Here is a 55,766-nt window from a genome sequence, read left to right on the forward strand (position 1 = left end):
ATTGGTACCGAAAGGGCGGTACAAGGGTGTTAATCCTTCCTTAACCGTAACCGACTCCCGAACCCGACACGTTTCTAGTACAACGCAGATCAGGAAAGATGGTGTCCGACCCACCTAAGTTCGTTTTAAAATGGTCGGTGGCGACTCCAATCCACATTTTTTCAAGTCGATGCCCAATTTCGGGACCCAACCCGAAAGACGGTTGCGACAGCTTGGCGACTCCGCTGGGGACCAGGTAAGTGAGTCAGGCCGAAATTAATTTTTGGTTGTTTTTTTTTTATGTGAAAATGTTAAATTTTAATTTTAATTTATTTATTCGATTCCAATTATTTATCTTTGATTATTTTGTTTCAAATAAATAGTTGTACTGATGTTTTTTAATGATTTCAGATTTTTTTCAAAATTATCATCTCTAAGCTCTAAACCCGAGCTCCAAACCCGTTTTAAGTGGGGGTGAAAGCGACGCATTCGTGTGAATTTATTCACCGCATATGCCTAGCAAGTAGCCTTCGGGATTCATATACCTTATGTCTTCGTGTGAATTTATTCACCGTGTGGGCATAAGGGAATGTTTCCTCTCGAGTTTAACTTAGTCTACACAAGCCTGTGATGGGTTTAGGACTAAGGGTCTGGTAAGCCCAAGGGGGCACCAGCAAGGAGAACTCGGGTACCGTGTTTTAGAACCTAAACTGGGAGACTTTGAAGGAGTTAGAGCCCACCCCAAAACCTCATTTCAAACCCTAGGATGCTGGAATTATTTCCTGCTTTACTTTCTGTTCAAAGCATGTGAACTAGAAATTTATGCGGTTAGGACTTGTTCAAAATCAACATGCGGGATAGAGATCATGTCCGGGTAGGAATAATAAGCATGTGGGGTAGATATCATGTGGGGTAGGACTTTTCATTTTCATTTTCATTTTTTTATTATCCTTATCTCACTAACTTTTTTTTCTCCTTTCATTTTCTGTTTTTTTGCATTTTTTTTGATCATTCGCATCATTAAAACGAGGTGTTGATCCACCAAAAATGTGTTTGTTAAACGTAAATAGTCTACATTAATGGACAAAGGGGTTATAATACAACGAGATAAAAAGCTCAGAAGTCCAACCGGGATTAAAGAATACTTAGAGGCAAAGGTTGCAGGGGCAAGACGAGGAAATGGTTATTGACCCGGAGAATCCTTTCGAAAATTACGAGAATAAGATGGTGAAACCCTAGCCAAGCTAGAGACCATTATTGATGAATTCCAAAAACAAGTCGACAAACTTCGGATGGAAGGCTCCAAAGACACTTTCGTTTGGAACGAGCTCGGCATAGAGTGAAGGCCGGAGATGCAGTCATTCAAGACCTTTTTTGGGGCAAGCAACTCGTCACCCGCACAAGTTTAGCCAAAGGAGCTGGAACGGTTCGACAGGATATTCAACCGGTGAAGAAGCGGAAGACGAATCAACTTGCCAGAGGCTGTGCGGGATCTATACCATCAAAAAGTTTTTTGTCTCTTCAGACGTAACATTTTTGTCCCTAATAAGGATTATTCAGAATAATAGGCACATTTTTCGGATCAATGCCTCGGACATTTCATGCTTCATGCATTTAAACATTTTGCATTTTGTTCATTTCTTTACATTCACATTAACTATCTTCACATGATTCATCAAAAAATGAGAACACTTCGACCCTATGACATATAAGGAGCTTTACCAACAGTTGTTCGACGCACATGTGGTGTCACCATATCCAGAGAAATCCATGAAGCCCCATACCCCAGGTAGTATGATGAGAACGCTCATTGCAGCGGAGTCCCAGGGCACACTATCGAGAATTACTCCACAATCAAGAGAATCATACAGAAAATATGTAACAAGAATCGGATCGACTTCAACAACTTGGGGGCATCCAAGTGAGGAAGACCATTTCATCATTTGAGACATTTTGTTTGAATTTGTTTTTTCATTTTTTTCTCAAGTTTTTATAAGGACTTTTAAATAAATTTATGTTACTTTAAAGATGTTAAGCAATGGATCACATTTGCAAACTTGCAATTCTTTGAATATCATTTGAATTAAGAAACTCTGTGAATGGTTCAAAGTTACGGATCTTTGACAAAGTAACATGTTTTAAAACAAGGACCTTGACCTTACCCAAAATATACCCTCAAACACCGTACCCTGCTCTTACAATTAACTAATACAACATTTTCCTTTCATAAGGTACGGACAACATGGGACATCATTTGCATATGACAATTACTATGTTTTTTATTTAAGATGTTCAATGACGATGATGATCTTTACAAATGAAAGAGTCGAGTATGTGAATCTAGTTTAGGTCAGTTGCTTGAAAATTGAACTCTAAAGAGGAAATTTTTGACTTTCAACAAACACCTAAGCTATAACAGGTTCTTCTTGACAATCTTAAGAAATTAAATCCTTAAAGCTGAGCTATTCCACTAAGGCAATTGGTTATAGAGGAAACTTGAAAGCCCTGGTCTTATGAGTAGATTACGTTCAAACCATGACATTGCTCGGACACTTGGCAATTCGGTGTTTGCTCCACTGCTCTTGTCAGGCTGAAGACTCTGTGATGAAATGAACCCTTCAGTGAACTTGATGAAATTGATTATAATGTTAAGTGGTCCCTCTAAAGCAATTGGTTAAACGCCCCGGCTTTATGGATCCAGCTTGCCGGATAACGAAAAATTAAATCAAATTTATCTGAGCAAGAAATTTTCGGTAATGTTGGACTAAGGGAGTTAAGGAACATCTGTTATAGTCGACTACACACGAGCACTCAAGAATTTCATTTTTAGACCGATATTTATTGCACTGCCTTTGTTGGAGGAGCCTACAAAGCTTGAACAAATGGAAGATTTCAGAGAACCGAAATAAAATCTCTAGTAATTGGTCATTCTAGTTGCGTCATTTTGTCCGCACCCAAATGAAATGCCAAAGCATATTTCGATATTTTAAAAAAAATGACATTTTGGGTTACCAAAACCTTAGAAAGGAGGCCAACCTAAAGCCAACTCATCCATTTGAACATTTGTCAAAGATTTATAACTCTGAAAGCATTAAAAGAGCTCTTGATTCCTTTGATATTTTTTGAACTCACATTTACAATTTGATTCAATTGTGAACAATATTTTACAACAATTTCATCATGTCTCTCTCCTAAAACAAGAAAAAGAGAAAAACATTTTCAAGCAGAACAGTCTCAGATATGAAAGGTCTGTAAAGCCAAAGCTCGGGAAGCAAATGGGGCACGATCCATTCCAAGGACCTGATTGACAGATAAAGCACGAGACTCCACCCAGAAGATAACACATAATTCATATTGCATGCATCTTAAACATACTTAGGTGCATCACATTTATCATTTTAGCATACACGTTTTTACAGCTTTTAGAGTCAAGTTTTGACTTCAGAATGAAAGATACTCGATTCTCAAGCGCCTTCAAAGAAGGATAGTGGTTGCTTAACTCGGCAGTAAGGAGCTACACCTCAACCGACTTGATATCTCAGAACCAATTTCAGATAGGTTCGAGAACCAATTCAGATCAAATTCAGTTCAGTTCAACTCAACAATGAGCAACATGTTTCCAGTTAACGTCTCCAAGCCAGATTTCAATTCTACAACGGAAAATATCTGGCTGTCAGAATTTATCAGAGAGCTTTTTCCGTCAAAGGGAGTCATTCAAATATCGTTTCATTTTGATCAGACTCGTTCAAATGAACCACCTGAAGAATCATGACCGGCTTCGACCCGTTAAGGGAAGCCATTTTTTTAAAACAAACTATTTGCAGCTTAGCTCAAGGCCAGAAGGGCTATCTGCCACAAAGACCTTCGATTACACTCAGCTTCGAGGGCACATCATTTGCAGCATAACTTAAGTCGAGAAGGGTTATCTGCCAACCAAAGACCTTTGAGTTCGACTACGCTCAGCTCCAAGGCACATCATTTGCAGCATAGCTTAAGTCGAGAAGGGCTATCTGCCAAAGACCTTCGGGTTCGATTATACTCATCTCCGAGGGCACATCATTTACAGCATAACTCAAGGCTAGAAGAGTTATCTGTCAACAAAAACCTTTGAGATTGTTTCCCTTGAGACAATTTTCGTCTCCCTTGAGACAATTTTCGTCTCCCTTGAGACAGTTTCCCTTGAAAGAAATTTCGTCTCTCTTGAGACAGTTTCCCTTGAAACATATTTTGTCTCTCTTGAGACAGTTTCCCTTGAAACAAAATTCGTCTCCCTTGAGACAGTTTCCCTTGAAACAAATTGGTGTCTCTCTTGAGACAGTTTCTCTTGAAACACCAAACCCTTGATTTCGATTACACTCAGCTTCGAGGGCACATCATTTACAGCATAACTCAAGGCTAGAAGAGTTATCTGTCAACAAAAACCTTTGAGATTGTTTCCCTTGAGACAAATTTCGTCTCCCTTGAGACAGTTTCCCTTGAAAGAAATTTCGTCTCTATTGAGACAGTTTCCCTTGAAACATATTTTGTCTCTCTTGAGACAGTTTCCCTTGAAACAAAATTCGTCTCCCTTGAGACAGTTTCCCTTGAAACAAATTGGTGTCTCTCTTGAGACAGTTTCTCTTGAAACACCAAACCCTTGATTTCGATTACACTCAGCTTCGAGGGCACATCATTTACAGCATAACTCAAGGCAAGAAGGGCTATCTGTCAATAAGATTGTCGAGTTCGATTCTATTCAGCTCGATGACACATCATTCACTACTGTCCGGTTGCAATCGAGATTTTTCAAGACGAGAAGAAGACCCAGGTTAACCGTGCCTCAGTAACAAAAAAAACGTTTCCCGACAACATTGCTTAAGTCAAGAAAAGCTATCTGTCAACGAAGACCTTTCGAGTTCGATTTCATTCATCTCAAGGGCCTGTCAACCACAGCTTGGAGTTAAAGAATTACTTTCAAGTTGAATTTTTGGAACAAAGATCTATAAACCGAGAAGAAAACTGAAGCGGGCTACAACAATGAGCCACATTTCGATTCAAATTCCGAACTAACGGCCTCAAGATGGACTCCAGACAACGTAAGTTCAACTTCACAACGAAGGGACCGCTGGTTGTCAACAAACAACTTCCCAATTTCAGAGCCAATTTCAACTTCACAGCAAAGGATATTGGACTCGAGACAACGCAAGTTCAACTTCACGACGAAGGGACTGCTGGTTGTCAACAAACAATTTCCCAATTTCAGAGCCAATTTCAACTTCACAGCGAAGGATATTGGACTCCACACAACGTAAGTTCAACTTCACAACGAAGGGACCGCTGGTTGTCAACAAACAACTTCTCAATTTCAGAGCCAATTTCAACTTCACAACGAAGGATATTGGACTCGAGACAACGCAAGTTCAACTTCATGACGAAGGGACCGTTGATTGTCAACAAACAACTTCTCAATTTCAGAGCCAATTTCAACTTCACAAAGAAGGATATTGGACTCGAGACAACGCAAGTTCAACTTCACGACGAAGGGACCGCTGGTTATCAACAAACAATTTCCCAATTTCGGAGACAATTTCAACTTCACAACGAAGGATATTGGACTCGAGACAACGCAAGTTCAACTTCATGACGAAGGGATCGCTGGTTGTCAACAAACAACTTCTCAATTTCAGAGCCAATTTCAACTTCACAACGAAGGATATTGGACTCGAGACAACGCAAGTTCAACTTCATGACGAAGGGACCGCTGATTGTCAACAAACAACTTCTCAATTTCAGAGCCAATTTCAACTTCACAACGAAGGATATTGGACTCGAGACAATGCAAGTTCAACTTCACGACGAAGGGACCGCTGGTTGTCAACAAACAATTTCCCAATTTCGGAGCCAATTTCAACTTCACAGCGAAGGATATTGGACTCCAGACAACGTAAGTTCAACTTCACAACGAAGGGACCGCTGGTTGTCAACAAACAACTTCTCAATTTCAGAGCCAATTTCAACTTCACAACGAAGGATATTGGACTCGAGACAACGCAAGTTCAACTTCATGACGAAGGGACCGCTGGTTGTCAACAAACAACTTCTCAATTTCAGAGCCAATTTCAACTTCACAACGAAGGATATTGGACTCCAGACAACGTAAGTTCAACTTCACGATGAAGGGACCGCTGGTTGTCAATAAACAACTTCTCAATTTCAGAGCCAATTTCAACTTCACAACGAAGAATATTGGACTCCAGACAACGTAAGTTCAACTTCACGACGAAGGGACCGCTGGTTGTCAATAAACAACTTCTCAATTTCAGAGCCAATTTTAACTTCACAACGAAGGATATTGGACTCCAGACAACGCAAGTTCAACTTCACGACGAAGGGACCGCTGGTTGTCAATAAACAACTTCTCAATTTCAGTTCCAATTTCAATTTCACGTCGAAAGATATTGACCTCATAATAGCGCAACTTACATTAGATTTCAACTTCACGACGAAGGATATCCATTTCTCAGGCTCAACTTCACGACGAAGGAGTCATCTGTGTCACAACAAACACTATTAAGTCTCAAATCAAAGAGAACCGGACAAAAACTTGTTGTCTTTTTCTTCTTTGCCCTATTCTTATAAACATAAAAATGTGCAAAGATGGGCAGCTGTAGACACCCGTTTTTGACCGGACTTATATATATATACATTATTTATTGTTATTATTAATTATTATTATTATTATTAATATTTTTAATTTTATTTTTTTGCAAGCCCCACTATCTACCATTACCTCACCCACTCAAACACCCAACAACCTCCACTACTCTCACTTTGATCACCCACTTCGCACGTTTTCTTACTTTTTTTTCCTCTCAAAAGGAAAGTGGAGAGCTTCATCAGATAAGGGGCCTTGCTATTTATTTAAAGAAAACTTGAGATTGACGGGGGAGGGGGGATATAGCTCAAAGATGCGGAAATCCCGACGCCTCCAAAGATTCTAAATAATCGTACTAAAAAGTGGCGGCCGTTTTGCGTTTGACATTCTCTTGCAGTATAGTTGCAAGTACATTTCCAGCTTGCTTCTCAGGCGGTTCAACGTTCAAGGTGTCGACCCACCCCTTTAGCATCCAACTCCACAATTATTCTTGTACCCGCCTCGTTTAGATTCTCCGCATCTCGTTTGTGATGAACATTTATCATTGGAGAAGTTGAGATGAAAGCGGTGAAGCCATCGGCTATTACTTCAACAAAGACTAAATGGGTTTGAACGTTATCGAAAGTTCTTCGCCTTCATGTTGCTACTGCCGAGATTGTCCCTGACGATTGAGTTCAGAAAGTTAAGCCAAAAGAAACCAGGGAACTACCAGTAGGTTTATCGACATCCGAATGGACTGTGCGTTGTTGGTTTGGCTTCGACTCACTCGACATTTAAGGATAAAGCCAAGGAAAAGAGAAAGAAGTTGGAGCTGAGGACATTGTCGCTTCGACAAGAGATAGATAGCAACATGGTCGCTCTAGAGACTCTTTCAAGGGAAGGTTGTGGCAGTAACAACAAATGAAACTCTTTGAGGCGTAAAATCAAACATGTAGAGAGCACCGTTGTTAGCTCAGATAATGCAACATTTCCATGAACATTCCAAAAGGATGTGGACAAAGGTGTCATTTGTCAACTGGAACTTGATGAAGCAATGATCAAACAATTCAAGGATGCAATTGAGAACATCTATTGGTTTGAATGCTTCGTAGGTATGTTTTGCTTCTTATTATTTTATATGCATGGTAGGTCTAAAATGATATTAATACTTGATAGAACAATTGAGTACTTAAAATTGCTGGATCTTAAAGCATCTGACGCGTGGATCTCTCGGTAGAAGAATAGGTGTTTTCTCTGTTTGGCAATTTGGACATGTGGTGACCAACAAGAAATCCACTGGATAAAATGTTATACACATTTTTGGGATTACAAGGAAATTCATGGACTTAATAGATGTTTAGTGGATGAGTTACTGCTGCATTACATTCTCCTTCTTTGATTTATTTGTTTTATTTATTTAATTAATTTTCATTTAATATTTCTTTTATTATACCATCTAACATATTTTTAACCTTTTTTAGTAGTACTTTCAACCCATCAACAGTAAGTAATTTGAATCGAATATTTTAAATTATAATTTTAATTTTAATTTTCACTATTAAAACAATCGGAGAATTAATTGGTACCGAAAGGGCGGTACAAGGGTGCTAATCCTTCCTTAACCGTAACCGACTCTCGAACCCGACACGTTTCTGGTACAACGCAGATCAGGAAAGATGGTGTCCGACCCACCTAAGTTCGTTTTAAAATGGTCGGTGGCGACTCCAATCCATATTTTTCAAGTCGAAACCCAATTTCGGGGCCCAACCCGAAAGACAGTTACGACACATATATGTTAGGGTTGTGAGCATTCAATATTAAAAGTTTGAGAATTTATCTTGGAACAGATGCTACATTATAGTTACTCAAAATAATAAAATAATAATAATTAAATTCAAATCAAATTAATAAATATAAAAAAACGTATCCATACACATTCCGTTACAAAATTCTAGAACTCTAGATTCAGTCGCTGACATTATCATTGTTTATGTCTATGGGATTAGCAGCCCGTAAAGCCAAGCAACCTGCATGCATGCTCTGCACTTCATCCAAAGTGCACTCAGTAAAGTATAATTGATTAAATATCTTATACATAAACTTAACTAATTTATAAGATAAACTACACATTTAATACATAAACTATTAGTTTTAGCTTGTTTTAGTATTAAAATTTTAATTTTTTCAAACCCATACTTAAAATTTAGTTTTTTTTTTTATTTTGATATCTCACCGTTAAAAACTTAATGCGTTTAGTATCTAAATTATCAGTTTTGGCCCGTTTTAGTACCTAAATTTTCAATCTTTTTTAAAAAATTTAAAGTTAAATTTTGAACATGTGAATTAAAATGAAATAAAAACTAAACTTTAAATATTATAATTTTTATAATATGTTTATCGTATTTATTTACTGTTGTTTTTTAACCATAAATTAGGCTGTCCTGTAAGAGACCTACAAGTAGAAAGACGCGGAGAAATGGTGGAATAAGAAAAGCTTGACCTGGATCGCGTGATTGATGTATCTTTTACGTATGATTGGGTGTTATAAAGTTTTTTCTTAATAAAAAAAAGTTACAAAGTTGTAATAAACATGCATATTACGTGTCTGATTAATGGCCTTACGATGGATAGCAAATGTCAAAAGTGTCGGCCTTTGTATTTTCAATTTGCAGTGGTGGTTTACAAATTGTCATCTTATACGCGTGTCTCTCTTTTTTTATTTTTAAATATTAGGTTATAAAAATAATAATATTTTTAGGGTAAATTACATCGGATACTATTGAACTTTAGACGTTATATCATTTATACTGTTTCACTTTTAATTTTAACAATTATAATACTACATTTTTATTTTCATTTCAATTATATCACTGAACTATTAAATGATTAATGGCACAATGACCTAGAAACGTCATTGAAACGATGAAGTTATGATATGATTATTAACAATTTAATAGCTCACTTATATAATTGAAATAAAAATCAAAGTTCAATATTTCAATTAATAGAATTAAATGTTTAGTGATATGAACGATATAAAAAATTTAAAGTTAGGTGGTATCTAGTGTAGTTTACCCTACTTTTTTATTTTAATTAATCTTTAAATGAATGCAATGGGATGAACATGGGCCTATGATACATGGTGGAATTTAGAGTTTAAACTATTAAGAGTGTAGGCACTAGTGGCTTAATTTTACAGTTTTTTTAGCTTGGAAATAAATATGTTCCCGAAAGCTAAATGAATATTAAATAAATTTGTTTCGGACCCTAAACGAATGATTAATGAATATGTTCCCGAACACTAAACGAATGAATATAAACTCTTTCAAAAATAAAAAATACAAACACAATACTAAAAATTTAAGCAAACAAGAATTAGACGTGAACACTTTTGAAAATAAACAAATGAACGTAAATATTATCTTATTTATTCGAACCCTGTTTATTTAGACCTTAACTATGCATCTAATCTTTTTCGACAGTTGTCTAAAAATAATAATATTATTCGACAGTTGCTTTCTCGACCTTGGTTATCGTCTTTCGCCGGTGTAGTGTTCGATTTATTAACTGTGAGACTGGTTTTTAAGATTTAAGAGGGGAAGAGGCAAAAGAACTTGAGGATCTTCTTCAAGCTCTTGACTTTCCTATTTAAAATAAACTGTTTATTTCTAGTCGTTTTTTTAACTCGAGGAACATTGTGCCGATTGTAATTAAGACTAAACGGATCATGAGTTACTCAAATTTAATTCAATTAAAGCTCGAACAATATTCAAATTTTAGGAACTCCAGTCGAAGTAGTTTACAACCCTCAGTGCTGCTAAGAGTAAGTTTTGAAGACATGTGATCTGGAAATTGCCCTTGATTTCTTTGATTACTTTGAGGCAACGCTTCTTCAAAAGGAAAAGTATGTTGTATGAATCAAATCAGTCTCTCTCTCTCTCTCTCTCTTTATTTTGGAAAAAAACATATCAATTGTGTATGTGATTTTGAAAAGAAAATCAATATGGTTATTATATTATTTTTTCACTTAACATGACCATTCAACCCATAAAATAACTCTAATATAGTTTTTTAGTAAATATTTTTATTCGGTTCATTGTTACGATGCTGACGTGATTGTCCAGATGTTGGTGTGGCAATTCATGGTGGTTGATAACATAGCAGATGGGTTAGATTGTTAACTCAAACATGGTAGATGGACTACTACACCAGTACTGTGAATTGTCACATTAGCATCGTAACAATCAAACGACAAAAACCGTTGGTCAAATGATCACATTAGGTTTATTTTCATAGTTGAAGAGTCACATTGAGAAAAAAATACGACTCTCACATTAATTTTTCTCAAAAGTATAGGGATCTCTGGTGACTTTTTTACCTTTTATTTTTTTATTTTTTTATTTGAGGGTTTGGTATCTTTTTCCTTGTGCATATCGCCTTCTGGATACTAACCCCTGGTAGGTCAATTACGGCTATTTCCCCATGGAATAACAATGGGAAAAGCAGTTCTCAGATTTATTCCCTGGTCTTGGCTGGATGCTTACTAGATTGGCCGAAAGCACCGTAAATCTTCTGTCATTATACCACCTTCACTGACTAATGAAAATGACTGTCTAAAGATTTAGTGATGAGGTTTGCATTTAGGTTTAGGACATACATAAAATTTTATGTTAAAAATACGAATTTTAAAATTTATATTATAAATTTAGGAATATAGTACTATAAAATTTCAAGAATTATGAAGTTAAATTATTAACAGAAAATACTAAAAAAATAATTTAAATATATACAAATTTAAAATCTTTAGGAGTAGAGTTGCACTCTATGCCTCTCTGTCCATCTCTGCACGTTAATAGACGGCTGCATTAGCTGCATTTTATGTTTGTTTATTTCCATACACACCTTGCAACAAGTCAATCTTCCTCTTCATTTGGACAGGCTGCCATGTTGTTGACTTTTTATTGTTTATATTAAGCAAATTGTGCCCATGTATGTGACACTTGTAATGAATTATATTGGATTAGGTTTAATTTGCTCGAGTCGAATAAAAAAAATTGGGTTATTCAAATTTCTATATTAATTTTATTATACATATTTATAGCATTACGATAAGGATTTGTTCCAATTTTTTGACTCTCTTTAATCATAATATATATATATGTATATATATTATTCTTTTTACATTATAATCTAAAATTATAAAAATATATTCATAATATTATATTTTAAATTAAGTTTTTTTAGGGTAAAATATTGATGGAAGTGTAAAGGAGTCAAAAAATTGATGGGAATAAAGAATTTGTAAATAATTGTAGTCAAAAAACTAAATTGAGTAAAATGCAAGATTAAGAGACTAAATAAAAAGAGAGAGTATATTTTTAGTAAAAAGTAAGAATTGAAGTTACATGGATATTATATTGTAGTACATGAGCACGTGGTTCAAATTTGATAAAAAAACAGACTTAAAATAAATGATGAATTGAAAAAATAAGAAAATTATGAAAAACTGAGAGACTAAATTAAAAATTAGAAAATTTATTATCAAAAATAGGAATTGAAAGTACATTTATATTCAATGATGGTTTAGGAGCATATGTTTCAAATTTGGTAAAAAAATAGACTTAAAATGAAGGAGATTGAAGGAATAATGAAATCAAAGACTAACTCGAAATTTCCAAATTTCAATTCGACTCGAACTCAAAAATCAAATTGATAATTTGAGTTGACTCGAATAACTCAAAATTGAAAAAAAATGATTTTTCAAGTAAGTCGAGTTTTTGCTCACGCCCAAGTGTATGTATATTCTTAATTATTTGAATATGAAAATTTGTTTTTATTCATAGATCATTTGAATGTTATTATTAAAACATGAATCGAATTAAATAAGTTAAAGTATCCATAGATTTATATGTCACTTAATAATGCTTAAAGGATATTTCGAACACTTAACTTTTAAAAATTACAAAATTATCATTAAATAATTAGATAATATCTATTCAAAATTGTCATTTCTAATCCAATTACATAAGTTTGGAAGTTGGAGTTTGCAAATAAAAACTCTTTTTTTATTATATAAAGTTTAATGTTTGACACAGTTAAGGGGGAGTGAGTGCATGTCTTATGTGATTTATGAGGAAGAGGAAGAGGGAAGAGACAACCAAAAACTCACCTTTGACTTCCTGTTCTTCTTCCTTATCTCTCTCTCTGGGTTCTTTTCTCTTTTGTTCATAAGCTATTTTTATTCCTTTCGATCAATGTCCTTATGCATTTGACACTCATATGAAACATTTCCCAAGGTGTTCTCTTCTTTCTGCTTCTTCCTTCATTGGGGTGACGTTTCTCTCCGTTTTGTTCAATCTTCCCTTTTGAGTTCCATTTCCTGAGATTTCTGGGGAAATGAAACCGAACTCAGCTCTTTGATCCCCTTTCATATCGAGAGATCGGGAATGATCATTTCTTCTTGCATCTGTTCTGTTTTTTCTTTTCTGAATTTGTTAGTTCGTGGATCAGTTCATTCATAACATTGTTAAATCCTTGCAGTTTGCTAGATCTTCATTCTGTTGTGCTGCAGCAATATGTTAACCATTGTTATCATGAGCTTTTGTTTGTATATCGATTGACATAGCCATTTCTGATGTAATCTCTTGTTTTTTCTGATGTAATGGACCATTTCCATGTTTGATTCATCCCCAAGAAGTTAGTGAATCATATCGACAGAGTCGAGCAATCATCGAGAGGTTTTCGCTTAGAATTTCACTAATTGATGTCAACGTTTAGATCTTGCTGGTTGATTCGATGGTGTGTTTTTATACTGCATTTATAAGATTTGGGTTTCTTTTTTTTCCTTCCAGGCATTGGTAATATCTTGAAGGTCTGGAACAGTGTTGAAGAAACTTAGGAAGAGCCAATTATGAATTTAATGAAGTTCCCAAAGCGATACTTGATTGTCATTTTAACCTTCGTTAGCACATGTGTTTTTTACATAGAACGTGTCGGATTCTCTATAGCTTACACGGTTGCGGCCGATGCTGCCGGTATTAACCAGTCGAACAAGGGCACGATACTTTCCACGTTCTATTATGGCTATGCTCTCTCTCAAGTTCCCGGAGGATGGGCGGCTCAAAGGATTGGGGGAAGGAAGGTTTTGCTTCTCTAGTTTGTGTTATGGTCATCGATTTGTTTTTTGGTACCACTGGATCCCAATAGAGTCACCATCTTGGTTGTTGCTCGGTTTCTCGTTGGTGTAGCACAAGGGTTCATCTTCCCTTCCATCCACACTGTCCTAGCACAATGGGTTCCGCCACATGAGAGATCGAGATCCGTTTCACTTACGACTTCCGGGATGTACCTAGGTGCAGCCATGGGGATGCTTGTCCTTCCCAGCCTAGTGAAGTTCAAGGGTCCCCAATCTGTATTTCTAGCAGAAGCAGCATTAGGAGTCATGTGGTCTTTGCTTTGGTTTGAATATGCAACCGACCCCCCTCGATCAGAGCATCTGAAAGCCGCTGCCGCTGGTTTTGGAGAATCTTTGTTACCTACCGACGCAAGTCCGAAGACAAAACTCGTGAAAGGAGGGAAAACCACCAAAATTCCATGGAAGAAAATTTTAGTCAGCAAGCCAGTTTGGGCAATTGTGGTAAACAATTTCACATTCCATTATGCTCTATATGCATTGATGAATTGGCTACCTACATACTTCGAGCAGGGCCTTCAGCTTATCCTTCAGGAAATGGGTTCTTCTAAGATGATGCCCTATTTAAACATGTTCGTATTCTCGAACATCGGCGGGGTTGTTGCTGACCACTTGATCACCAGAAGAATAATGTCCGTGACTAAAACGAGGAAGTTCTTGAACACCGTAGGATTTATAGTCGCTTCGCTTGCACTGACAGCACTCCCAATCTTCAGAACATCCGGTGGAGCTATTCTATGTTCCTCAGTGGCACTAGGCTTCTTGGCACTTGGGAGATCTGGCTTTGCAGTGAACCACATGGATATTGCACCCAGATATGCAGGAATCGTAATGGGGGTCTCGAATACAGCCGGTACTCTAGCTGGGATTATCGGAGTTGAAATGACCGGACGGCTTCTCGAAGCGGCTAAAATTGAATATTCAGATCTTTTGAGTCCAGAAAGCTGGAGAGCCGTCTTTTTCATTCCGGTATTGTTGTTCATACTTAGTTCTTTCGTGTTCTTTCTATTCTCGACGGGGGAGAGGATTTTTGACTGAAACAAAGCCATGTAAAACATGTAATTTTAATTCAGAAAGCCATAGAAAGGTTCTCAAGGAATCAACAGAGAGCAGTGTGCCATTGGAAATCATTCTTTTATTGCTGTTTGTGTCATTTGGTTTCTACAGGTTTTAAGGATGATTCTACTTCAATCATGCATATTGAGACTGTTTTGATTTGCAACGTGGCATGATTGTTTTGAAACCCTAAATACTTGTTGGTAGTAGTTATTCGAGTTTACGAATGACGGAGGACTCTTGTGGAGGAATTCACGATTCATCTTGGTCAGTTGAATAAAAAATTGATGGTTCGGCCAGTTGAACTGATAAGACTCTTCCGGCCTTTTCTCTCAAGATTGAAAAAGGCTTACCTCTAGGCAGTGGTCTCGGTTCCAGTGCAACCTCCGCTGCTGCGGTGGAGGACAACGGACTCCACCACATGTGGAATTGCAGCCAAGACGGTGCATTGGTAGCTTTGGTGTTGGAGGGTTATGTGGTAGGTTGGGGAAAGTGCTGTCGTCGAACAAGATCATAGAGTTGAAATGTTGACGGTTGATTCCGGGGATAGAGACTGTGAAGAAGGTGGCGATCAAGACCGGAGCTTTTGGGAGTATGACAAGCGGAGCCGGGCCACCGCGGTGGCTGTGATTGACAATAAAGAGAAGGGGAAGGAGATTGGGCAAAAAATGGTGGTAATCAAAAGCATAATCTCAAGTTTTGGTATGAATATTTGCTTTCAATTTCACAAACTGTGGCCATATTGTTGCCTATACCATGAATAAAAGCTTCATTTGCATGGCTATCTTCATTTCAAATAAAAACCAAATCTTTAGGGTCTTTACATTATGTCTGACCAAAGACATGTACAATGCTTGGAAAAAATATATACGAAGATCAAAACTTTAATTCTATAACTCAGTTTGTTCTTAACCTGCTTTGAGCCAACAGCAAAGAATTCTGTGATGACTTCAAGAGGCATCCCTTTGGTTTCTGGAACTTTTAAGAAGACAAACACCCAGCACACGACACAAACAGTTGCGAACACGCCAAAGACACCGGTAAGACCTATGGATTTGAGCAACACCGGTAGTGAATACGCGACGATTATGGAAGAAATCCAGTATACAAGGGAGCATATGGCGATGCAGATGCCTCGAACCCGTGTTGGGAAGATCTCGGCGCAGAGAATGTTAGGAATAGGACTTAACCCCATGGCATAGAAACAGCAGGTGAGCACAACGCTAGCGGTTGAGATCACTGCATGCAGGACACTCCCCATTCCCACAATATTTCCGAAGACCAACATGAGAAAAGATAATGCCAAGACTGGGATTGTGAGTAGTAGTAAATACCTGCAGAAAGTGGAAGCAAGCAACGGTAATGAAAATATGAGAATAGATCTTACAACACACAGGGAAACATGATATGTTTGTATGTATATTTTCATGTATGTATGTATGCATGTAACCAGAATAGTTTTACAGAATTAACAAGCAAGAACTTGGATATTTTTACAGTGTTAAAAGCTCATATATCAATCAGAAAACAGTTGCAAATATAATTAGTTAAAAGCATAGACTTAACATTCCAGATTATTATCTCAACCGTTGCAGTAAAATCCGATAAGCTTTTGATATTTCTCGGTTCTTTTTCACTTTGTTATGGACTAACTTTCGGCATACTAGAGATCAACTGCAATTATGCCAAAAGAAAAGTGTACAGATATCTTGTGTTTTGAATTTCTTGTTGCACAAGATATCCATTGTTTTAAGGTAAGACTCGTTATCATTCCAACGGAACTAGAAAAGAAAAATGAATGCATTTACCTTCTACCAGCAACGTCAACATATCGCATGACAACGGTTATACTAGGAAGCATCAACAAGGTCGTAATACAGCTGACAAGCAGCGATGCAGAAGATGAACCTCATTCCAAATTTCGAACCAAGAACTCCAACTCCTGCCAGTTCAAGAATTGAAGGAATGTAGTACAGAATGCTGCTCATACCGGAGAACTGCATTTTAAGAAAAGAGAAGTGATCTTCAATAAGGAAATGATTTTAAGATGAGAAACAAAAAGACAATAGAGAATACTCGATATTTCTGCATACACAAGTTAGAAGAGTTATTTGGGTTGATATTTGAAAGAGAAGAAGCAGGCCATTAGAACAATATGGCAAGGTTCTCCACATTACCTGCTGAAGAATTTCAATTCCAATGCCTACTACTAAAGCATGCTTTACTCCTGGTTCAAAAAGATCATTCCAAATTGATCCCTTTGCAGTTTCAGCTGGATGAACCATGGCAGGTCCGACCGGATGGTGCTTCATAAGATCCTTTGAAGAAATAGCTGACTGACTCACCAAAGCCGCAGCATGGAAATTGTCGGAGCCTCCAAGGACATCAGCACCAGTCGAAGACATTACAGATCTCTGCCTAAATCCAGTCATGCTCTCTCCGTGCAAGTAAATTCTTTGAACTGACGTCTCCTTTCTTCCATCTCGGCCTTCTCTCTCAGAATATTTCCATGCTAACTGCCAACCACCACCAATCCCCATGCTACTCATTGATTCCATAGCATTTGTAGGCAATTGACTAGGATTTCTCATGCTTGCAATGCTTTCCTGGGCAGTTGGAAGGATGTCCTTATCCACACTGGTCTGCCGTGAGATCAAAGGAGTCCGCACATTGTCATCAGAGTCATCAGATTTATCGTCGTCACTCTGTCTCATAACACTCTCCTCATCCGACTCTTCGGCTCTTTCGGGTCTAACTTGTTGACTTTGATTTACCAAACCAGACATGCTGCTGCTAACAAATGGAAAAAGTGAACTTCGGTGCACACTTCCTGCTTCGGAATACTTCTCATGGACACTTCCAAAGAGGGAGACAAGAGGATCCACATATGCAAGAGTACTCTGAGCTATGCTTCCTTGCTGAGACAGAATACCGGGTCTGAAACTTTTCTGTACACTTGCTTGCTGAGGCACAGCACCAAATCCGAAACTTTTCTGTCCTGTGACAGGTCTGGCTGTCCAGGAAAGACCTTCTTCAGTCCCATATAACTTGATTCTATCTTTTTCAGCAGATACATCAGGGAGTCTAGAATCCCGATTGAGGGGGGTAATGATGTACTCCTCTATCGACGTTTCACCTCCTACACCAAGCCCCTCAACTAGCAAAGCCATCTCACCTGTTCATCAAAATAACATCAGTACCATCCACAAGACGTGTCGTTATTCATCATATGCAGCCCATGGTAGGCAAAGACTAATAGACTTTGAGATGCACACATGAACTCATCAACAAAAATACAAACTTAAAAAGATCAACTGGAGTTGAACTAACCCGAAACATCTTCCCTGCCGCGTATCATTTGCAAAACCTTCTTTGCCTCGTTCATTTGACCTTTGGCTACAAGCCATCTTGGTGATTCAGGCATGAAGAATACAGTTAACGCAAAATATATGAGGGAGGGGACAGAAAGAACCCCAAGCATCAATCTCCAATTCGGTAATGCTGTAAACGACATTCCAAAAACCATGCAATATGAAAGAAACATTCCAATGTAACCATTAAAAAGGGGAAGAGTATTCAAGAGTCCCCTTATTTCTGATGGTGCAGTCTCGGATATATAGATCGGGACCACGGTTACGGCCAAACCGACTCCTATTCCATCCAAAAGTCTCGCCAAAAGCAGGACGTTGATGTTGGGAGACCATAACATTACAATACCACTAAGAAAATAAAGCATAGATGATATGATTAACAAGGGACGACGGCCTAGCCAGTCTGCCAGGTTTCCCGAGCCAATAGTAACACAGGTGGCTCCAATGAGAGACATCGCTACAAGCAGGCCTTCTATAGTCGGTTGACTCTCCAAATCAAACTCTTTCTTTATGTACATAACAGCACCTACAGCATGAAGCACGAAAAGGATAACTGATTGAATGGATCTGAAGAGATAGCCAATCCACAACATGCTTTACCATAGATCTTTGACATATATGAATGAAATTGAGCATTTGTTTTGGCAAATTACAAATTTGGGGAAAGGGGTGGAATTTGAACCCTCGAAAATGATCATTTTAACCCAAAAAGATTGAAATTTACATATGTTCGACTTATACATACATGTCTATATATTTATATATAAAGTAAATTACCAGCCATTGTAGCACTGTCCCATCCTTGCAACAAGTTGCCAATAGTTGCGGTAAGAGCTACAAGCACGGCTCCAATCATTTTCACAGAACAAAATTCCCAATCCTCTCAATAGATCAACCCTGAGAATTAAACAAAACAATCAACATCATGAATCAAAATATATACCATGGAAATCAACATGAAAACAAACAAAATGAACAAAAATCAAAGGGCAATAAAAACCCAAATGTCCAGATCCAATGTGAAACAAAACGTGAGGATGATTTCACCACAGACAGATGTAGAATCACAAAGATAAAGGAGTGGTCAAATGACCAACCATTTTATTTACTTTACACAATCACGATAAACAATGATTTGCCAATTGAGGTGATCCCATTAACCTTTTTGCAACCTTCACGTACCCGAATGCAGATTTTAACCACACTGTAAAGGAAAATGGTGTAGCATTCCACTCTTTGGTCTCGTCAAAATGGCGATCAAACAGAAATACCCATCAACCAAAAATGCAAAATTAGCTCTCCAGTCCTTTCAAGTATCTTGCTTTGTACGAAGAGGATTGCGGGTTTGCATGGCTCCAAAAAGAACGCTGTAGATGATCATCGTAGTTCCGAATCATCTGGGTATTTTCTGTTTTCAATTCTTGTGTAACTTGACCACGAATCAGGGCCGGCCCTGGCCCAAGGCAGTAGGGCCGCCCACTCAAGGGCCAAAAATAAAAAAAAATAGTATAATATATAAACCCAAAGGTAAATTTCATGGCTTTTACATTTATGTTCCTGTTCAACTTTGTGTTGCTTGCTCTTATTTGGTACCTATGGAAATTTTCAACTTAAATGCTGCAATTTGAACTGTTGGTTTGGACTCTTTATGGTTTTAAACAATTTTGTAGCCAGTGGGTATTGTTGACTAGCTTGTAATAATAAGTTTTTTATCTTCCAGGATTGGGATGATCGTTGGTGGAAGGATGATCACCGGAGGATGACCGCCAGTGGGAAGGTGAACTTGTTAAGGGTGATGGTGGGTGGTGTTGTAATTTGAGTTTAGAGTTTGAGATACAATTTGAAAACTTAGGTATAATTTAAGGGTATAATTGTAATTTTAAGTTTATTTTTATTTTAAACATATTTGATATTAAAATTATTAAAAAATGACACGTTATATGAGAAAAATAATAAAATAATCCATTCCAGCTTAGAGTGAGCAAAAAAATTCAATGTCTAAAGTTTAGTGAGTAAATTGAAAAAAATTAAAAATACGGTGATTGAAATAGAGAAGATAGCAAAATTCAGTGAATAAACGTGTAATTTACCCTTTTTTTTAAATAATCAAGTTTCCAAAGTTATAAAATAAACCTTAAATTTATTAAAATATTACAAAATAATTATGTAGCTTTGACTTGGTCTAAGTTTTTATCTCTGTCTTTGTTATAAATTTGGTGTTTATGAATACTCCAATGTTATAGTCCATCAAAACAGGGAGGCGTTGAATGATTTGTTTACAATTTTTTTTCCTTACAATCTGCTACTTTTCTACTTAGGAATTCAGCAATTTTCCCGATATATCACAGGTGAACAATATATTTTTGATCTAACACCGATCAGATTATATTTTTTTGATCTAACACCCTTAGCAGTAAAGCGCGCCCTCTGTACCGCGTTATACGATGATTTGGCGCCACAAGGGGTATAACGGGCCCCCTGCCCCTCGCTATACGGTGATCTGGCATACACGTGGGTATAGCGCGGCCCTTGCAGCGCGCTATACCTGAATATCTGACACATGGGGTATAGCGCGGTGCAGGGGGCGCGCTATACCCCTAATTACCCGCCCTTCATGTCCCCATCCTCCCTATAAATACCTCCATCCTCAATCACTTTTATTACACCAAATTCTCTAAATTTCTCTCAAATACTCTCTTTTTAAGGTATATTTTATAATATTTTTACTATTATATTTTTACTTTATTTAATATTTTACTAATATAATTCTTTTACAGATATATAATGGAAGGCAGTCTACTTCGCTCGAATGGAAATCATATATCTCTACACTTTGCTGATACGGTAACATTTTAACGTTTTAATTTAATTTAAATTATTAGTAATATTTAGTTATTTATTTAATGCATGATTATTAGATTAAGAATTAAATATATCGACACTTTGCTGATACGGTAACATTTTAACGTTTTAATTTAATTTAAATTATTAGTAATAATTAGTTGATTCATTTAATGCATGATTATTAGATTAAGAATTAATTTTTGTAATTATTTATTTTTAGGAGAATGACAGTGTATTAGATCCTTTTATTAGGAATCTTAAGTTAGTGATACCCAACAGTGTCTTGCAGTATTTAGTAGAGGCTGGATTCGGTTACATAGGTGATTATCAAATGACATTAACTTGAAATAAATGCAAATTAAAGTACAAGAATTATTGTTTGATAATAAAATACACCATTTCCTTATCAATTGTTACTTGATGACAACAGAAGTGGACATGTTTTTCTAGTGTGTCCTGGGTTTCTACAATGCCCACATCTTCTGTCTTGTCTAGATCTTTCTCTAATATCCATATCGCAATGAATTTGATTGGATTTTGGACGACCACGCTCCCTTAATAAACTCGGATTTGGTACAATCGGAAGCCAATCTTGAACCTCATCAAGGTCTTTGTCATTACCTATGGGGGAAACTCAAATTCGTATACCTTAAAAACTTCAGATAGTAGCTATACGGGATCCACAAAATGGTTATAGTCTTGACGTGTATGCGAGCAAGCTGCTATCACATGAGAGCATGGATACTTCAGAGCTTGAAAAAACCCGCAGTCGCACGTTTTGTCACTTAGATTTACTCTTAACGACACATCTTCAATCCCTTGAAGAGGTCGCGGCAACTCTGTGACACGAAACATTTCATACCTTCTAGAGAAGCTTGTTACAAACATTCCATTTTATGCAATAATTTTTTTCTGTAGATCTGCAACTAATCTAGGGTGATAGACATGACCGCCTTGTATCCAGGTTTGAGCTTGTCCCCCGAACTTTGCAAAAAGCGCCCCCAAACGAAAATATATAGTCTTTACCAAAGCCTCTACTGGTAAGTGAAGTGCACCCTTTAAGGTTGAATTGATTGCCTCTGCCAAGTTGGTCGTCATGTGTCCATATCGATATCCACCATCATATGCGTTCGTCCACATTTCTTTATCGATGAGGCTGATGTAATCATATCCTTCCTCGTTCTTCGCTCGCAACTCTTGAAACATTGATTCAAACGTTCGAGAAAGTAGTTCGTAACCTGATCAAAAAATGTATAACTTACTAACTTGCTGTCTTTGCAAAATTAAAACGATCGAAAGAAAACAAACTTGCTAAGTTTCACTTACCCATGCGCACAATTAATTGACACTCATCATTCTTCTTGTACCTTCCATGGTAGTTCGCGGCAATGTGTCGAAGATAATACCTATGTTGGACAAAGGGTAGTTGCCACATTGGACCCAAAGACTCTATTGCTGCTTTGATCCCAGCTCCGCGATCTGAAATGACACAGATGTTTTCCCTCGTGATAACATGTGCCCGTAAATTTCGGAGGAAAAAAACCCAAGAAGCTGTATCTTCTCCTTCGACAAGAGAAAAAGCAACTGGAAGAATGTTGCGATTGCCATCTTGGACAACTGCCAATAATAAAACTTGCTTGTATTTTCCATACAAGAAAGTCTCGTCGATCTGGACCACAGGCTTGCAGTATTTGACAGCATTAACGCACTGTGGGTAACTCTAAAAAACCCGGTAGAATTGGCATCGATCGCGAAGAACTCGATCATTATAGTATGCATAGGAGGTTTCGAAGTCCACAATTGTCCTAGGATTCAACGTCCGCACCAGCCTAAACCAACCTGGAAGTTCGTTGTAAGATGCATCCCATTCGCCATGAAATTTGACAATGGCATTTTGTTTTGCCAACCAAGATTTTTTATAGGAGACAATGTACCCATACTGCGATTATATAGCTGAAATCAACATTGCAACAGCTATATGAGAGCTTGCTTTGACCATGGGCATGATGGCTTGGCATATCACTTCAGAGTCCAAGTTGGGATGATCTTGGTTGACCCCTCCAGCACAATATGTGTGAGGATCGTTGTATACTGTTAGTTCCCATATGTTGTTTTTACTCTTCCTCTTCGATACGCGAACCATCCAATTGCATCCGTTGTCACACTGGGCACAGTAGCATACATATTTTTCAGTCGTGGAGCGGTCTACTCTGAACTGAACATAATTACGGATATTGTAATTTTTGATAGCCATCATCGCTTCTTCTTTGCTTGAAAACTCCATGCCTAAAGATAACTCACCATTATTTATTGATGAGCAATACCCATAGTCACCGAGATAAGGCATATCTGCAAATTCTGGCCCGTACATTGCACCATAATCAGCTTCATACATGTGTGCAGGAGGGTCAGTTTGTGCCACATTTCCTGGAACTTCATCATCATCGGAGTTGAATTGCGATAATTCTGGGTGAATGAATAGTCCAGTCTCAGCACCATCCGCACCAGGCTCACGAAGCGGTTCTTCTGGTGGAGATGATGGTTCCTCCATGCTCTCCATATTTAGGTCGTATAACCTACTACTTGCACGCCTTCCCCTTGAACTGGAAGGCATATCGACATTGAGATCGAAAAAAGCTCGCAGTTGAATGCCTCCCCCTAAAGCTTGAAGCCATCGCGTCAAATGGAATCTGCACAGATGGTTGCGTCGATGGCATCTCCATATTAAAGTCAAAGGGATTTGCAGATGAATGCATTCCCCTTGAATTGGACGCGGTGTTGTCATACGGATTGTTCGTCGACCTACCTCGGTACATATCGTAAGGAGTTGCGGATGAATGTCTCCCCATTATGACATTAAAATCATTACAAATTACTGTCGTCGGGCTGTCAACTTGATCAACTTGTCAGCCAGCCCATAGTGGGAGCTTAATGATTGACCCCGAACAGCACGCACTTGAACAAAATGTGCATACATCTCAATAGCGGCGTCTGAATAATTACTTTGAGCTTCAACCATCATTTCAACATCATCATTGTTCGAAAGTTTGAACGTTGTATAAGTTAATGGCAACAATGATGCTGGAAATCTATATTGCAACGACGACACTCTTCTACTACTTCCAACATGAATCTTCCTCGAAATCTTCGTTATCAGCTCCTCAAGAGTTATGTTTCTCTTGAATGATATTTTAACACGCTCATTTGATACGAAAACAACGTCGGTTTCATCTTCTCGAATTTCACCATCATAATAAACAATAACTGAAAGTCGCGCCATTATTTGAGTTTAAAAGTGTGGCACTATTATATCTGCAAAAAAAAAATAAATAAAACAAACGTGATTTAATAAATTATATATGAACTAACATATAACACAATAAATTTTTTACACATCAATGTAAATAAATTAAATAATATAATTTAATATTATTATTACCTGCACCGTAAAACTATTTCGACGTATGCTCTCGCTTTCCAATTTTACAAACACAAAATTAGTATAATATTTGTTCAAATAATCATAATAAGCAATAAATTTAATAAAAAATTATAACAAAATTATTTTATAACGAAAAATCGCACGAACTTCTAAATAAAATATGAGAAGATTGCCAGAATTATTGACTCGTTGACGGAATTGTTGTATTAATTTATAAGTTGAGATGAGAGATGTGAGAAACTTAACCGACGAATAATAGTATTTATAGAGATGAAAGTTATACAAAACGCGGTAACTGCCCCGCGCTATATAAAATTATGTCAGGAGTAAAGGTATGTCGCGGTACCTGCCCCGCGCTATATAAAGTTATGTCAGGAGTAAAGGTATGTCGTGGTACCTGCCCCGCGCTATACCCCCTACGTGGCGTATAGCGCGCTGCAGGGGTCACGCTATACCCACGCGTATGCCAGATCACCATATAGCGCGGTGCAGGGGGCGCGTTATACCCCACGTGGCGCCAAAACATCGTATAGCGCGGTGCAGGGGGCGCGCTTTACTGCTAAGGGTGTTAGATCGGGAAATATAATCTGACCGGTGTTAGATTGAAAAATATACTGTTCACCGGTGATATATCGAGAAAATCGCCTAGGAATTATGGGTTTCAACACGAGACTTTTATCATTATATGTCTGACCATAATTTATGTTTGACCAAGTCTACGAATGATTGAAGGTATCATTATCAATAAAAGGGTTAATTGCATGATTGATAACTTATATTTGTGTTTTGTCCATTTCTCCTTACTTATTTCAAAAACATAATATATAATCACTTTTATTTTTATTTAGTTAAGATATAATCACTTTTGTTTTTATTTAATTAAGATGTGATCATCACAGGTTAACTGTCATTAACAGTTAACAGATTAGGTGACGTGATATTTGGTATAATAACACATTTGTCCTTGTTATTTATATATTCTCTCAATTTAGAACTACTTTTAATAAATTAAAATAAATTTAATTCTCCAATTGAATGATACCACGTGTCATTGGTGTCCTCCCACCGAACAGTGACATGTGTCATGACACGTAACACTAATGACACGTGACCAGAAGCGAAACTAAGAATTTATTATAGTAGGGGCTATAATATTTTTTATTTTTTTATAAATGCAATTTCTTTTAATTGAGGGGTCTAATAAATTTTTCTTTATTTATTTTTTTAAAATATATATTTTATATTAATTAATAATTAAAAATATAATTGGAGGGGGCTAAGGCTCCCCTTACCCCGCCTTAGTTATGCCCCTGACACGTGGCATCATTTGATTTGAGAATTAAATTTATTTTAATTTATTAAAAGTATGACTAAATTGAGATAATCTATAAATAAAAAAGATCAAATATGTGATTATACCAAATTATTTAACTGCAGTTAACTCGTAATGACAATGTCTTAATTAAATAAAAATGAAAGTGACATATATCATGTTTTTTGAAATCAATAAGGAAAAGAATATAAAATACTAATATAAGTGATCAAGAAGCTTACCCTAAATAAAACATGCTATGAAAAAATACAAAGTAGTTGGGGGAAATACCCAAAATTAAAATTCATAAGTTCAAAATGGAATTGGGGCATAATTAAACCTTGATATAGAGTATATAAATGTTAAACTCGCCTTTATTCCCATTTTTTGGCCTTTTTATATTCAATTTATAATCCATATTTGATATTTTTTGTGTTGTTGTTGTTTCTATTACTGTTGTTTTTATTATTAGAATCTTAATTAGTTTTTTAAAATAATAAAATATAATTATCACTTCGATTTTTATGATGTTTATTATAAAGTGGCTGTAATGATTGAGGTTACAGTGATGCATCTTTGTTGGTTTAATTAAGGTGTAATATAAAAATAAGTGACTAAAATATATCTAAAAAAATTAGTTTTTAAAACTTTTTTTTGTTAAAAATAAGTTTTAAAAAGTTTTTTTGTTATATTTTTAAGTGTCTACCGTTAAAAAAAACGTTAAGTGACATGTGTCACGCCTAGATTTTTTAAAGTAAAATATTATTTAAAATATATTTTAAAAAAATCTGGACATGACACATGTCATTTAACGATTTTTTTAAAAGTATGTATCTAAAAATGCAATGAAGAAAATTTTAGTCACCTATTTTTAGCGAAAAAATTTTTAGGCACCAAAAGTTAATTTTAAGTATAGTTTAAGCAATTATTTTTATATTAAGCCTTTAATTAATTAAGAAATTTAGAGAATATAAAAATCCTTAATTATTGTTAATTAAATTATTAATTAATAATTAAAAAGATGCAATCATTTCGTGTTCATGTGCATCTCTCATTTTAATTAATTCCATTCCACTATTAGATTCTATCTAAATCCAAGTTCTCATATCCCATCTATCTAATAAGATTTAGGTGGCGTTTGGATCGCTGTAATGTTTATGAAGAAATTGAAATCTGTGAAGGAATTAGAATCTGTAGGTATTCGAATCCAATTTCATATTATGTTTGGTTGGCAGAAAAGAGAATTGGAATCCAATTCCATATTTTGTTTGGTTCGCAGACATGTCAGATGAATTTGATTTCAGTAATGTAAAATGACATAATTGTGCTTTTTATTTTTTATTTTACTTTATTTTAGTTTATTTTACAACTTACATGTAGTAATATACTATAAAAATATTAATATTTTATTTTATTGATTGATTATTCATTTTAATAAATTATAAAAATCATGCTAATAAAAATTATAAGTTAAAATCATCGCAATCAAAATATGTTAATAAGTTACCAAAAGAAAGAGCAATATTTCGATGCATTCGAATCGAAGTATGTTAATTAGTTACAAAAAAAATATACCAAAAACTATTTTTATTCAATATATGAATTAGAAAATCGACCTGACCCGACCCGACTCAAAAAAATAAAAAAATTATTTTTATTCAATAAAAACATTGACTTAATTGAAAAAAATTATATATAGAGGGGTATTATTGTAATTATTCCTAAATATATAAGGTAAAATTATATATTTTTTTCGGGTCGGTCCGATTTTTTTCACCCTAAACCCGAACCCGACCCGACCCGAATATCACACTTAAAAAAACCCGACCTGACTCGACTCGAATATCACACTTAAAAAACCCAACCCGAACAAAATAAAGTTTCATCCGACCCGAATATATGAATTAGAAATATGACCCGACCCGACCCGAAATAATAAAAAAGTATTTTTATTTAATAAAAACAATGACTTAATCCGACCCGACCTGAATTATATATATTTTCGGGTCGGTCCGGTTTTTTTCACTCTAAACCTGAATCGACCCAAATATCACACTTAAAAAACCCGACCCGAACAAAATAAAGTTTCATCCGACCCTAATATATGAATTAGAAATCCAACCCGACCCGACCCGAAATAATAAAAAATTATTTTTATTTAATAAAAACAATGACTTAATCCAACCCAACCTGAATTATATATATTTTTGGGTCGGTTCGGTTTTTTTCACCCTAAACCCGAACCCGACCCGACCCAAATATCACACTTAAAAAAATCCGATCCGACTCGACCAAAATAAAGTTTCACCCGACCCGAATATATGAATTAGAAACCCGACCCGAAATAATAAAAAATATTTTTATTCAATTTATAAATAAGTTACCAAATGATTGATGAGGGTAGTATGGTCAAATTTCAATTCCCTCAAACAAGGGAATTGAATTCCATCCATTTTTTTGATGAAATTCACTTTCCCTCATTTAATAGAATTGAATTCCATCAGGGATTCCAATTCCTTTGAAAAACTTGAACCAAACATGGGAAAGTGGTAGAATTGGATTTCAATTCCCACCAATTCCAAGGGATTCCATCCAACCAAACGCTAGCTTATTGTTTTATATATATATATGGACCAGAGGAGTGTTAGAGATGGTCACTCTATCTTAAAAATTCAAATGATCATATAATTTAAATATTTTATTTATATTTTTATTAATAATCTAATTTTTTATCTTTAAAATTTTACATTCCATAATTTTTTAATATAACTTTTTACATATTTTTACCTAACATAAAATGTTGTTTTCATCTCTATTCTTAATTACTAAGTTTTCTAGGAAATCTTTAAAATAAAATTAAAATAATAAAAAAAATAGAATTTAAAAAATAAAACAAGAGATGTATTACCCTGTCGTGTATATATATAGGATTAATCCACTAGATACATCTAAGCTATAGAATAGACTTTAAACTAGTCCTTGTGCTTCAAAAATGTTACAATTAAATCTTTATCATTGTATAAGGACTCGATTAGAACGTCTACATGTTTTTGGATCGTTTTAAAATCGTTATCATTGTATAAGGGTTGGATAGTGGAATTAGCCATATATTTATAACACGAAAGGTCAACGAGTAAAACAAAAAGGGTAATTTAGTCAAACTGAATGCTGGCATGCACGGCTAAACTGCATCGTTGAAACTTCAAAGCTGCTGGTAAGTTTTCTGGTTTTAGATTTAGTCGTACCAATTTGACAAAAACGACCTTAGAACACATGTCGTAAACCCACCAACCATTTCCCCATCGTGCAGAACACGATCCAATCAAATAAGTGTAAACTCCAAAGTTGTTCTTATTCTCCTAACTTTGAGAGAAAAAGGTTAACAGTGAGCATCAATAGTTTTGCCTTCCAGTTAATAACTAATGTTTTTGGTCTAATTCTTTTTACATCCTTAATCATTTTTTTATATGGCTATATGTATTTAATCTATTGATTAATAAAGATTTATTATGAAACGGTTGTTTTAATTTTTTTTATGTTTATAGTATTAAAATTAGAATTTTATATATTATTTAAAGGATATAATATTTCATCTTATTAAAATAACGGCTAATCCCATTATTTTAAAAGATTCTTTGATTTAATCTATTTAAATTTCCAAAACAATAACTGAATTTAATAAAAAGGACTAAATTATAAATTTGTAAAATAGAGGTATGGAATTCACAATTAAACCTACATTTATTTTATTGGCGGATTGGCGATATTTGTCTGGTAATAATAAGAAGGGTTAAGTACAATAACTGAATTTATTAAGTTGATCAACTATTAAAATTATAAAATGGTCATCTGATTATATAGTGTTATTTTGTTTAATCCCTCAAGTATTAAAAGTTATAAAATGATCACTCGACTATTCATTATGTTTCAAACTTGTTTTTTTTTTGTTAAAAAATCAATTGTATTCTCAACTGAATGTTAACTTATTAACTATAATATGATAAAATTTAACCTCATAATCTTAAACAACTATTATATCTCAGTCGTTATGTTAACGTCTAACTTAAACAACAATCAATTTTTTTTAATGAAAAATGATCATTTTCAAACTTTTAATAGTTAAAAAATTTAATAAAGTAACATTCTATAATTAAAAGATTATTTTTTAACATTTAATAATCAATAAACTTAATAAAATAATATCCTATAATTAAAAACCATTCTTATACTTTACCCTAATAAGAAATAGAAAGCCGCGTTTTTAGCGAAGGAAAGAGAGGAGAGTTAGCTGGTGAGCACTCAGGAAGCACGATGGTTCTCAGAAACAGTACACACCAGAAATAACTACAAAATCTAAAATTCAAACATTTATACAACACAGCTGCTTCTTATATTCATCATCTTTACCAGCCATTTCCTTCAATAATCCAATTAATATCCCTCCAACACTGGTACTTGTTCTTTCTCTTCCTTCACTTATGTTGATAGCTATTTATGTTTATATTTTTTTGTATCTTTGGAAAAGGTGCCAGACTTTGTTTGCTTTACTTACCTTTTTTGGTTGATTGCAAATCAGTGAAGATTTTATGCCTTTCGTCTTTCTAATTTTGATGCTCTGATCTGATATGGGTTTCTTTTGATGCTTAGATTTCTGGGTTTTGCTTGAAAATTTCCGGAAATTGTTGAAAGTCTGTGAACTGATTGATAAGATATCATTTGGATGAGGAAAATAGTGCTGTGGGGGGAACACTGATTGTTTCATGGGCAATACGTGCCGTGGATCTTTCAAGGGGAAGCTTTATTCTTCGAACCGCACCGCCGCCAAGACTTCTTCCGGCCTATCGAATTCCACCGATTATTCCCCTTCCACTGTTAACTCTCAACAGCTTATTGCCCAAGAATTCTCCAAAGAAAACACCAAGAAGGACCCCAATTTGCCTCTCGTTAGCCCCTCCAACAAGAAAGACAACGGCAACATGAGGCGCGGTATCGATCAACAGGCTTACTATGTTTTGGGTCACAAGACTCCAACATCCGTGACCTTTACACTTTGGGTCGCAAGCTAGGACAGGGACAGTTTGGGACTACTTATCTGTGTACCGAGATCTCCACGGGAGTCGAGTATGCCTGTAAGTCGATATCTAAAAGGAAGTTGATCTCCAAAGAGGATGTCGAGGATGTTCGGAGGGAGATTCAGATAATGCATCATTTGGCTGGTCATAAGAACATTGTGACAATTAAAGGTGCATACGAGGATACTTTGTATGTGCATATCGTGATGGAGCTTTGCTGTGGTGGTGAATTGTTCGACCGTATTATCGAGAGAGGGCATTACTCTGAGAGGAAGGCGGCTGAACTGACTAAGATCATTGTTGGGGTTGTCGAAGCTTGTCATTCGCTCGGGGTTATGCATAGAGATTTGAAGCCTGAGAATTTCTTGTTGGTTAACAAAGATGATGATTTCTCTCTCAAGGCCATTGACTTTGGACTCTCTGTCTTCTATAAACCAGGTAAGGAACTAAATGTTGCAACATAAGTAGCTTGAGGCTGGAGCATACACTGAGTAGCTAATGGAGAATAATTTTTTTGACGCATTCAATCCTCTTTGTGTTCCTCGTTTAGTAGGTCAATTACTTGATCTTGTTTAAACCCAATTCATATCTGAACATTTAAACTTTACGCCTACTACCTTATCGGGTTTATGTTATGAATGCCTATTAAAGGGTGGCAACAAAGCACACATTTGTAACAATTGAAGAGCTAAAATTTCTTATTTTAGTGAGCCACATAGTAATTTGGGAATTTGGACCACTTTAGAATATGATGAAACCGATTTGTTCTCGAATCAGGTTGATTGACATAATGTGTGGTTAACTATGTTAGGCCAAGTTTTTACCGATGTGGTTGGAAGCCCATATTATGTTGCTCCTGAAGTACTTCTCAAGCATTATGGACCAGAAGCCGACGTATGGACTGCAGGAGTTATACTCTATATATTGCTAAGTGGAGTGCCACCATTTTGGGCAGGTATTTGTAATGTTCTATGATTATGTACCTTAATGTGTTTTTAAGTGATTCTTATACTTACGACTGTTTTTTCTGTCTTATCTTCAGAAACACAGCAAGGGATATTTGATGCAGTGTTAAAAGGACATATTGACTTCGATTCAGACCCATGGCCCTTGATATCTGATAGTGCAAAGGACTTAATCCGAAAGATGTTATGCTCTCGACCTTCAGAACGACTGACTGCTCACGAAGTATTATGTATGTTATACATACCACCTCTCTATTATTATCTAAGTCGATGTTAATGAAATAAAGATCAAATTGTGATATCTTTGCCTTTCGTATTGTTTAGGTCATCCTTGGATCTGTGAAAATGGGGTTGCTCCTGATAGGGCACTGGATCCAGCTGTACTTTCTCGCCTCAAACAATTCTCAGCAATGAATAAGCTAAAGAAGATGGCGTTACGGGTAAGATTCCCATGGTGTGTATGTTCCCGAGTCTGCATATGTGCATCAGACTGCTCATTGTGAGAAGACAGAGGATGTAAACGTATAAGAAGGATCTTGTCTAATATATCACACACTGTTATCTTCGTTCCATGAAGGCCTGATATGCAATTGATGCAGCAGAAGCTGTCCGTATGTGATTAAAAAACAATGCATGGCTTTTTTCTCGAATATTTTTTTGATTTGATCTAGCATGTTTTCGTGTTATATAGTTTTAGAGTTTAGTCTAAAGCACATTGGAGCTTCATGTTGGATTAAACATACTCTACCCTTTTTCTACCATCAGGTGATAGCTGAAAGTCTCTCCGAGGAGGAGATTGCCGGTTTGAGAGAAATGTTTACGTCTATGGATACTGATAACAGTGGTGCGATCACATTTGATGAACTCAAAGCTGGTTTACGAAGATATGGCTCTACCTTGAAAGATACAGAGATAAGGGACCTTATGGATGCAGTAAGTTTCCTTTATCTTTTTTTTTCATCATCTTCCCTTCTTTTTTTCTTCCTTTTGAATCATTCATTCAATCAATCTGTGAGGGGTGCAGCATTCTTGTTCCCTCGTGTTTGTGGATATATATTTTGTAAAAGGGTGACAGCAACATAAACGACTAATGCCGTTGCACTGCTTGTTACGTTGTTTACTGTATTAATTGCATGCTTGCACCCGAATCATCTGAGCTTATTTATGTGTTCTCAGGCTGATGTTGACAATAATGGGACCATTGATTATGGAGAATTTATAGCTGCAACAGTTCACCTTAACAAACTAGGGCGTGAGGAGCATCTCGTTGCAGCATTCCGATACTTCGATAAGGATGGAAGCGGCTATATTACCGTCGATGAGCTTCAGCAAGCGTGTACTGAGCATAACATGACAGATGTTCTTCTTGAGGATATAATTAGAGAAGTTGATCAAGATAATGTAAGTCATCTTAACTTGATGACTGGATGGTAAAGATATTCTCGAGCTAGCTAATTTGTTTAATTGAATGTTACATTTGTTTTCTGGTATGATTGACCACGGTTCTGGTAATAACATACGATGTCAAGTCCCTTTTCGCTGTCTCACTGTTAATGATTGCTAAATATAAGCATGAGAGGTAGCTGTGGGGTTTGTGCTAGCGCGTCCTCGTTCCTCACTGCACTGTTCCCGAGTTCGATTATTTCTTTTTTGCATTCATTTGATGATCAAGTTTTTCCGACACCACTGCTTTTCTTTTTCAGGATGGAAGAATTGATTACGGTGAGTTTGTTGCGATGATGCAAAAAGGCAATGCAGGAATTGGTCGACGAACCATGCGAAACAGTGTGAATATAAGCATGAGAGATGCCCCCGGTGCTCTATAATTTCCAGCCACACACATCATGTACAGGTATCTTATGTCTAGCTTCTTAGATCAGGATAGTCGAACCGCAAGTAAAATTTGGGTTAAACGGACATTTCATCTCACTTCTAACCTCTAATCCGGAATGGTCTGCAATGGTGCAATTCTAAAGACCTCTACGCCGGAATAACAATAATTGAAAAACTACGGTATTGTTGTAGCAGTGTTGCATTATCCACTAAAAGGGATCGGAAGAGACTTCTGCACCCATGTTTGGTTTAGCCTTACTCGAATTAAATGGTACTGACATCTACTTATACACTGATTGAACAGCCAACCGGACGATAATGATCCGTGATAAAGCATTCGGGAAACGGCTCCGGTTCCTCGCATGCTTCGGGACTTTGCCGGAAAAGAGACGTTCGATTGGCTATTGGTTTGTGAGTTGGCTTGCTTGACCAATCATAGGTTTTGTAAACTTCAGGAGTGTGAAAGTGTTAAGGTTATCAAGTTACGGTGTCATTAGTCGTGTCTTTAATTGATGTTTTTTTGAAGGGTTTGCAGATAAATTGTTTCTTTAAATTGATAGATATGTTGATTTCGTCTTTCACAATTCTATAGTTTTATTAAATCCCTCTACTATTAAAAGTTATAAAATGGTCATCCGATTATTCATATGTTCTCAACTCGTCATTTTTTGTTCAAACATTGAAAGTTATTTAAGTTGGACGCTAACATGATGATTGAAATATGATAATCGTTTAAGATTTTAAGATAAAATTTTATCATATCATAATCAGCGGGTTAATGTTCAATTTAGAATATTGTCAAAATTTTAACGAAAAAAATGAAGAATTTGAAATATAATAAATAGTTGAGTGATCATTTTAAAACATTTAATAGTTGAGAGTTTCAACAAAGCGACACTCTATAATTGGAGGATCATTTTATAATTTTTTAATAGTTAAGATACTTAAATTAATATCTTATAATTGATGATCATTTAGGTACTTTACCCTAAAATTTATTATCGATCAAAATAAAAAAATATATATATATATTAAAGATATTCAATGAAACAATTTTGAAATATATATTTTATAAAGTATATACATCCAATTCGTCGGTAATAAGAGGGATCCCCGTGACAATAGAGCTCCTTGTAGAAACAAAATTACAGCGTTACTAGTGACAAAAAGTAGTAAGATTCCGTATTTGTGCACCGACACATTTTCTGCGCTAGATTATTAATAATAAAAAAAGTACAAAGATCATCTAAATATATAAAAAAATTAAATTTTCAATAGACTATTTTTGGCCAGCGAAAAAAAGTTTTTAGATTAGAATTCGAGTCATTGTATACGTAAAAAAAAATTATTGAAGATTCATCTATTAAAATCAGATATAAAACAGGGATTTATTTGATTCATCTATTAAAATCAGATATAAAACATGGATTTATTTGGACTGGTTAAAGCGAAACAGGAAAATCGAAGGGATTAAAAAAAAAAATCTACTGACAAAATTAAGAAAACCGTCTCAAAAACGACACTATAATAGTTTTATTTTTGGCAGTATATGGTGCTGTGCTAATTTCGATTTGGTTTCACGAATCATTGGAATATAACAGCAGAATATAAATATATATATAAGATCACATGGGACATGGCTGAGTGACCAAAAGCTCACCCCATCGTGTGCTAGCCTGGAAACTACTATTCTGGTCCATGCAACATTTGCACCGACGCTTATAGAGAAAGCGACGCAATATATATTTTTGGTACAATAACTTCATAAAATTTACACTTCTCAATTACCAAAATAAATATTTAATTTGCTTAAATATATTATCGGGTTGAAATTAATTAGAATCAGATATAAAATAAATAAATAAAATTTACATTACATGAAAAAATACATTACTTTCACAGTTGAACCCCGAAAAACAATTACAGTGACGACCCTTTCATCGTTGCTAATAGGAGTTTCCAATACAATGGATTCATTGGCATCTCCATAACCATAGCCAATAGCCAAGCGATATCACTTTATATAACAGAACATTTGTATTATATATTGTGAACAAATTAACGAAAGCTTAAACGAAAGAACAAAAGAAACCCAGAATTCCACAGCCTCTTTTGATCCGAAGCAATGAAGCTTTATTCGAAGGTGGTGGAATTCAAATTCCACAAGATTCAACCATAGGTATAACTGTTCCCGTCATCGAAATTCTTGGGGTAATCAAGAGGATTGTACCTGCAAGTTTGTGGGAGGCCAACTTTATGATCAGATCCCACGAGTTTTCTGATCTCAGATCTGACTTTGTAAAACATATGCCTCCAGCTGCCCTTGTTGTGACACCCAAGGATCCTGGTTTCTTCTTCGTTCATCTCGATGTCTTTAGCGAACATGGGTTTCTTGGAAAGGATCCAAGAGCAGCCCCAGTCCCACCATTTCTTAATAGAGCTACCGGCGTATTCTCCCATTGAAGACAAAGATTTTGACCTGGGGAATGTCCAGGATTTCTCCGGTGAAGAAGTGGGTTGTAATTTGAGGGAAAGAGCGGAGAACCGCCTTCGTAGCCGCCCTGGGCCGGAGGATGCTGGGAGGTAGTCTTTGGAATCGGTTTGCGAGACGGGGAGTGAAGTGTTCTCTTGGAAGCTTTGAATGATGGAGCTCATGGTTGCTGGTCTATGGCGAGAAACAGGATGGTCAGAGAGATTTGGCGACGGCCGGTAACAGTGGCGTTGCTGCTAGGAGAAAGAAGAGAGGGAAAAGAGGTGAAATGTTAGTGTTCACAGCTCCATTACAGCCTGTTTTTATTCCCTTTTTCGTAGGGAAAATTTGGATTTGTGAAATTTGGTGGTGAGTGAGATACCAGCTAGACCAGGGCCGGGCCTTCCGGTCCATTTTTGGGTTGGGTTAAAAAATATTTAAAAGTATATATATTTTAGGGTAAACTATATCCATGGCCACTTAACTACGGATAAATTCTAATTTAAACACCAATCTTTTAATTTTGTAAACATAACTATTAAACTATTTAAATAATTTCAATCAAGTCACTGATCATTAATATTGAACGGAGAACGTGACGTGATAGTTAAAAAATCTGGTATTCTTATTCATTTAATTAAGATCAAATTAATAGAATATGTAAGTAACAAGAACCAAATATATATTTATACTATAATTTTAACTACCACATCAAACTCTTCGTTAAAAGTTTACATATGATTGCTTTATTGACACTATTTAAATAGTTAAATAGTCTAATTAATAAAATTAAAAGATTAATGAAAAAAATTAGATCTATCCACAGTTAAATGGTCACGCGTATAATTTAGTCTTTCTTCCAAAAATCCAGACTCCACACAGATCTAGTTTTTTCAAGAAAAAATCACTCTTCTAAGTTCAAATTATGCGAAACTCATTGAATTCGGATTAAATGCTCATTGGGTATGAGAAGAATTTTATGGGAAAAATAAGATTTCTATTTAACTTTTAAATTTTTCCTTGTTTTCTTTAAGGGTTAACTACAAGGATAATTATTTATGTTTATGTTTTATCTACTTTTGGTCAATGATTTCAAAATACATAAGATATTGTCACTTTCGTGCTTATTTAATTAAGATGTGATCCCCACGAGTTAACTGTCGTTAAATATTTTGCTATAATCACATATTTGATCCTTTGTTATTTACATATTCTCTCAATGTAATCATATTTTTAATAAATTAAAATAAATTTAATTCCCCAATCAAATGATATCATATGTCACTGGTATCATATGTCATGTTATGTGTCAACATTCTGTTGAAAGATTTACTTTATTTTAATTTAACAAAGCAAAGCAAATTGGTGAGAAATAAATATATGAAATTAAAATAAAATTAAACCTCCAACTAATTGGTAACACATAAAATGGTTGTCTCTTGTTCCCATATTTAATAGAGTAAGGGGGAGGTAAAATAGTAGGCTGCCCCCAACATCAGGTTGATATCTTAAATAAATAAAAACAAATATGATCATATCTTAATTAAATAAAAACGAAAGTGATCATATCTTATATATTTTGAAATCAGTGACCAATAGGAGTAATTAAATAATTTTTCAGGTTTATTTGAGGTATCGGGATGAAATTGTGAGAATATTATGTGTTGTAATTTTTTTTTTTGGTTTAAATGTCAGTATCCAATCTCTTGACCGACTAATCCAGAACATGTATTACAGAGGCAATGACGACCCTTCCAACCCAATTTGCTCTATTAGCAATCGTCAGAATTCGAACCCTTGACTTTGCTTAAGGGATATAGTGTCTCATCCTACTAGATCAACTTGTAGTTGATATTTATTTTGGTTGATAAAAAACAAACATTTTCCTTCTGAATTGAGCATGGAATCATGTATTTGATACCGTCAAATGGGGTGCGTCCGAAATCAAACCTACAGTATATAATCACCGATGCAAATAGAATGAATCAAGATTCTAAAAAAGCAAACTGGCTGCAACAAATTTAGGAAAAGGCATCAGAGTTTCTTCATTTTATTCATGGAAGCCTCATTTCTTCGCCTTTGCGAACCTGAGGCATCGGTATTTTTCGCCACTCACGGTGATTTCCAGCGCTCCATCTTGGTTATCTTGATTCGATGCTGTTCCCATCAAGACACTTTTCTCTTTCTCGAGGTTCTCTTTTTCCACCTTGAGCCTAGCCTCCTGTCGGGCAATCTCTGCCTGGAAGATAAAAAACAATGTTCCGATGAAAAAAAAACTAGTCGAGCGACAGCAAGAGGACACACAGGTATACACTTATGCAACTATGATGTATCAACTACAACAGTTTAGATAATTCGTGTGCATACTAAACAGATTGGAAATTCCATTAAACCAGGGAGACTATACGTCTACAGATAATCGAACCAGGACGGGCTCGGATTAGAATTGTCTAACTCAATCACGATACATTTAATCACTTCTGTGCATGATATAAGTATTAGAAACAACCTTCCAACAGTGACTGTATTTCTACAGATGAGTAAACCAAGATGATTTCAGAATTGGGACTTCATAGAAGAACTAGCACTTCGAATCGAGTATTAAATGAAGATAAATGCATGCCAAAAGAATACGAAGAGACGGTTAAAACTCGAAATGACTAAATATAGAAGAAGCAACACTAACAAGTAACAATAACTTTATGAGCAATTTAGCAAATCAGCAACATGCCCTGATAAAGGAGTTATGATACTTGGACTCAGATATTGAGTGTAGGACACAAATATGTGTTTGACACAAACATATTCGAAACTCCGAGGTTTTCATGTATCATATCCCCATATCCATGTCCTGATACACGTTGGGCACGGTGTAGGACAGGAAAAGGAGGAAACCGTTCGTGTCGATCGGACATCGGATGGCATGACCCATCATCAAGACATTGGATGCTCATGCATCTGCCATCATCATTTTGGCAGGCTGAAAGTAGATAAATTTCTACAAAATCATTGCTTCCAAGGCATATGGGGATGGCCTTGACTAAACATAAGCCGATAAATCAAGTAAATTAGCCATTCAATAAGAACTAATTCATACAAATCACAAAAACCCATTATTCAGAACCCCAAATTCAAGATAAACCAAAAACACACAACCATCAAATGCCCTCTTCAATCTCCATGAACTTTGGAAAAGCTTAAAAACAGTTGTGACACAGGATAATCAATGAACTAAAATTTCCCTTTTTTTTTTACAATAAGCAAAGGAAGAAGAAAGGTGACCACGCGGCGAGAGAGCTCGGCCTTCCAGGCGGCTTCACGCTCGGCGACTTCACGCTCGCGTTCCTCGATGTAACTTTGCATCTCTCTCTCCTTCATTATTCGGTCTTGTATGTCGGCTTCCATCGCCTCTTTCAGCTCCTCAACGAACTTATCCACCGCCGACTTAATCCTCAGCGACATCTTTCTAAAATTTCAAGTGAACCAGACAACTGTTAAGCTACTGCCAAATCAAATTTCAGTTGAGTTGATCGAACATCGAATCATAGCCCTTTCGTCCCATTATGTACATCGGATACTTTACATTCTTTTTTTCTTGCAAGTAATGAATCGAGAGTGCCCAATAGAATGAGAAACAAGAGAACAAAAAGCAAAGGTACTTCACCGTATCAAGGCAAAGTACTGGTAATCGGGTAATCGCCGAAAAAGAACATTTTTTTCTTCTTCTTTTATTCTTTTGGGAACAAAAAAGAAATTAAAAAAAAATGCGTGAACAAGGAAGAAACCAATCCCAACCATTTGTTTGTATTATAGTTCTTATAGTTCAGGCCCGAGTTGGGGCCTCATCTCTTCTCAGCCCACCATTGATGACCTCAAAAACGTTGCGTTCTCCTTTTTGCAATGTCTTTTTGTTATAGAAATGGAAGTATAGAAATGAAAGTGTTAACGAAGGATAATATACGGGTACAATTTGCTAAATTTTGCATCGCATCTGTTTTAATTGAGACATGATAAGTATAAGTTTAGTGGGTAGTGGATTGTGTGTAGACGTAAAATGCCATACTAGTCATGGGTAGTGAGTAGGTGATGAGTTTAAAACTTTACTCGTTCTACATCCGCCTGCGTCACATCCGTCATCTATCAACCCACTAACAATCCACTATATAAATTTTGAAACGTTATGAATTTAGGTATAATTTCAGAGACTATTTTATAAATTTTAAGATTTTATAAGACATGAATGGTAATTTAACCAAAACGGAATATGTTTTGTTGCTTATGTAACCTGCGAGGTTGCTACCAGACATATACTGAATGAGTGGTGAATAGTGAAATGAATTTAAGAATGTATCTACGAGCAAGTGTGAATTTAAAAAATTTATCCGCCGTAAGTGATGGGTAAATAGTAGATATAAAAATATTATGAGTATAAAGCTGAGGGAAGGAATATCTACACCCTTCCCAGCCCGTTTACCATTCCTGTACTGCGCTGGACATCCCTCAAATCCTTATCCAAATTTAAATTAATTTCAAAACCTTCAACTATTAGTAGCATATACATAGAAGAAATCAAGAAACTTATATGCAAAGAGGAACAAATATGCAAGCATGCACATTAACATATGACAATAATTATACCAGATGTACCTCATTATGGTCATGAAGCAAAATAGGAGTGTTAGCCACAGGCAAGAAACCAATAGCAGGCAGGCCTAGTAGCGGAAAATTACGAGCATCTGTCGAGGCAGGAAATATCTCAGGCTTTCCTATTTTTCCATTAGTTTTCCTGATAGCTTCTTCCGACAGAGCCCACCATGGATTAGAGCTGTCGGTTGTGGATACAAGCGGCCTTCCCAGGTCATCATGCAGAATACCCTTTCCCCTAAACTGCCCAAAAAGGATGATCAGTTCAAAAAGGTGACTCACGATCTCAAGGTGATGCACATGCCTCAGTTTGGGCGTTCGATGTCATTCGACATTTCCAATGGAACAAGCAGGGGTACAGATTGAACTGTAACATGCCAACATACTAATTCCACCATTGTATGAGTCCGTGAAATGTGATTGCAATCGTCGGACTTTTATCATATTACCGAATACAATTTGTTTTCAAAGAGAAATGTTTCAATATCTTTACCTCAAATGACATGTTTCGTGAAGCAGGAACCCATTCCTCTACTATCCGTTTCTCCAACGTCTCTAGATTGGCCATCGGTGGTATTCGAATGTCAAAACCAGCCTCCGCTTCCGACGGCTGCAAATTCATGACAAAACCCTGGCAGGCAAACAACATAAAAGATGTGAGAGACTGGAATCAAGGAATCACTAGTTGTTTCTACAGATTTGAAGAATATATGTGCATGGATTTCGGTGTGGCAACAAAACTGATTAAAGCAGATAGAATACTCGTCGTAGCAGGAAAAATAAGAACACATCTAATCTCTAATGATCAACTCTAAACACTTCTAACAAGAAAATACAATTTTCCCATTGTCAGAATTCAATTATGCTCCAATAGAACTCATGAAAACAGACCCAAGATTTCATCCTAGCCTAGCAGGATGCCTCATCTTAGGCCTTCCTAAGTTTGCATATCATGTCTTTGCTTTAAAGAGTCATATGCTAATATCTATGATATGCAGTTTGACATTACTCGGACTTGGATGCAAGTTCTTCCATCTAAAAAATTCGATAAACTTACGGTCGGGAAGGGTGTGCCGGCCTTCAGGAACGACATATTAACCGAGATGACTTCGCCTTCGGCCTTCAAACCCGCCTTCACCAAATCAGATTGTGAAGCCCGGAATCTCATGATACTCTCAATGCTCTTATAAAGGTTCTCCATGGCACTGTTATCATAAAGCTTCGCCCCATGTCCGGGTGCTCCAGTCGACTTTATCACCGCCATCCATGGAGCCCTCTCCCCAAAGAATAGCCTATAATTCTCATTAGGGGAAGCCAACCCTGTTTCTCCAAAATAAAAAAAAACTCGTATTTATACAACAATCGCAAGCAAGCTTTAACACACGCGCAAAAAAAAAAGGGTTAATATCTTGTTACTTCACCATCATCAAGCACTATACCGACATTCATATCCTTGAAGACATGAGAGGAAGCAAGCTTCTGAGCACCAGTAAGGCCACCAATTTCCTCATCAGGAACAAAAGTAAAGAGACCGTATTGGGCTAAACCCAGAAATCTTCAACTTACGAACATATATACTGCATCCCGACGCATTTCATATCCTGGGAGCCTCGAGCAAAGCTATTGCCTTGTTCATCGATGTGGGCACTGAAAGGAGGATAAACCCACTTTGAATGTTCAGAGGGGACAATGTCGGTGTGAGAGTTGAGGAGGATAGAGGGAAGAGAAGGGTCCGAGCCTGGCCATTTGAGGAGCACGATTGGCTTGCCTTGGACGAATTCGAGGACTTTGGATTCTAGGGAAATGGAATTGGCTTGGGATAAGAGGAATTGGGTTGATTTTTTGTAGTCTGGGGATGGTTGGGAAGTGTTGATTTGGAGATATTGTTGGAATCTCGAGATGATTTCGGATTCGTCATCTTGGATTGGCGATGTTGTTGAAGTTGCGAGGAGTGGAAGTACAAGTAAAGAATGGATCAGTAGATGAAGAAGATTCAAGCCACCTGGTGTTTCCATTGATGGATTATTGAAACAGTACCAGATCACGGTTTAACTCGTAACATCAGTATTCCTCGTACTTAATAGGCACGTTTCTCAAGAATGACCATTTATATAATTTACATTTCTCATTATGACTTTGATCAAGGCTTTGACTTCTGATGAAGGATTTGACTTCTGATGAAGGATTCCATCTATGCACATCTTACTATTTTAATACATTTCTTAATTATTATTTATTTTGAAATTATAAAATTATAAATTAATATAACATAATTACATTTTAACACCCAAAATAGTAAAATAACGATTTAATCTTTAAAACTTATAAACTAATTTAATGATAAATATAACACTCCTATCTCATATGCGGTCCCATATACGAGATAGAAGTGTAACATAATGTATAAAACATATATTATTTAAAAGTCAGTAAAATTTTGTTTAATTTAAAATCGACGTTTAAAATAATTGAATAGCATTTAAAAAACTATAATATAAAATATTTAAAATACTATTCATTCATCGTATGATAAAAAAGAATTCAGACATATTCGAATAAGATAATCAAAATAAAAATAAGTACATACCAACTATGAATATAAAAAACATAAAAAGATGTCATACTAATTCTAGATGTCTAAACCGGTCTGTCAAAATGTAGGATGTCTTGCCTGGCTCCCTACTCTGCTGACGTTGGTTTCCTTAATGTGAACCAAGCACACGCTAAGTATTCCACTTAGTGAGAACTTATAAAATAATTAGCATATAAAATAAGCAATAGTATATATAATAACATTGTTTAAATAAATCATGCATAAAATAAAGCATAAACAATTATTAAAAATCATTTACTTTAAACTATGTATCAAATATGTACTTTTCTATTTTTATTTCGTATCGTTGCCCATTGTACTATCATGAGAAATCTATGATACATGAGTCATATGAGTGAGGGCTCACTATGCAGTCGAAACTGCTATTAGTAATACGCGTAAAATGCTTTAGGTTACTCCACCTTGTGTATCATTAAGACACCCGAATCATATGAGTAACAATGTCGTATCATATAACATATAAAATACCCTGTAGATTGCACCAGATCACTCCACTTCTACACCATTAAGGCACACGAATCATATGAGCAATCTATATTGATGCAACTCGTAAGTTTGTACTTGTTCACTCCACCTCTTGGCATGCCAATTGTACCATTAGCTCTCACTTACATATAATGGACTTTCTAAAAAAAATCATACACTATTTTGCATGTAATCTAACCATATATTCAATTCGAATAAAATATCGTAAACACTATATTGGGTAGTTCATACCCAAAATCTATACTCAATTACTATTTTAAAAAAACCTTTTAAATAATATCGATCGAGATTGACTCATCGTAAGTCTTCCTCGTATTGTTTCATTAAAAAGTTAGTTGCACTCACTACGCTTTAATGTTATTTTCACTGCACTCTCGAACCTAATCCTTTTCCTTTAGTTCGGTTTGTATTTGGTTTTCAATCGTGATCTACACAGCAACGATTTCCCGACATATCCAATTTCAAATACGAGCTAGTATTTTGACTAATATAATAAACTCGAAAGGGCAGGAAGTAACAAAGCCTTAGAAGTTGTAGTTCTATTCTCACATGCTGCGTCTATCACTAATAATGAACACCCTTGGAAACAACAACGATCTAACCATCATTTTGATTTTGAAAACACTATGTCAACCATTCCAGGAAACCCATATTGCGGCATACATTGATAGAATTGAAACTACAACCATTCATTAATTCAATTTACATTTACAATACAACTTATATTTTACTCTTTCGTATTCTTTCAGCCCACCATTTCCAAATCATTTCAATCTGATCCAAGTTAAAACCAATCAAATTTAACCCCTTCCTCATACATCCTTCAATGGTCGAATGCTTCGCTCTCAATTTCCATTCCAATTCAATTTTATACTTGTTTATAATTCTCCAACACTTCTAAATTCTATTTCTAAATTTAATTCAATGAATTCAAGTCTTCCCTTCATCCACATAAATCACTCACTTCCACCATTTAAGCATGAAACCAAGAAATAATTATACCATCTTGTAGAGAAACTAGGGTAAAACAATTTACTATTTCACATCCTAATTCCAAATCTTAATAAAATTGATCAAAAATGCAAAAGAAAATTTTGGCTCACCTTAGCTATGGGTTTCGGCAGCTTGCTGGAGGAGAAAAAGAATTTCAAGAGAATTCCAACAAAAAGTCTCCCAATGTAGCAATTAAAAATGAATTTTTAGTCATTTTAGGCCAAAAACCTAAATGGCCACTAATGAATTCCTAAATTTACCCCCAGCCACTCCTCCTTCTCCATTTTAATATTATTAAATAACTATAAAATCTCATCTCTCAAATTTTCTTTTAGACCCTCCAATTTTTCAAAATTTCATTTTAATCACTAAATTGCACTATCCTACTTTATAGTGCAATTCTCACCAAATTCCAACTTAAATTCTACTAATTAAAAATATTCATATAATTTTTCTAACCCAAAATTATCTTCCTTCAAATTTTTGTAAACTTCTGATTCGATTTGACTATCTTAATATTCTCCCGATCTTTGTCCTTTAATGAACTTTTAGCACTATCTAGATAAAAAAAATATGAAACCTACTACAATAATTTTCTTGGCTATTTACATACCCAAATTATAAATTTTGAAAATTTATATTTTTAGTCATTTTACTTTTACAACTTTACACTTTAATCCCTAAACTTTTAAAATTTTACATTCAAGTCATTAGTCTAAATTTTGGGATATTACAATAAAACTCTTTTTCAATTCTTATAAAAATATATAGGTATAATGTCAGTTCACCTGATGTTTGTCAAAATAATTATTTTAGCCTTTATTTTTAATATTTTAACCTCTAAAATTTTACTTTGAGACAAAACATTATTTGATTGAATGAAAATCGTTAGTTTACTAACAATTAGTATATGTTGATGGCATGAGATTATAAACATATCCGAGCAATAACATGGTACATGTTATGTGTCGAAAGTGACAACATGGCATATATTGAAAGATGTTGACACGGAACATATTACGTGTTATAAAATGATAACATAAATATGTTATATGTTAAAAATAGATGACATGATACATACAATGTGTCAAAACTGATGATATAAACACTTATTAGTATCGAAAGAGATAATATGACATGTCACGTGTTAAAATGAGTGTCGCAAAAGTATTACATCAGTGAGAAACATTGATTGTTAATCGACTATTGATTTCATCTAATTACTAGATGTCATTTTATCTTAAAATAAAATGTTGAAAGTGAAAGTAATAAAAAAATAGATATTGAAGTGATGATTTAATCAATTATTAAATAATTTTTTTGATATTATAATGATTTAAAATTCAATTTTAACTTAAATTTTTTAAATTTGATTAGATTATCATCGTTGTTATTATATCATCTAAAGAATATTGATTTAAAAATTTATCAAAAAAATTTAATTAATCATTGATATTTGATATATTAATCGACTAATTCAGATCGGGTACTGCAGAGGCGAGGGCGACCCTCCCAACCCAGTTTGCTCCATTCACAAATGCTAGGATTTGAACCATGATTTTTTCAAGGCACCTAGTGCCTTATCCCACTAGACTAACTGGTTGTCGATGAAAATTTATCAATTTATTAATTTACATGTATTTAAGTGTAAAAAAAATATAAAATCAACGTAAATGATAAAACTTAAAAAATATACTAAAAATGAAATGATAAAAGAGAAAGGAAATTTTAAATAGTTGAAAATAAACGTAAGAGGTAGTGGAGACGGGGAGAACGTGAGTAATTAATTAGCCATAAAACCCGATTAAACACACAATGCATCGGCTCAAGCAAATCAAATTCCAACATCTCTGGAGAAGAATTAGTCATTGTCCAAATTAAACGAACAAGAAAGCTCATTCGTCCATTCCATCGCTCTCTGATCTTCTTCTCCTTTAACCTGTAATATTCGATTTTCCATTTCAGAATTTTTGCTGATGAATTCGCGTTTCAATTAACACCCGAATCGTCAAGAGATTTGAAAAAGAATCATAAGCAATCAAATGAATGTGATGTTCGTTACAGAAGCGACGTGAACGGATAATGTTGACTTCGCAAACGCTCGGAGGACCGTCGCGGTGCGGCCGTGTTCTAGGCCCGCCTCTCGACAAGATCATCAAGAACGCCGCGTGGCGAAAACACACTCACCTCGTTTCCTCATGCAAATCAGCCCTCGACAAGCTCGAGACCCTCTCCGACACCGGTTTGTCCGATCCGACGTCACCGCTGCTAGGCATTTCGTCTGCCGACGCCAACTTCGTACTCAACCCGATCCAACTCGCCTTGGAAACAAATTGCGCCAAAGTCGCCGAGCCCGCCCTCGAATGCACTTTCAAATTGTTCTCGTTCGGCCTATTTCGTGGCGAGATCCATAACAACGTATCCAATCCGATCCTGTACAAGATCGTCGAAGGCGTTTGCACAGTCGGCGGCATCGGCGAGGAACCGCTCGAGCTCGGGGTGTTACGAGTTTTGCTTGCCGCCATCCGATGTCCTTGCGTTTTGGTCCGGGGTGATTGCTTGATTAACGTCGTTAGGACTTGTTATAACATATATTTACGCGGTTTAAGCGGGACAAATCAGATCTGCGCTAAGTCCGTTCTAGCGCAGATTGTGCTAATTATATTTACCCGAGCGGAGGAAGATTCCATTGATGTTCCGATCAAAACGGTGTTTGTTAGTGAGCTTTTAGAGTTCAGTGATAAGACTTTAAATGAAGGGAGTTCCATTTATCATTGCCAGAATTTTGTTAGCGAGGTTATGAATGCTAGTGAAGGGGTTCCGGATTTGAAGCTTTCGCAGCAGAGTAAGGATCAGGAGTTGCAAAATGTGGAGCTCAAGGTGTCGAAATGGGAGGAGGTGGAGGAGATTGGGGAGGAAGAGACGAAGGAAGGGGCGGATTCGGGTTCTAATGGGATTAGTAAAATTAGGGAGGACGGGTTTCTTGTTTTTAAGAATTTGTGTAAATTGTCGATGAAGTTCTCATCTCAGGAGAATGATGATCAGATCCTTTTGAGAGGGAAGACACTGTCTTTGGAGCTCCTCAAGGTTGTTATGGATAATGGGGGTTCCATTTGGCGCTCGAATGTGAGGCAAGTAATTTTTTTTTTACTTTTTTCACGTTGGGTTCTGATTTTATATAGTAAATAGTTATGATTGTTTGCACGTTGCCATATTACTTTGGGCTTTATTGGATTTCTTTTTCTCACGGTTGTTGGCCTGCTAACACAACCATTGTTGCGTGTCATGTACTACTGGTGATAAATTCTGCAGTCTTCAGTTAAGTAATTCTAATGTTCTTATATTCTGCGATACAAAATTGCAGGTTTCTTAATGCAATTAAGCAGTTCCTCTGCTTATCGTTGTTAAAGAACAGTGCATTGTCAGCAATGACAATTTTCCAGCTCCAGTCTTCTATTTTTATGAGCTTGTTAACGAAATATAGAACAGGGTTGAAAGATGAAATTGGAATATTCTTTCCCATGCTTGTCCTCCGGGTTCTAGAGAATGTTCTACAGCCAAGTTTTGAACAGAAAATAACAGTCCTTAACCTATTGGAAATATTGCTGTAGATTCACAGATTATCGTTGATATATTTGTGAACTATGACTGCGATGTGGATTCACCAAACATATTTGAAAGGTATTCCCCCCGCTCCCCAATAATTCTTCGTACTAGTGTTTGACGTGACTGCTGCTTTCATGTCATCAAATGCGTTCATCGTGTCATATTTTCTAGATAAGTATTCAATGATCATTTTGTGAAATCCTATTTTTCACTTTTTTTTTTTTTTGCAAAAGGTAGGTGAACTTGGGAATTAACTCTAGCACCAATATTGTTTGATGTTCCCATTGCGTGCTTCAGCTTCATTTCTAGTGTAACATTTTAATTCACATTCTTTACTTCCTCAATAACTCACTCCAGTAAAATGTTTGAAAACACTTGTTATCCGTTCATATGTGAAATCATCCATAAATGTGAAGCCTATTATGTTCTCTCAAATTTTGATCGAAGATGGTAGCTCTACTGAAGAATGAATTCAAGAACCTGTCATTTGGTGGTGTTCTAGGAGCGTGCTTTAGCATCTCTTCTATGTATTTTGTTTTCTTGAAAATTCTATTCTTTATTTTTTAATGTGTTGCACTTAATAAAAATGTATTAAAACTCTTATAATTCCCTCAGATATTTGCAGGATTGTTAACGGCCTTTTAAAAACAGCTCTAGGACCACCACCTGCTTCAACCACTACCTTGTCTCCGGTCCAGGATATTACTTTCCGGCATGAATCAGTAAAGTGTTTGGTTAGCATCATTAAGTCAATGGGAGCTTGGATGGACCAAAAGCTGGCAGTAGGTGATTCTGTCTTGCGTAAGAGCTTCAAAAGTGACACTTCGTTAGCGCGCTTTTCGAATCTGACTGCAGAAGATGGAACGGTCCCTGATTTCGAGTTGCAGCAAGAAGTGAATTCCGAATTGTCAAATGCTGCTACACTTGAGCAACGGCGGGCTTACAAGATTGAACTTCAGGTTAGTTGATGCTTTGTGTCGGAATCGAGCATGACTGTGTCTTCATGTATAACATAATTATTTAGCATCCAAAATATCGGAGAGGGCTGCTTTAATATATCATGAGGATTTTCCATACTATTATTGGGTTCCTACTCTCTCACGTATTTTTATATAGCTTATGGTCAGTCTTCTTCTTTTCTTCACAAGCTTGGTTTTAACGATGGCTTTACTGGGTTTTATGCAGAAAGGTGTCTCGTTGTTTAACAGGAAGCCATCTAAAGGCATTGAGTTTCTTATAAACACCAAAAAGGTTGGCAACTCTCCGGAGGAGGTGTCTTCTTTTCTGAAGAATAACACTTCTGGGCTGAATGAAACAATGATTGGTGATTATTTGGGTGAAAGGGAGGAATTTGCTCTGAAAGTCATGCATGCTTATGTAGATTCATTTGATTTCAAATCTATGGATTTTGGTGAAGCAATAAGATTCTTCCTACAAGGCTTCAGATTGCCAGGAGAAGCGCAGAAAATTGACCGCATCATGGAAAAGTTTGCAGAGCGCTATTGTAAATGCAATCCTAACTCATTTACTAGTGCAGATACTGCCTACGTACTGGCATATTCTGTCATAATGCTCAACACTGATGCCCATAATAGCATGGTCAAAGAGAAGGTTTGTTTCTCCAGCACATTATCAAATTGAGAGCTTTTGCTTACATTCTTATATATGCGTACTCTTTTTTTTTTAAGAACTCCTACCTGATCTATTTTGGGGCTTGTAAGCCATTCTGGCGCTTTATATTCTTGTGTCAATAATATGGAACACCTCTATGTACTCTTGCACATTATGTTCTTAAATATAACGGATAAAATTTACAAGTGATTGGATTCTGTTCTTATTTCTATTTTATGTTGCTTCTGCATTCAGATGACCAAGTATGATTTCATTCGAAACAACCAAGGAGTAGATGACGGCAAGGATTTACCTGACGAATATCTTTGTGCCCTTTACGATCAGATTGTGAAAAATGAAATTAAGATGAATGCTGATTCTTCTGTTCCCCAAAGCTTCCAGGCGAACAGCTTAAATAAGTTACTGGGTTTGGACGGTATACTCAATTTGGTCACTTGGAAGCAAGCAGAAGAAAAGGCATTGGGTGCAAATGGGTTTCTTATAAGACAAATCCAAGAGCAGTTTAAGGCAAAGTCAGGAAAATCAGAGTAAGTTTTAATCTAATCCATTTTGACGATGGTCAGTTAGACAAGGAATAGTTGATGTTTGGCTCTAAAATCAAATTCATGTCTTGAATCGTAGTCTCAATTCAATAGTTTTGACAGTGTTCCTTCTTTATAGAATTGTCTGTGAGCTTCAGATGAGTTTTTCACTTGTTTTTATATACGAGTAGAAATGTTATAAAACATTTTCTGCAGCCCACAGGTTATATAATATACGTTGGTTGAGAATGAATTCATTTGATTTTTGTTTCTTGTCTAGCACAAAATATGATAAGAGAACAACATGCATCATTAAGCAAAGAGGACTTTGTTCTTGTACCTTTCTCAGTATACAATTTCCATCCCCCTATTTTAAAGTGATTTATTTTTTCATCTAGCATGCCAAATTTTCCCAGTCGATATGCATGATGTTTAGTACATTTTTTTCTTTGCTTTGCAGGTCTGTGTATCATTCTGTTTCAGATGTAGCAATCTTGAGGTTTATGGTGGAGGTCTGCTGGGGACCTATGCTAGCTGCATTCAGTGTCACGCTTGACCAGAGTGACGATAGAATTGCAACCACTCAATGCTTACTGGGCTTTCGACATGCTGTTCATGTAACTGCAGCAATGGGAATGCAGACACAGAGAGATGCTTTTGTCACATCAACGGCAAAGTTCACCTTTCTCCATTGTGCTGCCGACATGAAACAAAAGAATGTTGATGCTGTAAAAGTAAGTATTTTTGCACATAATAACAAAGAATCAAAATTTTCGCCTGGTTTTATTGTACACACGAAAGAGTTAGAATTGCAGCATCTCAATCTTTCTATGAAGAGCCTTGCACAGCAGATATAAAACAGATCTTTTGTTGTATTTCATATTTTCATCCTTTATAGGTCCTTATTCTTGGCTTTTGCTTGACTGTAGAACATCAATCGAAGTAGAAGCAATTAGAAACTTGTGATGGTTTTTTTTCTTTTTTGAGAAAGAAAATTGTGATGGTTGAATAATAAAAGTTTTCCAATTTTCGTTAGTGAAGTAGATTTGAGAAATGCATCAAATTTTGTTAGCAATATTTGCATGTGTATAGTGTAAGTTCCTTTCAGTGATGTGTACTTTTTTATATCTCACTTTTGAAACATTTTACAATACAGGCAATAATTTCTATTGCCATTGAAGATGGTAACCATCTTCAGGAAGCCTGGGAGCATATATTGACATGCCTGTCCAGAATTGAGCATTTGCAACTGTTGGGGGGAGAAGGTACACCAACTGATACATCTATTTTATCTGTGCCTACTGTCGAAACCGATGAAAAGTTGCCAAAACATGCTAGTTTTCAATCTCTGAAGAGAAAAGGATCACTCCAGAATCCAGCTGTAATGGCTGTTGTCCGAGGAGGTTCTTATGATAGTACCGCTGCTGGAGTCAACAGTTCAGGACTGGTAACTCAAGAGCAGATTAATAACTTCATTGCAAACTTAAATTTATTGGAACAGATAGGGAGTTCCGAGCTGAACCATGTTTTCCTACATAGCCAAAGATTAAACAGTGAAGCAATAGTGGCCTTTGTGAAGGCACTTTGCAAAGTTTCGATAACGGAGTTGCAGTCTCCAACAAAACCCCGTGTGTTTAGCCTCACGAAACTTGTTGAAATCGCGTAAGATTATTAAATCATTTTCTAAAAGAAAATTCCATAGCATGCTAGTTCCAATAGTATCTCCCTCCTTTGTGTGCCTGTGGAGAATGCTTACTCTAGAATGTTATGTTGCAGGCACTACAATATGAACCGCATCAGATTAGTTTGGTTTCGCATATGGGATGTTCTCTCAGATTTCTTTGTTTCAGTTGGCCTGTCTGAGAATTTATCGGTAGCGATTTTTGTGATGGATTCATTGCGGCGGCTTGCTATGAAATTCTTAGAACGTGAGGAGCTGGCAAATTACAATTTCCAGAATGAATTTTTGAGGCCATTTGTGATTGTTATGCAAAAAAGCAACTCTGTAGAAATAAGAGAATTGATAGTTCGATACGTTTCTCAGATGGTCCTCAGCCGCGTCAGTAGCGTGAAATCTGGATGGAAAAGTGTGTTTATGGTATGCTAATGGCTCGTATATGATTTCCATTGTCATGCAGTTCCTACAGCTTCTCTATTCACACTAGTTTGTCTTTTTTTCTTAGGTGTTCGCAGCTGCTGCTGTGGATGAGCGGAAGAATATCGTCCTGATAGCTTTTGAGACCATGGAAAAAATAGTTCGAGAATACTTTCATCATGTAACCGAGACAGACGCTGCCACTTTTACTGACTGTGTAAGATGCCTAATCAAGTTCACAAATTGCAGGTTTGACAGTGATGTTAGCCTTAATGCTATTTCGTTTCTCCGGCTTTGTGCTGTCAAACTTGCTGAGGGAGGGCTTGTTTGCGTGGATAAGAGCTCCGATCACGGTTCAAACATTTCAGTTGCAACTAAGAACGATTCTGATCTACAAAGGTTTGCTGATATGGATGTTCAGGCATCCTTTTGGATTCCTCTGCTATTGGGTAACCTGCCAGTTTATTTACTTACACCCTATAAATTTGTTCACACTTCCATGACAATGGAAGTAAGAACTAGTTTGTTCAACATGTATATGTTGCTGTCTTAAGTTAGAATTGCGATATGTCGTTTTCAGGTTTATTGGAACTAACATCGGACTCGAGGTTAGCTATCCGAAAAAGTTCGTTGGAATTGCTTTCCAACGTCCTGAAGGATCATGGTCATCTTTTCTCACGAACATTCTGGATTGGTGTTTTTAACTATGTTGTTCTCCCCATATTTAATGGTGCATCTCCTGTAACACAGGGTTCACCGACTTCAAAATCTCCTCGTTCCGGTAGAAGTCCATGGGACCAAGAGACTTCTGCCACAACAACGCAGAGTCTTGTAGATATATTTATAAGTTTTTACGATGTGTTGAGGTCCCAACTACCAAAACTGGTTTCTGTACTGGCAGGATACTTGAAGAGTTCAATAAAGGGCCCTGCAAGCACCGGGGTCACTGCAATGTATCGTTTAACGGTAGAGTTAGGAAGCAGACTTACAAAAGACGAATGGCAGGAAATCCTTCTAGCTATAAAAGAAGCAGCCTCGGCGACATTGCCCGGGTTTATGAAGATTTTAAGAACCATGGATGACATCAAGTTGCCCGAGAATTCTGAATCCTCTACTACTACTGAAACAAGTTCCGAGCAAGGATTGTGCAAGGATGACATCGAGGACGATAATCTGCAAACCGCGGCTTACGTGATCTCGAAAATGAAGAGTTACATCGAGGTCCAGCTGCTCATCATGCAGGTTCTCCCATTGCACAGCCTCTATTCTTGCATATGCTAATTACGACACGATCATATTTGTTTGGAATTTCATCATTTCAGGTCATAACCGATATATACAAAATGAACCTATACTTCCTGGCAGCTGCCAACGTTAAAGTCATTGTCGAGACATTTTCTTCCATCACATCGCATGCTCAGCAACTGAACTCGGAAACCGCCCTGCAGAAGAAAATAAAGAAGATATGCTTGGCATTGGAGATCTCCGAACCGCCCTGGTCCACTTCGAGAGCGAGGCGTACCAAAACTACCTCAACTTCCTCCAAGATCTAGTAAAAAACAATCCATCCACCTCTAGGGACATGAACCTAAGATCACTAGTGGCAGTGTGCGAAAAAATATTGCTGATATACCTCAGCTGTACCAACTACGCGCCCGAAAAGAAATCGGTCGAGATGCCGGTAACTCATTGGATTCTCCCATTGGGGATAGCCAGAAAGGAGAAAATGGCAGCTCGAACGCCTCTGCTCGTGTCGGCGTTGAAGGCATTGAGTTGCTTGGAGAGGGATTCATGCAGAAATTACATTGCAGACATCTTTCATCTGCTGGTCGATCTGGTCCGAAGCGAGCATGGCTCGACCGAAGTTCAACATGCTCTAAGCAACATATTCCAGGCATGTATAGGCCCAATAATAATGCTTTAAGTTCATCATGTTACAGAATGTTGCATATTTTGATCATTATAACCCAAGATACAGTTCTATGTTTATTTATTTAGCACATATTGATTATATAAACCTAAACTTTTCATCAAATTCGATTTCATCCCTATATATAAAATCTTATCAAAACCTATCAATTCCGAGTTAAATTTCCATCACTAGCCCGAACTTTTTTTTAAAGATCCAGTGAAGATATATGATTTTTATGATCTCTTAACTAAACCGGTGCAGATAATAATAATCTAAACATGACAATTCTACAGTCAACATTTTCATGTTAAATATTTTCCAATTTGGTTGGCCCGACCATGCTTATATATATGATAGCAACAATATGATTTATATATGATTTTCTCTGGAGAAAACTTTGACACACAGTCCAAGTCTTCAGCACGTGGTGATGAATACTCATCATTTTGAAGAAAAATAACCCTTCAATTCTATCGTCTATTTCATATTATTTTTTTGTCTATTACAAAGGTGGTGAGCAACTTCAATTCTATTACGTAACACAAGAAAAATATATATGAACCGTATAGTATCATTTTACAAAATGATAGTCGACGGCATAAATTAATTCTCTGTGTAAGAATAAATTTCATTTATATTGTACACTGTTGGATATATACAAATAGATGATTAAGATTAAAATTTTGTGTATTTGAGTATTGAACTCAGACTCGATAGATCTTAATCTGATTTAATATTATAAGATGGATTTTTTTTAAATACATATTTAGACATAAATAATTGAAATAATACTTATCTCTATGATTTTCAATTACATCTCTATTTTACCTAATAAAAATGTGTGAATTTTACTCCAAATTTTAAGTTAGATTTTAGGTATAAAGTCTCTTTACACCAGGTCGGATTGATTTTAAATCAATCAAAAATCCGATTCAACTCATGTTCATCCTTAACTTATATTATCTACCTGTTTTTCAAAGTATAAAAATTTCTTTATTTTCAACTACAACTTTCAATCATTCATTCATATTCATTCAACAATTCGAATCAATTTAATATATATATATATATATATATATACACATCAAACCACTTGTTCAATAATAATAGTAAT

General features: G+C 36.0%; 2 protein-coding genes and 5 pseudogenes across 3 annotated transcripts; 3 read left to right on the forward strand and 4 right to left on the reverse strand.

Moving 5' to 3' along the window:
• Positions 1-13,370: 13,370 nt before the first annotated feature.
• On the forward strand, positions 13,371-14,828 carry LOC120177883 (annotated as a pseudogene).
• A 764-nt stretch (positions 14,829-15,592) lies between these two features.
• Positions 15,593-19,541, reverse strand: LOC120177882 (annotated as a pseudogene).
• An 11,028-nt stretch (positions 19,542-30,569) lies between these two features.
• On the forward strand, positions 30,570-34,060 carry LOC120177921 (annotated as a pseudogene).
• A 1,468-nt stretch (positions 34,061-35,528) lies between these two features.
• LOC120177922 lies at positions 35,529-36,552 on the reverse strand. Its single transcript, XM_039183911.1, has one exon. The coding sequence runs from the start codon at positions 36,332-36,334 to the stop codon at positions 35,849-35,851; it is 486 nt and encodes a 161-aa protein (XP_039039842.1). The 5' UTR covers positions 36,335-36,552; the 3' UTR covers positions 35,529-35,848.
• A 1,656-nt stretch (positions 36,553-38,208) lies between these two features.
• Positions 38,209-39,879, reverse strand: LOC120177923. Of its 2 annotated transcripts, none has more exons than XM_039183913.1 (3): positions 39,814-39,879; positions 39,432-39,648; positions 38,209-38,388 (listed from the first exon to the last, which is right to left on the reverse strand). In XM_039183913.1, exons 2-3 carry the CDS (start codon positions 39,609-39,611, stop codon positions 38,215-38,217), a joined length of 354 nt encoding a protein of 117 aa, XP_039039844.1. In that variant the 5' UTR covers positions 39,612-39,648; positions 39,814-39,879; the 3' UTR covers positions 38,209-38,214. The 2 variants fall into 2 exon arrangements, with proteins under 2 accessions (XP_039039844.1, XP_039039843.1); XM_039183912.1 differs by having other exon boundaries at positions 39,432-39,651; positions 39,814-39,878.
• A 902-nt stretch (positions 39,880-40,781) lies between these two features.
• LOC120178023 lies at positions 40,782-42,818 on the reverse strand (annotated as a pseudogene).
• Positions 42,819-46,968: 4,150 nt separating this feature from the next.
• Positions 46,969-54,674, forward strand: LOC120177925 (annotated as a pseudogene).
• Positions 54,675-55,766: the final 1,092 nt, after the last annotated feature.

This window comes from Hibiscus syriacus, unplaced genomic scaffold, assembly GCF_006381635.1.
Source record: "Hibiscus syriacus cultivar Baekdansim isolate YM2019G1 unplaced genomic scaffold, ASM638163v2 tig00112343_pilon, whole genome shotgun sequence".
In the NCBI taxonomy this organism is placed as follows: Eukaryota; Viridiplantae; Streptophyta; class Magnoliopsida; order Malvales; family Malvaceae; genus Hibiscus; species Hibiscus syriacus.

Excerpts from the sequence above, each read along its gene's own strand:
- LOC120177923 (XM_039183913.1), bottom strand. The coding sequence starts at position 39,611 with ATGTCGCTGAGGATTAAGTCGGCGGTGGATAAGTTCGTTGAGGAGCTG. Across the intron at positions 38,389-39,431 it reads CCGAGCTCTCTCGCCGCGTG|GCAGAGATTGCCCGACAGGA; the intron begins GTCACCTTTCTT and ends TTTATCTTCCAG.
- LOC120177922 (XM_039183911.1), bottom strand. The coding sequence starts at position 36,334 with ATGAGCTCCATCATTCAAAGCTTCCAAGAGAACACTTCACTCCCCGTC.